Here is a 68,309-nt window from a genome sequence, read left to right as displayed (position 1 = left end):
AATTGGTCTTGAGCAAGGTCTAATGCCATGGTCTGATGCATGGCATCGTATCCTAATTGATGCTGATGTCAATCAATGGATTGTCTGGTCCAGATTTGATTATTTACAGACCACTGTCATTGTTGAATGAACGGTTTAATTGGCCGTTTTATGTTGTAGATAAATTGATTCTCTCTCTCTCTCTCTCTCTCTCTCTCTCTCTCTCTCTCTCTCTCTCTCTCTCTCTCTCTCTCTCTCTCTCTCTCTCTCTCTCTCTCTCTCTCTCTCTCTCTCTCTCTCTCTCTCTCTCTCTTCTAGAACTAGAACACACATAGAACACACATATTCACATGTACAATCCCACGAATCACCATCATCACGAACCAAGCCCAGCCAATGCACTGTCACTTACCTCCCGTGATAGCCAGCCAGAGGTACACGTAAAGATGCCCTCTTATCGCCATTACGTGCACACGATAGCTTCCTATAGACACTTGAACATTTATTCCACGTATGTCAACAGTTTAATGGCCGATATACTTCGGTATCCTTACGTGTTATTCCTAAAGTATTTAAAGTCGGTTTGCCTTTAGAATTTCTTCTTATAGCGTGTACAACATGCCTAATTTACTTCCTGGTTCTTTCACACACAATATTCTATTCAGAAACAGGGCTAAGCAGTAGAACAAGTCAGCCCACATCAAGTATAGCTTCCGTGCAGAACCGTTATTTATCTTCAGTAAACCAGAAATATGAATACGTATGATGGGTCCAGGTGTGGGTTGCAAAAACGATGTGTAAACTGTATGAATCCACGTAGCGGATTCTAGAAAGGTTTCCACATCTACCGGTGGTTGTACACAATGCGGACAATATCAAAGAAAACTGCTGAGCAATGTGTATAATTAAATTACAGGTTGACGATATGGTCTAGAAGCCAGACCCCACAAATGGTGAAAATGTGGTGCAGTTCTGGCGACCGAATGGAATGTGATTTTTCACAATCAGGAATGATTTAGCTTTGATTTAAAGCCGGTTGTCATCAGCTACCGTGCGTGACTACCGTACAGAGGCCATTTTAAGGTGCAACATGTCATGTCAGTTATGGCAAAATTTTAACCGATAACTGGATGGTTTAATTTAATAACTCTGGTTTGGTTTGACCGATTATCATAACAAAAATAGTTTTGGAATGCTCAGACCATTATTTAAAATTGTGGACAATGATCTTACATATATGCTCATCGCAAAAATATTTTGGTAAGGTCAAAGGTCAGTTTTAATAGAAAGGGCATTTGATGAGAAAATGTGAGTTGAACTTTACAAATTAAAGGTAATTTTTCCAAAATTATGTGTTTCTGATTCAGCTATATCATTTGAAGATCATATATACCTTTGGTTGGCATTGTATTCATGAAAAACCATTACAAGGAAATAAAGGTTGGTACTTTGTATTTAGATCAGCAAAACATAAGATAATTTCAGCTCCATGCTTTACAAAGTATCAACAATACTAAATATGTCGAAGATACTGTTGAACTATCATACAAATTTGCGTTTATTGACATTCTAGCAGAAACAACAATTCAGCTGATGTCAGAAGGAGATATTGCTCTGACATGCTGTGAAACCCTTAAAGCTGATGGATAATAATATGACATCCTAATGGAAGGTTTACAATTGACATTATGGTGTTCCATTTTTTCTGTTTACAATGTGAAATATTACGACTTTGGTTTTATTTATTTATTTTACACCGGCAATCATTGATACATTGTAAAAGATATGACACACTGATCAGAAAGGCGTTATGGTATCTTACCACCAAATATACACACAGTCATGTCATCATAACACAAGCAACATTACCTTCATATCAATTAGTATTTATTGTTCTTAATAGTCATAGTGTATTCCCAGTTGACATGTTAGTCAATGTCAACATTGTCAAGATCACGGGAACATGTTTCATGTCCACATCCACATGCCGAAGCACACAACAGGTTCAACCTCTTGCAGTTACACCTTCCTGTACATTGGCGTTTACATGCACAGATATGTTGAAGAAGGTCCACGGAAACGATTTAGTCTTAACTTATTTGCAACCTTATCACAGAGGAACAGAGGAATATTTGATGAAGATATATTACGAAAGAAACGTACTGCTTTAAATACAAAACATTAAGTGCCTAGTTTTGTGGACAACTCAAAAAGAAATTCCTAGAGAATATTCATATAAACATCTTGCTTCTACTGTAACGTTCATAAAAATATGCATACCTCGGTTTTAGTAATATGTAATGATATACACAAAAGAGTTACACATAGCATGGTCATGACACTATGAGCATCGATCTTCACAAGTGGGATACGATGGCATGCATCAAACAAGTAAGTGAGAACGATCACCCGATCACATTAGTTCGCTCTTACAACATGGGTTGCTGAAGATCAATTTTGACCCAATTAACATATTTGTGAAGCTGCCAGAATGGTTAATGAATAAATGCATAGTCAGTATCATGATATCTATTGTAGATCATTCCAAATGCTATTACTGACAACAGAATGTATGTCGCCAATATCTGTTCTGGTCGCTGCATAAGTCGTACCTCAGAGAGCCAATTGTCAAGCTGCATTTAATTAATATCAGCTATTCCGTACACGCACAGAAGTTGGTATATACGTTGACAGACGCTTTAGAATTATATTTTTCGCGGACAACCTTGAATCGTCCATACATATTGACAGTATTGAGTGACCTCGTCTAGATGGATACTAAAAGACGAACTGTCGTTCCATTCCCTATTTCAGTATGTCGCATGACTACGTTGTCCTTCAAGCAGAGAGTGAATGAACTGACAATAGTTATCGCATCATGGAATTGGCTCACGTGAAGCACTATCTTCATCAGCTGATGCACGTCGACAGTACAACGTCAGCTTTAACATATTGACAGACCTCACCTAGATGAACATTACCAAGTCAGCTGTAGTCAACTGCATTGTTCCAACAGATATAACGAAGCCACCAGCTGTGATCAGCAGAGTGTGTTTCAAATGAAGGACATCTCCTGCTTGCCCAGATCTATATATTTAGTTTCCGAAATACGTATGCTAATATTTCTAGGATTAAGGTTTTTAAATGTGTTTCCCTCCTTGTAAGAACCACATTCGCTCTGTATCGCTGGGACCTTACACATGCCAGTATTCTATCTCATACTTCAAACTTTCCGCCCAACCCCTCCTGTAATGCAATAGTCCAAAATGAAGCCAGTCTAGTTCTGAATCTCGAACTCACTGGGGCTAATTCAGTATATACGGAGTTATATATTGCTATAAAAAATTCTTATTTTCAGAGGCTTCCGCTTGGTATAACGTGCCAGGATCCTGTAATTATGGACCCAAACATGCTCCGGATATGCTTATTGTTTTTTCAAGACCATATCTATGTTTCTGAATTTCTCCGACATTAAACAAATGTTGTTAGATCCAACATTAAACTTGCACGCTGTGTAGCCTTTTTTATGGCATTGGGCTTTGTGCGTGCGTTTGTTTATTATTTTCTTTGTTGCATTTGTATGGGCTGGGGCTATTCAAGATGAAATCCACCTAAGCAGGATTAATTGATGATTTTCTCACTAACACAGTAAGTAGCGAATGAAGACACCTACTTTTTGTTTGTACCATAAGCTTTTTTCCTGGTTACGTGACAGAGAGAGAGAGAGAGAGAGAGAGAGAGAGTGTGTGTGTGTGTGTGTGTGTGTGTGTGTGTGTGTGTGTGTGTGTGTGTGTGTGTGTGTCTGATTGGTGAAATGCCACACAACTACATCGTAATCACTATATTTATTCATGGGTAACTTTTCATAATGTTTGCACTGTAAACTGATCAACATGTAGATGCTTGATGGGCATTTAGAAGTTGGAAGATAACATAACAACGTATGGTATGGATTTACAACTTCTTTATTATTTACAACACAACGTTTCTAGGCTGCTTCTTAGTAGCCGAGAAACGTTGTGTATTTATGATAATGAATATTTGCTTGATATTTTATGGAATATGGAAAGGTTAATCCAAGTACATTGTATGTACGATTGCTTGTGCGATCTCTTAATCAGGATGATTATTTTCTTCAATTATCCATGGGGTAGTGGAAATAGAGGAAAGATGGGAGGTATATGTTCAAGGCGTTAATGCGTTGATACATCCAGACATCCAGATAACCTGCAGCGTTGCTTGAAATACTAAATCAATACATTTGAAAACAAGCTTACCTAAAAGAACTTTGAAAAGTAAAACAACACTGTGTGAAAGTACCTGTGAGCAATGCAGTTTTAAGCAGGTTCCGATCACAAGTATTTTTACAGATGTTTTGTTTTTGATTGAATGCATGAATCATGAATCAAGAACTGCGCTGTATAATGCATGGATGCGAAACATGTTGCAAACTGTAATGTTGTTGTCAGTGAACTCCCAATAAACCAGGAGAGAGTAATAACATATTGCATAGCCTAAACAACTATCAAACCTCAATGTGAATAACACAATATGAACCCAGATTTTCTGTGACCATTTTGTTTTAGTACTGGTAACATGAGCATATAAAAAGTGTTCAAATACATACCCTTGATATCCGGAATGATGCACAAGGTTTTAAGCCATGAAAACATTTGAAAACTTGCAAATTTACAAATGTTTTCCCACCTAAGGAAATATTCATATTTCGAACCCAAGTAAACTTAGAAAAGAGTCGGAAATTACATCACCTATATTACAATCAAAAGGAATGTATTGGGAATACTGTGTATTTCAGAGGTATATGACGGGTGTGTATATTTGGTGGTAAGATACCATAACGCCTTTCTGATCAGTGTGTCATATCTTTTGCCGGTGTAAAATAAATACATAAAACCAAAGTCGTAATATTTCACATTGTAAACAGAAAAAATGGAACACCATAATGTCACTTGTAAACCTTTCATTAGGATGTCATATTATTATCCATCAGCTTTAAGGGTTTCACAGCATGTCATTGCAGCTGGAGCGTGAAGTGACACATATATAAACAATATTGACACTTATCAAAACATATCTCCTTCTGACATCAGTTGAATTGTTGTGTTTCATGCATGCAGTGCCAACCAAAGATATGTATGATCTTCAAATGATATAGCTGAATTATAAAAACATAATTTTGGTAAAATTACCTTAAATTTGTAAAATTGATAAAGTTGCAAATAAGTTAAGACTAAATGGTTTCCGTGGACCTTCTTCAACTTCATAACTGTGCATGTAAAAGTCAATGTACAGGAAGGTGTCAAAGAGGTTGAATCTGTTGTGTACTTCGGCATGTGGATGTGGACTTGAAACATGTTCCCGTGATCTTGACATTGTTGACATTGGCTAACATGTCAACTAGGAATACACTATGACTATTAGGAACAATAGACACGAATTGATATGAAGGAAATGTTGCTTGTGTTATGATGACATGGCTGACTCATCATTCTTTGATGAGCAAAAAAAGATATCTGGAATAATAGAATTTTACATTTAAGAGCTTTCTGTTATGTTGTGTGATTTTAATGATAGTCCTAATCAGGATGATAGTCCAACAGTATCATCGACATACATGGTATCGTTGACTATGTAAAGCATGGAGCTGTTACTGTTGAACAGACATTATATAATATTATGCTGATCTCAATACAAAGTACCAACTTTTGTTTCCTTGTAATGTTTTTTTCATGCATACAGTGCAAACCAAAGGTATATGTGATCTTCAAATGATATAGCTGAATTAGAAAAACATAATTTTGGAAACAATTACCTTTGATTTGTAAAGTTCAACTCATATTTTCTCATCAAATGCCCTTTCTATCAAAATTGACCTTTGACCTTACCAAAATATTTTTGCGATGAGCATATATGTAATATTATTGTCCACAATTTTAAATCATGATCTGAGCATTCAAAAACTACTATTTTGATGAAAATCGGTCACTCCAAACCAGAGTTATTAAATTAAACCACCCAGTTATCGGTTAAAATATTGCCATAACTGACATGACATGTTGCACCTTAAAAGGGCCTCTGTACGGTAGTCACGCACGGTAGCTGATGACAACCGGCTTTAAATCAAAGCTAAATCATTCCTGATTGTGAAAAATCACATCCCGTTCTGGTCGCCAGAAATGCACCACTTTCTTACTTCAACCCTGGAAGTGCAATTGGGGTTGATAAAACTGGCACAAAACGTTCTAGACCATGTACATATTTATCATTTATAATACATATTTTGAAATCTAGATATGTCAGTATGCATCCTAACAACAGGTGTTTGAATGTCATAATAACGTTTATGTCCATAAAAACTCTCTTCCTCATCCTAATAACCATGACAATCTAAACATTTCTGTTCCACCGTCCACGCAAACACAGATAACACCACATGTAGATTTACATTTCCCTATGGCAAGTATACCGTGTTATAGTGGGATTAATCACGTCCTCATAATCTATTTTCAGGCACATTAATATGAAATAACGCGACGGGTTCTATAAAAGTATAATCTTTTCAACTGATTTGCCTGAAAATATTGTTAGCCATATCTCAGCAGGATATCAATGAATGTAATATAAAGCTTTATTGGATATACTGGTTTAAATATATGAAAGCTCTCCACTTCAAGCGCCAGCTGCATCTTGATAAGGACGCAATAGGCTTTAGGATATACGTGTTCACAGTAGGCATATTGCTAATATATTGATTTCAATGATATCCAAGTATTTGTCCATAAAATCTAAAATCATTTCGACAAAAGGGATTGGTGTAGGATAGTTCATGTAGTTATTCCGGGTAATGTATATGCTTTTTGTATTTGTTAATATATCTAAATCTTCTTTGATAATATTTGTGTTTCGATATAGCTTATTTTCATATTGAGATAGGTCATGAAGTTTTTGTCGAAATTAATAGATATGCAGTCAAATTGCAGGAATACAATGTACAATTGGACGAATAGGGACAAAATAGTTCTACTGAATCTTTTTGGGAAATTCTAAAATTGTTTCCAAAGATTATGTTCTGAACATGTTAAAGCGAAAAAGGATTCCAAGTCTAAAGGGTTCGCCTATAAATGATGATTTATGGAGTCTGTTATCTTGTTTTGCCAAACTCGAATCGGTCTTTGTATCGACCAGGGGTGTACGTATAATTAGGAGCTTAACATACTGTGTTGGAAAATCAGAAGTATATAACGAAATTAGAATAGCTCTAAATTTCGCGTTCAAATTTAGGGCTATTATAATTTCGTAATATACCTCTGATTTTCCAACACAGTACGTTTATCTGCATTCTACAATAACCGCGTTATTAAGATTTTTTTTAAAATACACACAGTGTTGGATAATCAGAGGTATGGGACGTGATTATATACCTCTGAATGACTTTAATTAACTAATCACAATCAATTATTTACTGAAGTCATTATAGGATTAAAATTGCAGTTGAAATATCAGCTGGATACAAAGCGACAAAAACATTTGCATAATCACAAGAGATCTCTACGAAAAGCAGAATCATTTTCCGATTCCGATTGAAATAGTGATGACACCAGGTGTTCGCGAACCACCTCCCAGCAGGAGCCGTCCCAGCCACATTCAAAAGCAGGTCAATTGTTTTCCTCAAACATAGGAAGACCCCCCTCCATATTTCTACCACAAGTCTTTCTATAAGCTTTGCCCACATGGGTACACTGCTTGAAGCCCATTTCTTGTTCCCCTACTCTAATATTGCTAACTCACCGAAACTAATCTGACACACTATAAGCTTTGTTGAGGTCTTTACTTACACTTCAGGGTGTGGCGCGTATGAGATGAATAACGTCCGGCTGGGGACCTAACTTCATCGAGTCTGTGACAAGATATTATTTTACACACAAGAAACCGTGACAGGATAGCGATTGAGAGGCTGTCACATGTTTACAAAAAGTTCTGAGGGTCTGAGAAAATACACCCGCCGATTACCTGTTACTGTGGCGTCGATAATTACCCACGTGTATGACACGGTTCTATCCCCTTATGACTACGACCCAGTATGACTACATCCCAACTTCACTACAGTAGTAGAAATACACATCCTTTTTACGTCCTATACAGGTAGGTACCCTATGCCCGAATGGACTCGTCCAACTATTTGACTTATGTTATTAATGAGTTACACCGAGTAGCCATAATACAGGTAGCTGCAAATACATTCCTTAATATAGTGGTCTAAGTGATATTTTAGCAGTATGGAATACTATGTATAGAAGGTTAAAACACTGACGTTGAATGAGTTACTCATCAATGTAATGCGACTCATGCTATGTTTAGTGTACATGTGACAGTGCAATAATACAAATCAGTAATTATGTAATGTACAGATTATTTATATCAGATACGTTAATACACTCACACACACACACACACACACACACACACACACACACACACACACACACACACACACACACACATCGTACTAAGTGCTATGGTACTACTGCAACTATACTGTGTATGTTTTCCTACTGTTTTATTTTACATCTTGTTTTGAAAGAAGATAATAAGTAGGCAGAAGGAAATATACGTTCATTTTCCTTGTATGTTCAACACGTAATGCAAAAGTACCATAGTCATACTGACAAGATCTTCTAGCTCCTTGGACTGTTCCAAGTGTCACAGCGTCACGCCGAATACCCGGGTTCGATTCCCCACATGGGCACACTGTGTTAAGCCCATTTCTGGTGTCCCCCGCCGTGATATTGCTGGAATATTGCTAAAAGCGGCGTAAAACTAAACTCAGTCAGTCAGTCAGTCCAAGTGTCACAGGGAAGGGGTGACAGCTGGTAGTTAGAAATCACTCAACCATTCTGAACTGGCCTAACCAGAATGCTGTAAAATAGACTAACAATTGAGAACTGACACGAGAAGACCGCAGCATATACCCGCAGAGACCCGGTTGACAAAGCGAGAACATACAGCCCTTCATGATCACGGTGTACAATGGTTGTTGTTGCCAGAGGTATTTTAAACAAGCCAGAAAAGAGTTATCTGTGGGCGTTGTGCAACTATCCTTAGGGACTTTCGGGGATTGCACAGGAAAGGGTATGTTTAGTAAACCTTTATAATGACCAGTCGTTATTTTAACTGGCTGTGAAGAATTTCAGAACACAAATCGATACAATTATATTGCTGGGAGTGTCACGGTGACAGGTCACACTTGTTATAACATCTGCTCACGTGACCAGTGCGGTAGACAACGGTGTTTGCGGGTGCGCCACGTACAGCTTGGAAATAAGTGGACTAACCACACGGAACTGTGTTCACAGGTGAGAGTATTGAATATGCTTTAACAGTCCCGGTAGCATAACTTTGTACCTGTAATGCTTGGTAAATACAAAGAGAAATGTTCATTTTCATTTAGAACATATCACTTCAGGGGAACTATATCATGGTTGCAACCATTACACCATGGGCGTTAAGGAAACAGTGTACTGAAGCAAGTATATGTATCGTGTTACCGCTACAGTTACAGATATTTGAAACAGAGCAATAACCAAGTGACTATGTACACGTGTTACAAAGCAGAGTATTTATTATAAGTATTGTCAAATGTTTTCTAGCGGGTTCAGTGACCGAAAATCATTTGCATATTCAACACGGATGTCAATGCAGTTGGACTAGTATTATCTGTATTACCTGGTGTAGGTTTCAAACGAATTTAATAACCCAAAGGTAATAATGGCAGACTGAGATCTTGATAAAACATGGCTCTTGTTTAAATGGTTGTAATCAAAGGGTGGATTTGTTAGTGCAGGGACCTTGGACATCATACAATGCCGTCCGGTAATTCCGCGCACCTAAGCACATCGTTCGCAACACGGAAACTAACTATTTTTTTGTGGTTTACGTGACTAAACATGCTGGTATGCATCATATTTACCTAGAAATATAAGTTTTATTGACGACTATAAGATTCTAACGTTTCATTATGCCATGCGGTTGACTTTACCGGCGTTCTGACGACATCGCTTGCTGTCCGGTAATTCTGCGCAGCAACTGATGCGCATAACATCCAGATGGCGATCCGAAGTATGGAAGCGTTTTAGGGCCAGATTATTTTCAAAGATCGCTTCATCAATTTAAGGAAGAGTGTTTCATATTAAATCCGATTATGAATGATGAAGAAAAAGGTTTAAAAGTCCGATGAAAACGTCATTTTATTTGTCAGTAACTGTTATTTACCTATCTTTAGTGATTAAAAGCCAGTCCCTTGTAGAAATGTCCCGATTTCAAGCGTAAATGTGGTAGAAGGCGATGTTTACCTTCGATACGGAAGTACGCTATTGCAGCTGCGCAGAATTACCGGACGCGCTTGTACATGTATTGACTATTTTCGATAAATATTCTGATATGACTATGTGTATAGATTATTTAGATGAATATCTATGATCTAACTACATATATTGACTATTTCGATCAATAATAATAATTACATGTATTGGTTACTCAGAACAATATTCATTCTATAACTACATGTATTGACTATTCAGATCAATGTTCATTATAAGATTACGGGTATTGACTATTTAGAACAATATTCATGATAGGGGAAAAAATATTCCTTATCTGACTACATGTATTGACTATTTAGATAAATATTCCTTATATGGCTACATGTATTGACTATTTAGATAAATATTCCTTAAATGACTACATATATTGACTATTTAGACAAATATTCATGATATGACTACATGTATTGACTATTTAGATAAATATTCCTTATATGACTACATGTATTGACTATTTAGATAAATATTCATGATATGACTACATGTATTGACTATTTAGATCAATATTTATGATATGACTACATGTATTGACTATATAGATCAATATTCATGATATGACTACATGTATTGACTATTTAGAAAAATATTTATTATATGGCTACATGTATTGGCTGTTTAGATTAATATTCATGATATATGACTACATGTATTGACTATTTAGATCAATATTCATGATATGACAACATGTATTGACTATTTAGATCAATATTCATGACATGAAAAAATATATTGACAGTTTAGATAAATATTCCTTATATGACTACATGTGTTGACTATTTAGATCAATATTCATTATATAACTACATGTATTGACAATTTAGATAAATATTGATTATATAACTACATGCATGGACTATTTAGATAAATATTGATTATACATATGACTACGTGTATTGACTATTTAGATAAATATTCATTATGTGACAGCATGAATGGACTATTTAGAAAATAATTCATTATGTGACTGCACGTACTGACTATTTAGAAAAATAGTTATTATATGATTCCATGTATTGATTACTTAGATCAATATTCATTATATGACTACACGTACTGACTATTTAGATACATAGTCATTATATGACTGCATGTATTGGCTATTTACATAAATATTCATTATATGACTACATGTACTGACTATTTAGATAAATATGCAGTATATGACTACACGTACTGACTATTTAGATAAATATTAATTATATGACTAAGTGTATTGACCATTTAGACACATAGTCATGATGCGACTACAGCTGTTGACGATTTAGGTAAATATTCAAACATTGTGATCCAATGCCATTGAGGCAATCCCATCTATGTCGTCTTCAGTCAATCCTAACACAATGTGATGTTTAGGCAACCGCAATAATGTGGTGGTTAGCCAATCCCAACAATTTCATGTTTAGGAAACCCTACCAATGTGATGTTTAGGCACCCCCAACAATGTGATCCTTAGACAACCCCACCAATGTGATGTTTAGGCAAGCCCACCAATGTGATGTTTACGCAACCCCACCAATGTGATATTTAGGCAACCTCAACAATGTGATGTTTAGGCAACCTCAACAATGTTGTGTTTAGGCAACCTCAACAATGTGATCTTTAGGCAACCTCAACAGTGTTGTGTGTAGGCAACCTCAACAATGTTGTGTTTAGGTAACCCCAACAATGTTGTGTTTAGGCAACCCCAACAATGTGGTGTTTAGGCAACCTCAACAATGTTGTGTTGAAACAACCCCAACAATGTGATGATTAGGCAACCTCATCAATGTGACGTGGTGTTTAGACAACCCCAACAATGAGGAGTTTAGGCAACCTCAACGAGGTGATGTTTAGGCAACCCCACCAATGTTGTGTTTAGGCAACCCCACCAATGTGATGTTTAGGCAACCTCAACAATATGGTGTTTAGGCAACCTCAACAATGTGGTGTTTAGGCAACCTCAACAAGGTGATGTTTAGGCAACCCGAACAATGTTGTGTTTAGGCAACCCCACCAATGTGATGTTTAGGCAACCTCCAAACTGAGGTGTTTTGGCAACCTCAACAATGTGGTGTTTAGGCAACCTCAACAATGTGAATATTAGGCAACCTCAACAATGTGATGTTTAGGCAACCCCAACAACGTTGTGTTTAGGCAACCTCAACAATGTGAGGTTTAGGCAACCTCAACAATGTTGTGTTTTCTCAGGCCCACCAATGTGATGTTTAGACAACCTCAACAATGTGGTGTTTAGGCAACCTCAACAATATGAGGTTTGGGCAAGCTCAACAATGTTGTGTTTAAGCAACCCCAACAATGTGATGTTTAGGCAGCCTCAACGATGTGGTGTTTAGGCAACCTCAACAATGTGGTGTTTAGGCAACCTCACAAATGTGATGTTTAGACAACCTCAACAATGTGGTGTTTAGGCAACCTCAACAGTGTGGTGCTGAAGCAACCCCAACAATGTGCTGTTGAGGCAACACCAACAATGTGGTGTTTAGGCAACCTCAACAACGTGATGTTTAGGAAACCTCACCAATGTTGTGTTTAGACAACCCCACCAATGTGATGTTTAGGCACACTCAACAATGTGATCTTTAGGCAACCTCAACAATGTGGTGTTGAGGCACCCTCATCAATGTGGTGTTTAGGCAACCTCAAGAATGTTGTGTTTAGGCAACCTCAACAATGTTGTGTTTAGGCAACCTCAACTATTTGGTCCTGAAGCACCCCAAAAAATGTGGTGTTCAAGCAACCCAAAGAATGTGATGTTTAGGCAACCTCAACAATGTGGTGTTTTGGCAACCTCAACAATGTGGTGCTGAAACATCCCTAACAATGTGGTGTTTAGGCAACCTCAACAATGTTCTGTTTTGGCAACCCCACCAATGTGATGTTTAGGCAACCTCAACAATGTGATGTTTAGGCAACCTCAACAATATGAGGTTTAGGCAAGCTCAACAATGTTGTGTTTAAGCAACCCCAACAATGTTGCGTTTAAGCAACACAACCAATGTGGTGTTGAGGCAACCTTAACAATGTTGTGTTTTGGCAACCCCGCCAATGTGACGTTTACGCAACCTCAACAGTGTGATGTTTTGCAACCCCACCAATATGATGTTTAGACAACCTCAACAATGTGGTGTTGAGGCAACCCCACCAATGTGAGGTTTAGGCAACCTCAACAATGTTGGTGTTTAGGCATCCTCAAGAATGTGAATTTTAGGCAACCTCAACAATGTGATGTTTAGGCAACTTCAACAACGTTGTGTTTAGGCAACCTCAACAATGTGAGGTTTAGGCAACCTCAACAATGTTGTGTTTAAGCAACCCAATCAATGTGATGTTTAGGCAACCTCAACGATGTGGTGTTTAGGCAACCTCAACAATGAGGTGTTTAGGCAACCTCACCAATGTGATGTTTAGGCAACCTCAACAATGTGATGTTTAGGCAACCTCAACGATGTTGTGTTTAGGCAACCTCAACAATGTGATCTTTAGGCAACCTCAACAGTGTTGTGTGTAGGCAACCTCAACAATGTTTTGTTTAGGAAACCCGAAAAAGGGGTGTTTAGGCAAACTCAACAATGTTGTGTTGAAACAACCCCAACAATGTGGTGCTGAAGCAACCCCAATAATGTGATGCTAAGACAACCTCAACAATGTGACGTGGTGTTTAGACAACCCCAACAATGAGGTGTTTAGGCAGCCCCAACAATGTGATCTTTAGGCAACCCCACCAATATGATGTTTAGTCAATCTCAACAATGTGGTGTTTCGGCAACCTCAACAACGTGATGTTTAGCAAACCCCACAAATGTTGTGTTTAGGCAACCCCACCAATGTGATGTTTACGCAACGTCAACAATATGGTGTTTAGGCAACCTCAACTATGTGGTGTTTAGGCAACCTCAACAACGTGATGTTTAGGCAACCCGAACAATGTTGTGTTTAGGCAACCCCACGTATGGGATGTTTAGGCAACCTCCAAAATGAGGTGTTTTGGCAACCTCAACAATGTGGTGTTTAGGCAACCTCAACAATGTGAGGTTTAGGCAACCCCAACAATGTGGTGTTTTGGAAATCTCAACAATGTGATCTTTAGGCAACCTCAACAATGTTGTGTTTTCTCAGGCCCACCAATGTGATGTTTAGACAACCTCAACAATGTGGTGTTTAGGCAACCTCAACAATATGAGGTTTAGGCAGCCTCAACGATGTGGTGTTTAGGCAACCTCAACAATGTGGTGTTTAGGCAACCTCACAAATGTGATGTTTAGACAACCTCAACAATGTGGTGTTTAGGCAACCTCAACAGTGTGGTGCTGAAGCAACCCCAACAATGTGCTGTTGAGGCAACACCAACAATGTGGTGTTTAGGCAACCTCAACAACGTGATGTTTAGGAAACCTCACCAATGTTGTGTTTAGACAACCCCACCAATGTGATGTTTAGGCACACTCAACAATGTGATCTTTAGGCAACCTCAACAATGTGGTGTTGAGGCACCCTCATCAATGTGGTGTTTAGGCAACCTCAAGAATGTTGTGTTTAGGCAACCTCAACAATGTTGTGTTTAGGCAACCTCAACTATTTGGTTCTGAAGCACCCCAAAAAATGTGGTGTTCAAGCAACCCAAAGAATGTGATGTTTAGGCAACCTCAACAATGTGGTGTTTTGGCAACCTCAACAATGTGGTGCTGAAACATCCCTAACAATGTGGTGTTTAGGCAACCTCAACAATGTGATGTTTAGGCAACCCCAACAATGTTGCGTTTAAGCAACCCAACCAATGTGATGTTGAGGCAACCTCAACAATGTTCTGTTTTGGCAACCCCACCAATGTGATGTTTAGGCAACCTCAACAATGTGATGTTTAGGCAACCTCAACAATATGAGGTTTAGGCAAGCTCAACAATGTTGTGTTTAAGCAACCCCAACAATGTGATGTTTAGGCAACCTCAACGATGTGGTGTTTAGGCAACCTCAACAATGTGGTGTTTAGGCAACCTCACAACTGTGATGTTTAGACAACCTCAACAATGTGGTGTTTAGGCAACCTCAACAGTGTGGTGCTGAAGCAACCACAACAATGTGATGTTTAGACAACCTCAACAATGTGGTGTTTAGGCAACCTCAACAGTGTGGTGCTGAAGCAACCCCAACAATGTGCTGTTGAGGCAACACCAACAATGTGGTGTTTAGGCAACCTCAACAACGTGATGTTTAGCAAACCCCACCAATGTTGTGTTTAGACAACCCCACCAATGTGGTGTTGAGGCACCCTCATCAATGTGGTGTTTAATTAACCTCAACTATTTGGTTCTGAAGCACCCCAAAAAATGTGGTGCTGAAGCAACCCAAAGAATGTGATGTTTAGGCAACCTCAACAATGTGGTGTTTTGGCAACCTCAACAATGTGGTGCTGAAACATCCCTAACAATGTGGTGTTTAGGCATCCCCAACAATGTTGCGTTTAAGCAACACAACCAATGTGGTGTTGAGGCAACCTGAACAATGTTGTGTTTTGGCAACCCCGCCAATGTGACGTTTACGCAACCTCAACAGTGTGATGTTTTGCAACCCCACCAATATGATGTTTAGACAACCTCAACAATGTGGTGTTGAGGCAACCCCACCAATGTGAGGTTTAGGCAACCTCAACAATGTTGGTGTTTAGGCATCCTCAAGAATGTGAATTTTAGGCAACCTCAACAATGTGATGTTTAGGCAACTTCAACAACGTTGTGTTTAGGCAACCTCAACAATGTGAGGTTTAGGCAACCTCAACAATGTTGTGTTTAAGCAACCCAATCAATGTGATGTTTAGGCAACCTCAACGATGTGGTGTTTAGGCAACCTCAACAATGAGGTGTTTAGGCAACCTCACCAATGTGATGTTTAGGCAACCTCAACAATGTGATGTTTAGGCAACCTCAACGATGTTGTGTTTAGGCAACCTCAACAATGTGATCTTTAGGCAACCTCAACAGTGTTGTGTGTAGGCAACCTCAACAATGTTTTGTTTAGGCAAACCCAACAATGTGGTGTTTAGGCAACCTCAACAATGTTGTGTTGAAACAACCCCAACAATGTGGTGCTGAAGCAACCCCAATAATGTGATGCTAAGACAACCTCAACAATGTGACGTGGTGTTTAGACAACCCCAACAATGAGGTGTTTAGGCAGCCCCAACAATGTGATCTTTAGGCAACCCCACCAATATGATGTTTAGTCAATCTCAACAATGTGGTGTTTCGGCAACCTCAACAACGTGATGTTTAGCAAACCCCACAAATGTTGTGTTTAGGCAACCCCACCAATGTGATGTTTACGCAACGTCAACAATATGGTGTTTAGGCAACCTCAACTATGTGGTGTTTTGGCAACCTCAACAACGTGATGTTTAGGCAACCCGAACAATGTTGTGTTTAGGCAACCCCACGTATGGGATGTTTAGGCAACCTCCAAAATGAGGTGTTTTGGCAACCTCAACAATGTGGTGTTTAGGCAACCTCAACAATGTGAGGTTTAGGCAACCCCATCAATGTGGTGTTTTGGAAATCTCAACAATGTGATCTTTAGGCAACCTCAACAATGTTGTGTTTTGTCAGCCCCACCAATGTGATGTTTAGGCAACCCCAACAATGTGTTGTTTTGGCAACCTCAACAATGTGATGTTAAAGCAACCTCAACAATGCTGTGTTTAGTCAACCCCACCAATGTGATGTTTAGGCAACCTCAACAATGTGGTGTTTAGGCAACCTCAACAATATGAGGTTTAGGCAAGCTCCACAATGTTGTGTTTAAGCAACCCCAACAATGTGATGTTTAGGCAACCTCAACGATGTGGTGTTTAGGCAACCTCAACAATGTGGTGTTTAGGCAACCTCACAAATGTGATGTTTAGACAACCTCAACAATGTGGTGTTTTGTCAACCCCACCAATGTGATGTTTAGGCAACCTCAAGAATGTTGTGTTTAGGCAACCTCAACAATGTTGTGTTTAGTCAACCTCACAAATGTGATCTTTAGACAACCTTAACAATGTGGTGTTTAGGCAACCTCAACAGTGTGGTGCTGAAGCAACCCCAACAATGTGCTGTTGAGGCAACACCAACAATGTGGTGTTTAGGCAACCTCAACAACGTGATGTTTAGCAAACCCCACCAATGTTGTGTTTAGACAACCCCACCAATGTGATGTTTAGGCACACTCAACAATGTGATCTTTAGGCAACCTCAACAATGTGGTGTTGAGGCACCCTCATCAATGTGGTGTTTAGGCAACCTCAAGAATGTTGTGTTTAGGCAACCTCAACAATGTTGTGTTTAGTCAACCTCAACTATTTGGTTCTGAAGCACCCCAAAAATGTGGTGCTGAAGCAACCCAAAGAATGTGATGTTTAGGCAACCTCAACAATGTGGTGTTTTGGCAACCTCAACAATGCGGTGCTGAAACATCCCTAACAATGTGGTGTTTAGGCAACCTCAACAATGTGGTGTTTAGGCAACCCCAACAATGTTGTGTTTAGGCAACCCAACCAATGTGATGTTTAGGCAACCTCAAGAATGTTGTGTTTAGGCAACCCTACCAATGTGATGTTTAGGCAACCTCAACAATGTGGTGTTTAGGCAACCTCAACAATGTGGTGTTGAGGCAACCTCAACAATGTGGCCTTGATGCAACCCCACCAATGTGATGTTTAGGCAACCTCAACAAAGTAATGTTGAGGCAACCCCAACAATGTTGTGTTTAGGCAACCTCAACTATTTGGTGCTGAAGCAACCAAAACAATGTTGTGTTTTGTCAGCCCCACCAATGTGATGTTTAGGCAACCCCAACAATGTGTTGTTTTGGCAACCTCAACAATGTGATGTTTAAGCAACCTCAACAATGCTGTGTTTAGTCAACCCCACAAATGTGATGTTTAGGCAACCTCAACAATATGAGGTTTAGGCAAGCTCAACAATGTTGTGTTTAAGCAACCCCAACAATGTGATCTTTAGGCAACCTCAACGATGTGGTGTTTAGGCAACCTCAACAATGTGATGTTTAGGCAACCTCAACAGTGTCGTGCTGAAGCAACCCCAAGAATGTGCTGTTGAGGCAACACCAACAATGTGGTGTTTAGGCAACCTCAACAACGAGATGTTTAGCAAACCCCACCAATGTTGTGTTTAGACAACCCCACCAATGTAATGTTTAGGCACACTCAACAATGTGATCTTTAGGCAAAATCAACAATGTGATGTTGAGGCACCCTCATCAATGTGGTGTTTAGGCAACCTCAAGAATGTTGTGTTTAGGCAACCTCAACAATGTGGTGTTTAGGCAACCTCAACAATGTGGTGTTTAGGCAACCCCAACAATGTTGTGTTTAGGGAACCCAACCAATGTGATGTTTAGACAACCTCAACAATGTGGTGTTGCGGCAACCCCACCAATGTGATGTTTAGGCAACCTCAACAAGGTGATGTTTAGGCAACCTCAACAATGTTGTGTTTAGGCAACCTCAACAGTGTGATGTTTTGCAACCCCACCAATATGATCTTAAGGCAACCTCAACAATGTGGTGTTGAGGCAACACCACCAATATGAGGTTTAGGCAGCCTCAACAATGTGGTGTTTAGACAACCTCAACAATGTGAATTTTTGGCAACCTGAAGAATGTGATGTTTAGGCAACCTCAACAATATTGTTGTTAAGCAACCCCATCAATGTGATGTTTAGGCAACCTCAACGATGTGGTGTTTAGGCATCCTCAACAATGAGGTGTTTAGGCAACCTCACCAATGTGATGTTTAGGCAACCTCAACAATGTGATGTTTACGCAACCTCAACAATGTTGTGTTTAGGCAACCTCAACAATGTGATCTTTAGGCAACCTCAACAGTGTTGTGTGTAGGCAACCTCAACAATGTTGTGTATAGGCAACCCCAACAATGTGGTGTTTAGCCAACATCAACAATGTTGTGTTGAAACAACACCAACAATGTGGTGCTGAAACAGCCTAAACAATGTGATGCTAAGGCAACCTCAACAATTTGATGTGGTGTTAAGGCAACCCCAACAATGATCCGTTTAGGCAACCCAACCAATGTGATGTTTAGGCAACCTCAACAATGTGGTGTTTAGGCAACCTCAACAACGTGATGTTTAGCAAACCCCACCAATGTTGTGTTTAGGTAACCCCACCAATGTGATGTTTAGGAAACATCAACAATATGGTGTTTATTCAACCTCAACAATGTGGTGTTTAGGCAACCTCAACAACGTGATGTTTAGGCAACCCCACCAATGTTGTGTTTAGGCAAACCCACCAATGGGATGTTTATGCAACCTCCAAAATGAGGTGTTTTGGCAACCTCAACAATGTGGTGTTTAGGCAACCTCAACAATGTGATGTTTAGGCAACCCCACAAATATGATGTTTAGGCAACCCCAGCAATGTGGTGTTTTGGCAACCTGAACAGTGTGGTGCTGAAGCAACCCCAGCAATGTGAGGTTTAGGCAACCTCAACAATGTGGTGTTTAGGCATCCTGAACAATGTGGTGTTTGGGCACCCTCAAAATGTGGTGTTTAGGCAACCTCACCAATGTGGTATTTGACAACCTCAACAATGTGATGTTTAGGCAATCTCAACAATGTGGTCTTTAGGCAACCTCAACAATGTGGTGCTTAGGCAACCTCACCAATGTGATGTTTAGGCAACCTCAACAATGTGGTGCTGAGGCAACCCCACCAAAGTGATGTTTAGGCAACCTCAACAAGGTGATGTTTAGGCAACCTCAATGATGTGGTGTTTAGGCATCCTCAACAATGAGGTGTTTAGGCAACCTCACCAATGTGATGTTTAGGCAACCTCAACAATGTGATGTTTACGCAACCTCAACAATGTTGTGTTTAGGCAACCTCAACAATGTGATCTTTAGGCAACCTCAACAGTGTTGTGTGTAGGCAACCTCAACAATGTTGTGTATAGGCAACCCCAACAATGTGGTGTTTAGCCAACATCAACAATGTTGTGTTGAAACAACACCAACAATGTGGTGCTGAAACAACCCAAACAATGTGATGCTAAGGCAACCTCAACAATTTGATGTGGTGTTAAGGCAACCCCAACAATGATCCGTTTAGGCAACCCAACCAATGTGATGTTTAGGCAACCTCAACAATGTGGTGTTTAGGCAACCTCAACAACGTGATGTTTAGCAAACCCCACCAATGTTGTGTTTAGGTAACCCCACCAATGTGATGTTTAGGAAACATCAACAATATGGTGTTTATTCAACCTCAACAATGTGGTGTTTAGGCAACCTCAACAACGTGATGTTTAGGCAACCCCACCAATGTTGTGTTTAGGCAAACCCACCAATGGGATGTTTATGCAACCTCCAAAATGAGGTGTTTTGGCAACATCAACAATGTGATGTTTAGGCAACCCCACAAATATGATGTTTAGGCAACCCCAGCAATGTGGTGTTTTGGCAACCTGAACAGTGTGGTGCTGAAGCAACCCCAGCAATGTGAGGTTTAGGCAACCTCAACAATGTGGTGTTTAGGCATCCTGAACAATGTGGTGTTTGGGCACCCTCAAAAATGTGGTGTTTAGGCAACCTCACCAATGTGGTATTTGACAACCTCAACAATGTGATGTTTAGGCAATCTCAACAATGTGGTCTTTAGGCAACCTCAACAATGTGGTGCTTAGGCAACCTCACCAATGTGATGTTTAGGCAACCTCAACAATGTGGTGCTGAGGCAACCCCACCAAAGTGATGTTTAGGCAACCTCAACAAGGTGATGTTTAGGCAACCTCAACAATCTTGTGTTTAGGCAACCTCAACAGTGTGATGTTTTGCAACCCCACCAATATGATGTTAAGGCAACCTCTACAATGTGGTGTTTAGACAACCTCAACAATGTGAATTTTTGGCAACCTGAAGAATGTGATGTTTAGGCAACCTCAACAATATTGTTGGTAAGCAACCCCATCAATGTGATGTTTAGGCAACCTCAACGATGTGGTGTTTAGGCAACCTCAACAATGAGGTGTTTAGGCAACCTCACCAATGTGATGTTTAGGCAACCTCAACAATGTGATGTTTACGCAACCTCAACAATGTTGTGTTTAGGCAACCTCAACAATGTGATCTTTAGGCAACCTCAACAGTGTTGTGTGTAGGCAACCTCAACAATGTTGTGTATAGGCAACCCCAACAATGTGGTGTTTAGCCAACATCAACAATGTTGTGTTGAAACAACACCAACAATGTGGTGCTGAAACAACCCAAACAATGTGATGCTAAGGCAACCTCAACAATTTGATGTGGTGTTAAGGCAACCCCAACAGTGATCCGTTTAGGCAACCCAACCAATGTGATGTTTAGGCAACCTCAACAATGTGGTGTTTAGGCAACCTCAACAACGTGATGTTTAGCAAACCCCACCAATGTTGTGTTTAGGTAACCCCACCAATGTGATGTTTAGGAAACATCAACAATATGGTGTTTATTCAACCTCAACAATGTGGTGTTTAGGCAACCTCAACAACGTGATGTTTAGGCAACCCCACCGATGTTTAGTTTAGGCAAACCCACCAATGGGATGTTTATGCAACCTCCAAAATGAGGTGTTTTGGCAACCTCAACAATGTGGTGTTTAGGCAACCTCAACAATGTGATGTTGAGGCAACCCCACAAATATGATGTCTAGGCAACCCCAGCAATGTGGTGTTTTGGCAACCTGAACAGTGTGGTGCTGAAGCAACCCCAGCAATGTGAGGTTTAGGCAACCCCAACAATGTGGTGTTTAGGCATCCTGAACAATGTGGTGTTTGGGCACCCTCAAAAATGTGGTGTTTAGGCAACCTCACCAATGTGGTATTTGACAACCTCAACAATGTGATGTTTAGGCAACCTCACCAATGTGATGTTTAGGCAACCTCATCAATGTGGTGTTGAGGCAACCCCACCAAAGTGATGTTTAGGCAACCTCAACAAGGTGATGTTTAGGCAACCTCAACAATGTTGTGTTTAGGCAACCTCAACAATGTGATCTTTAGGCAACCTCAACAGTGTTGTGTGTAGGCAACCTCAACAAGGTGATGTTTAGGCAACCTCAACGATGTGGTGTTTAGGCATCCTCAACAATGAGGTGTTTAGGCAACCTCACCAATGTGATGTTTAGGCAACCTCAACAATGTGATGTTTACGCAACCTCAACAATGTTGTGTTTAGGCAACCTCAACAATGTGATCTTTAGGCAACCTCAACAGTGTTGTGTGTAGGCAACCTCAACAATGTTTTGTATAGGCAACCCCAACAATGTGGTGTTTAGCCAACATCAACAATGTTGTGTTGAAACAACACCAACAATGTGGTGCTGAAACAACCCAAACAATGTGATGCTAAGGCAACCTCAACAATTTGATGTGGTGTTAAGGCAACCCCAACAATGATCCGTTTAGGCAACCCAACCAATGTGATGTTTAGGCAACCTCAACAATGTGGTGTTTAGGCAACCTCAACAACGTGATGTTTAGCAAACCCCACCAATGTTGTGTTTAGGTAACCCCACCAATGTGATGTTTAGGAAACATCAACAATATGTCGTTTATTCAACCTCAACAATGTGGTGTTTAGGCAACCTCAACAACGTGATGTTTAGGCAACCCCACCAATGTTGTGTTTAGGCAAACCCACCAATGGGATGTTTATGCAACCTCCAAAATGAGGTGTTTTGGCAACCTCAACAATGTGGTGTTTAGGCAACCTCAACAATGTGATGTTTAGGCAACCCCACAAATATGATGTTTAGGCAACCCCAGCAATGTGGTGTTTTGGCAACCTGAACAGTGTGGTGCTGAAGCAACCCCAGCAATGTGAGGTTTAGGCAACCTCAACAATGTGGTGTTTAGGCATCCTGAACAATGTGGTGTTTGGGCACCCTCAAAAATGTGGTGTTTAGGCAACCTCACCAATGTGGTATTTGACAACCTCAACAATGTGATGTTTAGGCAATCTCAACAATGTGGTCTTTAGGCAACCTCAACAATGTGGTGCTTAGGCAACCTCACCAATGTGATGTTTAGGCAACCTCAACAATGTGGTGCTGAGGCAACCCCACCAAAGTGATGTTTAGGCAACCTCAACAAGGTGATGTTTAGGCAACCTCAACGATGTGGTGTTTAGGCATCCTCAACAATGAGGTGTTTAGGCAACCTCACCAATGTGATGTTTAGGCAACCTCAACAATGTGATGTTTACGCAACCTCAACAATGTTGTGTTTAGGCAACCTCAACAATGTGATCTTTAGGCAACCTCAACAGTGTTGTGTGTAGGCAACCTCAACAATGTTGTGTATAGGCAACCCCAACAATGTGGTGTTTAGCCAACATCAACAATGTTGTGTTGAAACAACACCAACAATGTGGTGCTGAAACAACCCAAACAATGTGATGCTAAGGCAACCTCAACAATTTGATGTGGTGTTAAGGCAACCCCAACAATGATCCGTTTAGGCAACCCAACCAATGTGATGTTTAGGCAACCTCAACAATGTGGTGTTTAGTCAACCTCAACAACGTGATGTTTAGCAAACCCCACCAATGTTGTGTTTAGGTAACCCCACCAATGTGATGTTTAGGAAACATCAACAATATGGTGTTTATTCAACCTCAACAATGTGGTGTTTAGGCAACCTCAACAACGTGATGTTTAGGCAACCCCACCAATGTTGTGTTTAGGCAAACCCACCAATGGGATGTTTATGCAACCTCCAAAATGAGGTGTTTTGGCAACCTCAACAATGTGGTGTTTAGGCAACCTCAACAATGTGATGTTTAGGCAACCCCACAAATATGATGTTTAGGCAACCCCAGCAATGTGGTGTTTTGGCAACCTGAACAGTGTGGTGCTGAAGCAACCCCAGCAATGTGAGGTTTAGGCAACCTCAACAATGTGGTGTTTAGGCATCCTGAACAATGTGGTGTTTGGGCACCCTCAAAAATGTGGTGTTTAGGCAACCTCACCAATGTGGTATTTGACAACCTCAACAATGTGATGTTTAGGCAATCTCAACAATGTGGTCTTTAGGCACCTCCTCAACAATGTGGTGCTTAGGCAACCTCACCAATGTGATGTTTAGGCAACCTCAACAATGTGGTGCTGATGCAACCCCACCAAAGTGATGTTTAGGCAACCTCAACAAGGTGATGTTTAGGCAACCTCAACAATCTTGTGTTTAGGCAACCTCAACAGTGTGATGTTTTGCAACCCCACCAATATGATGTTAAGGCAACCTCTACAATGTGGTGTTTAGACAACCTCAACAATGTGAATTTTTGGCAACCTGAAGAATGTGATGTTTAGGCAACCTCAACAATATTGTTGGTAAGCAACCCCATCAATGTGATGTTTAGGCAACCTCAACGATGTGGTGTTTAGGCAACCTCAACAATGAGGTGTTTAGGCAACCTCACCAATGTGATGTTTAGGCAACCTCAACAATGTGATGTTTACGCAACCTCAACAATGTTGTGTTTAGGCAACCTCAACAATGTGATCTTTAGGCAACCTCAACAGTGTTGTGTGTAGGCAACCTCAACAATGTTGTGTATAGGCAACCCCAACAATGTGGTGTTTAGCCAACATCAACAATGTTGTGTTGAAACAACACCAACAATGTGGTGCTGAAACAACCCAAACAATGTGATGCTAAGGCAACCTCAACAATTTGATGTGGTGTTAAGGCAACCCCAACAATGATCCGTTTAGGCAACCCAACCAATGTGATGTTTAGGCAACCTCAACAATGTGGTGTTTAGGCAACCTCAACAACGTGATGTTTAGCAAACCCCACCAATGTTGTGTTTAGGTAACCCCACCAATGTGATGTTTAGGAAACATCAACAATATGGTGTTTATTCAACCTCAACAATGTGGTGTTTAGGCAACCTCAACAACGTGATGTTTAGGCAACCCCACCAATGTTGTGTTTAGGCAAACCCACCAATGGGATGTTTATGCAACCTCCAAAATGAGGTGTTTTGGCAACCTCAACAATGTGGTGTTTAGGCAACCTCAACAATGTGATGTTTAGGCAACCCCACAAATATGATGTTTAGGCAACCCCAGCAATGTGGTGTTTTGGCAACCTGAACAGTGTGGTGCTGAAGCAACCCCAGCAATGTGAGGTTTAGGCAACCCTCAACAATGTGGCGTTTAGGCATCCTGAACAATGTGGTGTTTGGGCACCCTCAAAAATGTGGTGTTTAGGCAACCTCACCAATGTGGTATTTGACAACCTCAACAATGTGGTGTTTAGGCAACCTCACCAATGTGATGTTTAGGCAACCTCATCAATGTGGTGTTGAGGCAACCCCACCAAAGTGATGTTTAGGCAACCTCAACAAGGTGATGTTTAGGCAACCTCAACAATGTTGTGTTTAGGCAACCTCAGCAAGGTGATGTTTAGGCAACCTCAACAGTGTTGTGTGTAGGCAACCTCAACAATGTTGTGTATAGGCAACCCCAACAATGTGGTGTTTAGCCAACATCAACAATGTTGTGTTGAAACAACACCAACAATGTGGTGCTGAAACAACCCAAACAATGTGATGCTAAGGCAACCTCAACAATTTGATGTGGTGTTAAGGCAACCCCAACAGTGATCCGTTTAGGCAACCCAACCAATGTGATGTTTAGGCAACCTCAACAATGTGGTGTTTAGGCAACCTCAACAACGTGATGTTTAGCAAACCCCACCAATGTTGTGTTTAGGTAACCCCACCAATGTGATGTTTAGGAAACATCAACAATATTGTGTTTATTCAACCTCAACAATGTGGTGTTTAGGCAACCTCAACAACGTGATGTTTAGGCAACCCCACAAATGTTGTGTTTAGGCAAACCCACCAATGGGATGTTTATGCAACCTCCAAAATGAGGTGTTTTGGCAACCTCAACAATGTGGTGTTTAGGCAACCTCAACAATGTGATGTTTAGGCAACCCCACAAATATGATGTTTAGGCAACCCCAGCAATGTGGTGTTTTGGCAACCTGAACAGTGTGGTGCTGAAGCAACCCCACCAATGTGAGGTTTAGGCAACCTCAACAATGTGGTGTTTAGGTAACCCCACCAATGTGGTGTTTAGGCATCCTGAACAATGTGGTGTTTGGGCACCCTCAAAAATGTGGTGTTTAGGCAACCTCAACAATGTGATGTTTAGGCAACCCCACAAATATGATGTTTAGGCAACCCCAGCAATGTGGTGTTTTGGCAACCTGAACAGTGTGGTGCTGAAGCAACCCCAGCAATGTGAGGTTTAGGCAACCTCAACAATGTGGTGTTTAGGCATCCTGAACAATGTGGTGTTTGGGCACCCTCAAAAATGTGGTGTTTAGGCAACCTCACCAATGTGGTATTTGACAACCTCAACAATGTGATGTTTAGGCAATCTCAACAATGTGGTCTTTAGGCAACCTCAACAATGTGGTGTTTAGGCAACCTCACCAATGTGATGTTTAGGCAACCTCATCAATGTGGTGTTGAGGCAACCCCACCAAAGTGATGTTTAGGCAACCTCAACAAGGTGATGTTTAGGCAACCTCAACAATGTTGTGTTTAGGCAACCTCAACAATGTGATCTTTAGGCAACCTCAACAGTGTTGTGTGTAGGCAACCTCAACAATGTTGTGTATAGGCAACCCCAACAATGTGGTGTTTAGCCAACATCAACAATGTTGTGTTGAAACAACCCAAACAATGTGATGCTAAGGCAACCTCAACAATTTGATGTGGTGTTAAGGCAACCCCAACAATGATCCGTTTAGGCAACCCAACCAATGTGATGTTTAGGCAACCTCAACAATGTGGTGTTTAGGCAACCTCAACAACGTGATGTTTAGCAAACCCCACCAATGTTGTGTTTAGGTAACCCCACCAATGTGATGTTTAGGAAACATCAACAATATGGTGTTTATTCAACCTCAACAATGTGGTGTTTAGGCAACCCCACAAATATGATGTTTAGGCAACCCCAGCAATGTGGTGTTTTGGCAACCTGAACAGTGTGGTGCTGAAGCAACCCCACCAATGTGATGTTTAGGCAACCCCACCAATGTGATGTGTTTAGGCAACCCCACCAATGTGGTGTTTAGGCAACCCCAACAATGTGGTGTTTAGGCAACCCCAGCAATGTGGTGTTTAGGCAACCTCAACAATGTGATATTTAGGCAACCTCAACAATGTGGTGTTGAAGGAACCCAAACAATGTGATATTTAGGCAACCCCAACAATGTGGTGTTTAGGCAACCTCAACTTTTTTATGCTAAAGCAACCCGAACAATGTGGTGCTGAAGCAACCCCAACAATGTGGTGTTTAGGCAACCTCAACAATGTGGTGTTTAGGCAACCTCAACAATGTGGTGTTTAGGCAACCCCACCAATGTGATGTTTAGGCAACCTCAACAATGTGGTGTTTAGGCAACCTCAACAATGTGGTGTTTAGGCAACCTCAACAATGTGGTGTTGAGGCAACCTCAACAATGTGATGTTTAGGCAACCTCAACAATGTGATGTTGAGGCAACCCCAACAATGTGATGTTTAGGCAACCTCAACAAAGTGGTGTTTTAGGCAGCCTGAACAATGTGGTGCTTAGGCAACCTCAACAATGTGTGTTTAGGCAACCTCAACAATGTGGTGTTTAGGCAACCTCAACAATGTGGTGTTTAGGCAACCTCAACAATGTGGTGTTTAGGGCAATCCTCAACAATGTGGTGTTTAGGCAACCTCAACAATGTGGTGTTTAGGCAACCCCAACAATGTGGTGTTTTAGAGCAACCTCAACAATGTGGTGTTTAGGCAACCCCAACAATGTGGTGTTTAGGCAACCCCAACAATGTGGTGTTTAGGCAACCTCAACAATGTGGTGTTTAGGCAACCCAACCAATGTGATGTTTAAGCAACCTCAACAATGTGATGTGTTTGGCAACCTCAACAATGTGAATGTTGTTTAGGCAACCTCAACAATGTGGTGTTTAGGCAACCTCACCAATGTGATGTTTAGGCAACCCCACCAATGTGATGTTTAGGCAACCTCAACAATGTGGTGTTTAGGCAACCCCACCAATGTGGGTGTTTAGGCAACCCCAACAATGTGATGTTTAGGCAACCTCAACAATGTGGTGTTTAGGCAACCCCAACAATGTGGTCTTTAGGCAACCTCAACAATGTGGTGTTTAGGCAACCTCAACAATGTGGTGTTTAGGCAACCCCAACAATGTGATGTTTAGGCAACCTCAACAATGTGGTGTTTAGGCAAAGTCAACAATGTGGTGTTTAGGCAACCTCAACAATGTGGTGTTGAGGCAACCCCAACAATGTGGTGTTTAGGCAACCCCAACAATGTGATGTTTAGGCAACCTCAACAATGTGGTGTTTAGGCAACCCAACCAATGTGATGTTTAGGCAACCCCACCAATGTGATGTTTAGGCAACCTCAACAATGTGGCGTTAAAGCAACCCCAACAATGTGATGTTTAGGCAACCCCAACAATGTGGTGTTTAGGCAACCTCAAAAATGTGGTGTTGATGCAACCCCAACAATGTGGTTTTAGGCAACCCAACAATGTGGTAGATTTAGGCAACCCCACCAATGTGATGTTTAGGCAACCTCAACAATGTGGCCTTTAGGCAACCCCAACAATGTGATGTTTAGGCAACCTCAACAATGTGGTGCTGAGGCAACCTCAACAATGTGATGTTTAGGCAACCTCCAACAATGTGATGTTTAGGCAACCTCAACAATGTGGTGTTTTAGGCAACCTCAACAATGTGTTGTTTAATGGGCAAGCAACACCAACAATGTGGTGTTTAGGCAACCCCAACAATGTGGTGTTTAGGCAACCCCAACAATGTGATGTTTAGGCAACCTCAACAATGTTGATCTTTAGGCAACCCCAACAATGTGGTGTTTAGTGTTTAGGCAACCTCAACAATGTGGTGTTTAGGCAACCTCAACAATGTGGTGTTTAAGGCAACCCTCAACTATGTGGTGTTTAGAGGCAACCCTCAACAATGTCATGTTTAGGCAACCCAACAAATGTGATGTTTAGGCAACCTCAACAATGTGGTGTTTAGGCAACCTCCAACAATGTGGTGTTGAGGCAACCCAACAATGTTGGTGTTTAGGCAACCCAACAATGTGATGTTTAGGCAACCTCAACAATGTTGTGTTTAGCAACCCCAACAATGTGGTGTTTAGGGCAACCTCAACAATGTGATGTTTAGGCAACCTCAACAATGTGGTGTTTAGGCAACCCTCAACAATGTGGTGTTTAGGCAACCCCACCAATATGATGTTTAGGCAACCTGAACAATGTGGTGTTTAGGGCAACCTGAACAATGTTGCGTGTTTAGGCAACCCCACCAATGTGATGTTTAGGCAACCCTCAACAATGTGGTTTTTAGGCAACCTCAACAATGTGGTGTTTAAGCAACCCTCACCAATGTGGTGTTTAGGCAACCCTCAACAATGTGGTGTTTAGGCAACCCCCAACAATGTGGTGTTTAGGCAACCCCAACAATGTGGTGTTTAGGCAACCTCAACAATGTGGTGTTTAGGTAACCCCAACAATGTGATGTTTAGGCAACCCCAACAATGTGGTGTTTAGGCAACCTCAACAATGTGGTGTTTAGGCAACCTCAACAATGTGATGTTTAGGCAACCTCAACAATGTGGTGTTTAGGCAACCCCACCAATGTGATGTTTAGGCAACCTCACCAATGTGGTGTTTAGGCAACCAACCCACCTCAACAATGTGATGTTGAGGCAACCTCAACAATGTGGTCTTTAGGCAACCTCAACAATGTGGTCTTTAGGCAACCTCAACAATATGGTGTTTAGGCAACCCCACCAATGTGATGTTTAGGCAACCTCAGTAATGTGGTGTTTCTTCAAAGTGAACAATCTGGTGTTTATGCAACCTCAACAATGTGGTGTTGAGGCAACCACACCAATGTGGTGTTTAAGCAACCCCACGAATGTGATGTTTAGGCAACCTCAACAATGTGATGTTTAGGCAACCCAACCAATATGATGTTTAGGCAAACCGACCAACATGATGTTTAGGCAACCTCAACAATGTCGTGCTAAAGCAACCCCACCAATGTGATGTTTAGCCAACCCCACCAATGTGATGATAGGCAACCTAAAAAATGTGGCGTTGATGCAACCCCACCAATGTGGTTTTTAGGCAAACCCACCAATGTGGTGTTTAGCAACCCCACCAATGTGTTGTTTAGGCAACCTCAACAAAGTGGCCTTGAGGCAACCCCACCAATGTGATGCTTAGGCAACCTCAACAATGTGGTGTTGAGGCAACCTCACCAATGTGATGTTTAGGCAACCTCAACAATGTGGTGTTTAGGCAACCTCAACAATGTGGTGCTGAAGTAACCCTAACAATGTGCTGTTTAGGCAACCCCAACAATGTGGTGTTTAGGCAACCCCAACAATGTTGGGTTTAGGCAACCCCACCAATGTGATGTTTAGGCAACCTCAACAATGTTGTGTTTAAGCAACCCCAACAATGTGATGTTTAGGCAACCTCAACAATATGATGGTTAGGCAACCTCAACAATGTGGTGTTTAGGCAACCTCAACTATGTGATGTTCAGGCAACCCCACCCATATCATGTTTAGGCAACCTGAACAATGTGGTGTTTAGGCAACCTCAACAATGTGATGTTTAGGCAACCTCAACAATGTTGTGTTGAGGCAACCTTAACAGTGTTGTGTTGAGGTAACTCCACCAATGTGATGTTTAGGCAACCTCAACAATGTTGTGTTTAGTCAACCCCACCAATGTGATGTTTAGGCAACCTCAACAATATGATGGTTAGGCAACCTCAACAATGTGGTGTTTAGGCAACCTCAACTATGTGATGTTTAGGCAACCCCACCCATATCATGTTTAGGCAACCTGAACAATGTGATGTTTAGGGAACCTGAACAATGTGGTGTTTAGGCAACCCCACCAATGTGATGTTTAGGCAACCTCAACAGTGTGGTTTTGGGGCAACCTGAAAATGTGGTGTTTAGTCATCCTCACCAATGTGTTCTTTAGGCAACCTCAACATTGTGGTGTTTAGGGAACCTCAACAATGTGGTGTTTAGACAACCCCAACAATGTGGTGTTTAGGCAACCTCAACAATGTGGTGTTTAGGTAACCCCACCAATGTGATGTTTAGGCAACCTCAGCAATGTGGTGTTTAGGCAACCTCAACAATGTTGTGTTGAGGCAACCTCAACAATTTGATCTTTAGGCAACCTCAACAATGTGATGTTTAGGGAACCTCAACAATGTGGTGTTTAGACAACCCCAACAATGTGGTGTTTAGGCAACCTCAACAATGTGGTGTTTAGGTAACCCCACCAATGTGATGTTTAGGCAACCTCAGCAATGTGGTGTTTAGGCAACCTCAACAATGTTGTGTTGAGGCAACCTCAACAATTTGATCTTTAGGCAACCTCAACAATGTGATGTTGAAGCAACCTCAACAATGTGGTGTTTAGGCAACCCCACCAATGTGATGTTTAGGCAACCTCAATAATGTGGTCTTTAGGCAACCCCACCAATGTGATGTTTAGGCGACCTCAATAATGTGGTCTTTAGGCAACCTCAACAATGTGTTGTTTAGGCAACCTCAACAATGTGGTGTTTAGGCAACCTCAACAATGTGGTGTTTAGGCAACCTCAACAATGTGGTGTTTAGGCAACCTCAACAATGTGATGTTTAGGCAACCCCAACAAAATGTAATATATTACACTTTCTCAGTAAAGTACAGATTCACATAAAGTAAGCTGTCTAACCCACTCAGCCACTAGTAGACTACTCATCTAGCAGGTTCTTGAACCGTTGCCGTACTTTTGTCACTGAAAATCCCGAGAACATTAATCGCCATTTCTGCATTTTCTATTCTCTCAAGTGGACGTGTGGCTACAGGGCCGACTCGTCAATTCCACGAAGAATCATTATCCGCACAAGGCTATCATTAAGGCGTTGTTGAATACAAATGAAGTCGACGTCAAATTAAGAAAACATTTGCGGGGTACACATGTATATGCATACGAGACGCTGAGAGATTGGTATTTGTATTATCCGGGTGGTGTATTTGCCTTTTTATACTTTTGGGCGAGGTATTTGGATTGTTCTCGTTAACCAACTAAGCTTAGCAAGGCTGTGGGGTAGCCTAGTGGTTAAAGCGTCCGCTCGTCACGCTGAAGACCCGGGTTGGATATGGACAGCGTGACGGTAGCAGGTGAGGTGAGGTGAAATTGGGTTTTACGTCGTACTTGGGTTTTTCGCTCATATGACGACGTGCATACGTGTGTATGTGTATGTGCGCCTGCTTGTACTAGCCCAGACTTAAGCTGGTTTTATAGTGCTAGCCCACTGAGATACCATGCTGCAGTGAAGCATGAATACCCCCCTCAGACACATTATACTGACTCCGAGCCGACCAGTCCTTGTTGTACCCATTAATGCCGAGCGCCAGGCAGGGACCAACAAGTACCATATCTTAACGTATTTTGGTATGACGCGGTCGGGGATCGAACCGCGACCTTCCGCTCTCCGGGCGGACGCTCTAACCACTACACCACGGAGACGGTCAGGACAACAATTACATTGAAACTAACAACTAAAATGTTTTTGAAGCAATGTAATTAGTTAATGACAGTGCAGTTTTGTGCAAATTGTGTGAGCGTTTGGTATAACAGAAAGGGCAGGACATGCTTCCCCTTTGCGGGAATCCTTGGTGCCATCGTTGGTTTTCAGTGATCCATGCATGTAAATTTAATTGTCACAACCAATCTGCCTTTCACGCCCCATGGAAACTATTGGTTGGATGAGATCAACAAGATGTGTCAGTCAGTAAGATTGGCCAATCGTGACAGAATTTATAGCATCTGACTCTCATTAACAGAAAAAATGTTACAATTTGTGCCTGTATATTTATTAACTCTGGCTTATGTTTTCTTGGTTTCAGAATTGGCACCATGACTTCATACAAGAAGATATTCACACTAATGGTAGTGATGACGTCGTTTGTAGCTCTTATAACATACAAACACGGCTCTAACGTGATGACTTATGAAATGCTGAGCAATGTAACGAGACACGTTTTCCAGGGGTATCTTTCAGTAAGCAGAACGTCAGTATATTCTTTACCTAAACCCATAACACCATATGCTCAACGTTCAAGTATCCTGTCTCACTTATTGAACGGAAACTGGAAAACAAGACCTTTGACTGAAAAGGAAGATAAAGATATTTTGAATTTTCTTTCGAACGTAAATGTCCGCTACAACTTTCCTTCGAATTATCAAAGGAGTGACGGTCTCTGTGGAAACGTTACCCACACGGGATCTAAAACTGCGGAGTGGATAAGAGCCTTGTGTGATCCTAAAGGAACAACTCCTTGCTGCTTCAACAACAAGTGTGTTTTAAAGTCTGTGGAGGAATGTGTGTGTGCGGATTGTTATGACATGAGGAACCAGAAACATGCTGAATATTCCACCTGGATCCCATCAGACCCAAGCCATGGCTACAAGCAACACAGTCCCCAAGAAGCTTGCAGCATCCTCAATGGCAGCACCATTCTGTTTGTGGGGGATTCCCTTGTTCGCCATGTGTATACAGCTATGTTGCTGATTGTGACGGGGAATATGAAAGATGGAGCCATGAATGCTAACACACCAAAGAGTAAGTTCAAATGATTCACTGAGCACATAAGTACTGGCGGTTTGAATTTGAGGAACAAATGCATTTACATAGTACAGGCACTTTGGAAGGAAACATTAGACCAGATAAAAGTGTATCACTGAAACTCAGAAACTCATGAAAGGAAAAGTACTCTTTACATACTTTTATTACAACACCCATGTAATGAACACTTTCACATATTACATTTGAAAAACGATGTGTATTTGTTGAAAATTATTTCTTCTTTTTTTCAAAAAATGTATTCGAGATTCTATGCATTCTTCTTTAATAACGTGAAACAAACGTAAACCTTCTTCCCTGGGTATGCTGTGCTGACACTTCCCTGACACACTGATTGCACAAGACGGCCTCAAGTAGGCACAATACGATAACAAAGTATATGTCATATTATAGCTAAAATACATGGAATTATCATGAAACGGCCCTCCCATTATCAGAAATTTGCGGGCCGCTGCAATGATATTGGACCGCTCAACCTTAACGACGGGCCACTATCAGCTCTGTTGTCAAGTGACGTCATAGTGGGTGCGTGGACTTACGGTTCATTCGACATTGGCTTTGGACTGGCAGATATTCTGGGTCAAACAAGTCAAAGCAACCCGAATTCCCGCTTTAAATAGCGGTAATATTGGCTTTCTTGTTGGTGCTAACCTTAACAATTGCACTATTAACGTTGTTGTTTGATCAAAACCGAACACTGACATAGTTTGACATGTTGAAGGCTATGGTCTTGTCAAAGGCCAAGGTCTAAATGGTCACTTTCTGTTGTGACGTCACTTGAATTGTTCGATGACGCAATTGCATTCGGGCAGTCAACCCCGTCAGAAGTTGGTTTTGAGTAAACTTACAGTCAAATTCCTTCATTGTTTCCTTTTTCTTTTAACACAAATTCCATGTATTTTAGCATATTGACGGTGATGCTATTGGGGGGCATTATCGTTTGCAGAAGCCCTCGGTCTTTTTCAACTGCCCTCTTTCGTCGGGCAGTTAATGGAAGACCACGGGTTTCTGCAAATGATAATGCCCTCAAAAATAGCATTACCCTTATAAGAAAAACGCCCATTTGTGCCAAAGCATTCCCAGAGAACCAGGATGTAACAAACGAATGGAGGTCGGTTTCTTAATGCCATTTGCATTTAAGTGCTCATAGGCAACTGCTCAACAAATAACCTAGACATATGTCAAGTGTATTATTTGCCTTGACTCATGTTGATTTTATCTTTCAGATGTTCGAAACGAGTGTAGCGGAATGTATATGTTCACGGAAAAATTGTGTCGACTCCAACTGAAGTATAGTGTCCGTGCTTGTAATGGCACTGTTCATCTGGAACTGAAGTACTTCTTCGCTGCATCATTTGGAAGAAATCTGAAACAAATGGTTACAAATTTAAATAGCAAATCAATCATTTTTACAGGCATAGGCATACACAATCACTTTAATCATATGGAAGTTCAACAGAAGTTTCTACTACCAACACTGTCCTACATAGGCAAGAGCAAAAGACTTTGGCCACAATTTCTGTGGGCAGCGAGTCACGCTCCAAGTGCCCTGAAGTCCCCCAAAGTGTTGACGCAATCGTATGAGAGTGTAAAACGCTACAATAGCAAAATGGAAACTTTCCTTAAACCTTGGAAGGTTCCTCTTTTCAACACTTTTAACATGACTGACGGAATGATGAGTTTTGATGGTGAACATTACGGCCTTGGAATGAATGTAGTGAAAGCGAATGTAATATTGAGTTACCTAAATGAATTAAAAAAAGAAGGATTGTGGTGAAAGGGATGTCATATTGCCTTTTTATGCATCCATAGAAACGGATAAGAAGCTCCAATATAAGTTAATGTGTAGTAATGTAAAATTATACATGTTACAGGGGTATTGCCTTTTGTATGGAAAAAAGACGAGTACTTGCAGGAACTCCTGGAATTTATTCTCTGTGTTCCACGGGGAAATGGTGACGGTATAGCATAACAAGTGAATAAAACATGATGCTTCCATGGATCCATGTTCACCGGACCAGGAACACAAGGTTGGGCCGCCTCAATTTGTGTTGTCCAGCACAGCCAATGTGACGTGTCGAAAGCAGAACATAGATACGCGTTCATTACTGTGAGACACGAATGTCAAGTTTTGGTGTACACATTGAATATATCTATTTTGATTGTGGAATCAGAACATTGAATATGTAGCTTTATGGTATGCCCTCATAACCATTTGAGTGCAAATGTTACATAGGAGAACGACACTGGTCAAAACACGATTGTTTACAAACAACATCATACAGCTGTAACACTGATGAAACAAATGCCTACTCATGATACAGTCATAAGTGTACAATCGACATTGCTTATAGCAGGAATTTCTTCTGTAAAATTCTTCTGTATTCACACATTGTGTCAAATTTTGAGAAAAATCTTAATATGAATGTTCTAGCCAAATTTCCTATGTTTATCATGTGATTTAAAAATACAGATGAAACACTTTAGCAAAACGTATGATCCACAAAGAGATAAATGTAATGAATAAATATAAGCACTTTAAGTCAAGCAGAGAGATGTTGTTACTCATTTACTACAGAAACTTGTAGATCTTTTGTCACCAAGAAATTAAATAACAAAATCTTAAAAGGACAAGCTTTCTTTGAAAAAGGCATTTTATCGTAAGTGATATTCTAACCTGCTTTATTCATATGCTGCAATACACACATCATCATGCAATGTGTCTAATTGTACCCTGAGTCATGGGACCTCAAACACTGAATAAACAGTCTGTACACCCGTACGTCCGTTACACCATTTGGAATAATTTGGGCAGTTACAATTTCAAACATTATTTCAAACGTTCGAACTGACACTTTGCCATTGAATTTCCGGAGATGGAGATTTGCGCACGTTTGGTATATATGAGATACGATTCGCAACTATACACATAAGCAACTCACATGCCAAAGCATGTGTCATTGTATTTCCATTCAAGACCATACACAGACATGAATGCTTCATCAAACCGCTAGGGTCCATGCAGGTAGGAAAAGTACTGTAAGTCCCCATGGTTCCTATTATGGTGATCTACTTTCAGTTGTCATATATAGTTAACATGTTTGAGATAATGTTACTAGTCTTACATTTATATCTGCGATTTTCTAGTTGTTTTACTGTCCTTCGTTGACAGATTTTTATAATTTACCTTTAAAATTTATTAATATAAACCTTGATTTAGTCACGATATGGCTGAAATATTGCCAAAATGACTTTGAATTTTAACTCACTCACTCACTAACTTACTCAAACCGAAATGAATGTATTGGAAATACCAGTACTATAGAACTAATTCTATATTTCTAAACAAAGTCATGGCTAGTTAACTTGGACAAAGTACATTAGTGAGGAACATTTAATTTCTTGTGGCCACGGGAGGACTTAATGTAAACTTAGTTGCAACTTTATCACAGAGGAATATTTTAACCTATTTCGACAAAAACGTATTGTTTTAGATGCAAATCATTACGTGTCAACTTTTATAAACAACTCAAAGATATTCCTAGATAATGTTCATATGAACAGTTTGCTTTTACTTTAACGTTAAATATGCAGGCCTCAGATTTAATCTAATGATATACACAAAAGATTTGCAATATGAGTCATGACACCATGGGCGTTGATCTTCGCAAGTGGGATACGACGGTATGCACCAAACAGGTATGCACCAAACGATCCCCAGATCACATTAGTTCCCTCTTACGACAACATGGATTGCTGCAGAGCAATCTGACCCAGACAGTGTTATCTTTCACCATATTTGTGAACCTGCAAGAATGGTTAGTGAATATCTGCACAGTCAGTCTCATGATATGGACTGTAGATCATTCCAAATGCTATTACAGACAACACAATGCATGTCGCCAATATCAACTGGTCTCTGCATAAGTCGTACAGAAGGAATTGTCATATTACATATATTCACAATCAGCTATTCAATACACGCACAGAGGTTGGTATAGACACTGGCAAATGTGTTAGATGCATAAGAGATAGGTGTTGCGCGGAAAGCCTTGAAATCGTGCATACATATTAACAGTAGTTCGTGACCTAGAACAGGCGCTTAGGAAGCCAATATTTTCGTGTAAGCCCAATAGGTTGCAAAGCTTTATATTTAGATGGCAGTGAGGTCTTGCCCTACCTTCTTTGCAACAACCATGTGTATGCCCGAGCTTTTTTCTTATAATGATGACCCGTGAAGGTCCGGGTTAGAATGCGCCTTCAGTAACCCATGCTTGTCATAAGAGGCGACTACCGGGATCGGGTAGTCAGGCTCGCTGACTTGGTTGACACATGTCATCGGTTCCCAATTGCGCAGATCGATGCTTATGCTGTTGATCACTGGATTGTCTGGTCCAGACTCGATTATTTACAGACCGCTGCCATATAGCTGGAATATTGCTGAGTGCGGCGTAAAACTAAACTTACTCACTCACTCAGACTTATAATGATAGCTATGCCCCTGTAGATGAATACTACCAAGCCAACTGTCGTTCATTTCTCGATTTCAGAATGTCAATGACTACCTTGAATCTATCTATCTTCTATAACTATCTGCAACTAATTAAGACACTGAATCTACACGTACATGTGATGGGTTGTTATGGTCAGAAAGATATCAGTAGAACTTTAGACATGCAAGTAGTCTGTCATATAGCCTCAGAACCTCGTTAGTTTCCTTTTCGCCGAAACCCTCTCTGCAATTCAAAGGTCCAAAATGAAGGAAGTTAAAACTCACGTTGTTCAGAATCCTCCAGCTCACTGGGGCTATTTCAGTATAAATGGAGTTATCTTTTTCTATCAAAATGTCCAATTTTCAGAGACTTGCCGGCGCTTGTACTGACTGACTGACTGAGTTTGGTTTTACGCCGCTTTTAGCAATATTCCACCAACATCACGGCGGTCCGGAGCTTGTAATTATGTATCTTATCATGCCTCGGATATGTTTATTGGTTTTATGAGACCATACCTATAACGCTGAATTTTCTCATACATTTAACAACTGTTGTTAGATCCATCACTCAGCTTGCACGCTGTGTAGCCTTTTATGGTATGTAGTGTGTGTGTATGTGTGTGTTTCTTGTTGCTTTTGCATTTGTAAAATTGCAGTGTTTTCTTAAATATTCAGCATGAATCTCATTTGCCTAGTATGGGTGAGTAAGCAATATCACGGCGGATGACACCAGAAATACCCATGTGGGTAATCAAACCCGAGCTCTTTGCGTGACGAGTGAACGCTTTAACCACTGGTCTACAGCACGGCCCCCTGCCCATTATGAAAGAACATCAAGAAGGGAAAAGTGACAAGCATGCACAAGAAATATATTGATTAATGTTGTGGCAATGTAGATATGTTGCATTTCCGACATATTTTCTCCCCAAATTAATAAACATATTCCTACATATGGAAATGAATGCTTATTGGATAAGTGTAGGCTAATATAACGAGTTTCACAAACACCTGTCACTGGCACTGGCACTGCTTTGGGAATGTTTGCAGATTATTATATTCATATTTTATATTTATATGGAATGATATTATGATATGGCTGTGTTACGACGTAAATTGTAATAAAAACGCAAATTGTAATACTTGCAGCAAATTGTAATAAACTTGACGTAAATTGTAATAAAAACGTAAATTGTAATAAAAATTGACGTAAATTGTAATACGCAAATTGTAATAAAAATGGCTGTTCTACACATATCTAATTTGCGTTTGTCAGTGTTCATATCCTTACAGGGCGGCGAGGTAGCCTAGTGGTAAAAGCGTTCGCTCGTCACGCGGGTGCGATTCCCCACATGGGTACAATATGTGAAGCCCATTTCTGGTGTCCCCCGCCGTGATATTGCTGGAATAATGCTAGAAGCGGCGTTAAACCATACTCACTCACTTACTAATATCCTTACACAGTGAATATATGCTTCACTGTATATGGTATTCCCTGCACTCAGTATTCTATCTCACTATGTGTATACATAAACCCGATCAATTGTCCATTAGTAACTCACTCTCTTTACTCGTATACGAGAGTTTCATACTCAGTCAATTGCCCCACCTATCTCACGCATCTCATTTATAAAACAATTGCTTTACCTGCAGTTAGCCACAAAATATCACTGTTCTCCACACTGCAGGAAAATCACCAAGGCAGTAAACCTATTGTCGCTCTTAGTACTTGCAAATTGTCTTTGATGTTGCTAAGTAAAATCGGGAATAGTATGATGTTATAAGTTTGTTTCATAGTATATGCAGTCCTACTCACCGCAAAAAGCGAAAACTGTATGCATGTCTTCTCTGATTTTCTTACAAATATTATGAAAAATCTCCATGAACAGATGCTCGTATCCATCGATTGTTCAGTATAGTACCTGAATTTATGTGTACTTCAAGCGTATTAAAAGCAGCTAACGTGGTTGTAATTTTACTATTGTTAATATGATATATTGTAAGGTCATTCTTACCTGTATTAGAACAGGCGCGTAGCAAACACACGACCACTCGATATTGTAACTGGCTTTTTACTACTACGACATCACAAATAGGTCAATATGTATTGCTGGGCGTGTCAAGGTATGCGTGAGTGACAGGTCGTACGTCTCCGCTTTACGTGGCCTGCATTGTTTGTAGGTGTGCATACATACCGATTGGAAACAGAAGGACACACCACATGGAACTGTTCTTTGAGAGGCATTAGAGGTTGTAAAGATGAAGGAAAACCAACTTCTAAGGATAGTCAACGTCTTTATTGCAATGAGTGCGACGCTTCGCTGTAGAAACTGTGTTCACAGGTGAGAGTACTGAATATGTTTTAACAGTCCAGCTGCATTATTTTGTACCGTAATTTGAATGCTTGGTAAATACAAAGAGAGATATTTTCATAGTAAAAAGGTATATTTTGAACATATTACTTAAGGGGAACTATATTATGGATTAACTACTCCATCATGGACGTTAAGCAAGGAGTGTAATGAAGCAAATATACGCATCATGTTGCCGCCACAGTTACAGATATTTGCAACAAAACAATAACCAAGTGACTATGCACACGTTTTACAAAGGTGAGTATTATATTTTGTTAACACCGCTCCCATACAATACAACATATATTACAAAGTGCAACGTCAGCACATATATTCAGAGCACGTTGAACCGAAATACTGACGTATGGCGACATCTGATACGTGCGATGTGTACATGTTGATGTATTTTCCTTATCTAAATCTCCTGAATCTGTCTGCTATTGAAACCAAACAACGGGCGGAATGTCGAATGTTTAAATTTGGTTCCTTGAGACATATTTGTTGTCAAATGGAACAGAACGAAATGTATAAAAATGTATAAAGTATAAATTATTCCGGATTTCAGTAAAATTTGAACAAATGAAAAATGAAAGCTAGATTTGGGATTGTTCTTTTGTGGTAAATGTCCCAGATATAGCTGCAATACAGAAAGAATATGTTGTCTGTGCATTGTTTCTGCCGTTTGGCGATATTTAAAACTACGAAACACGGTAGTTTGTTGGGCTGACCTTAGAATCAACATGTCAGATTGTGGTTTGTGAGCAGGCTTATAGTGCTGAGAATTGGTCTTCAACAACCCATACTTATCGTAAGAGGCGACTACCGGGATCGGGTGACACATGTCATCATATCCCAACGGCGTAGATTGATGCTCATGCTCTTAATCACTAGACTGTCTGGTCCTGACTCGGTTATTTACAGACCGCCGCCATACAGCTGGAATATTGCTGAAGTGCGGTGTTAAACAACAAGCAAACAGCAAAGTTTGATGTTTAGACATTAACAGTTGCAACACAACGTGTTCAGCAAACAGTTTGATGTTGTGGTGTTTAGACAACCCCAACAGTGTGGTGTTTAGACAATCCCAACAGGGAGGTGTTTAGACAATCCCAACAGTGTGGTGTTTTGGACAATGTTGTGGTGTTTAGACAACCCCAACAGTGTGGTGTTTAGACAACCCCAGCCCCAACAGTGTGGTCCCAACAGTGTGGTGTTTAGACAATCCCAACAATTTAGACAACCCAACAGTGGTGTTTAGACAATCCCAACAGTGTGGTGTTTGGACAATCCCAACAGTGTGGTGTTTGGACAATCCCAACAGTGTGGTGTTTAGACAATCCCAACAGTGTGGTGTTTAGACAACCCCAACAGTGTGGTGTTTAGACAACCCAACAGTGTGGTGTTTGTACAATCCCAACAGTGTGGTGTTTAGACAACCCCAACAGTGTGGTGTTTAGACAATCCCAACAGTGTGGTGTTTAGACAATCCCAACAGTGTGGTGTTTAGACAACCCCAACAGTGTGGTGTTTAGACAACCCCAACAGTGTGGTGTTTAGACAATCCCAACAGTGTGGTGTTTGGACAATCCCAACAGTGTGGTGTTTAGACAACCCCAACAGTGTGGTGTTTAGACAACCCCAACAGTGTGGTGTTTAGACAACCCCAAAAGTGTGTCGTTTAGACAATCCCAACAGTGTGGTGTTTAGACAATTCCAACAGTGTCGTGTTTAGCCTTCCCCAACAGTGTGGTGTTTAGACAATCCCAACATTGTGGTATTTGGACAATCCCAACAGTGTGGTGTGTGGTGTTTAGCCAACCCCAACAGTGTGGTGTTTAAGCAACCCCAACAGTGTGGTGTTTAGCCAATCCCAACAGTGTGGTGTTTAGACAATCCCAACAGTGTGGTGTTTAGACAACCCCAACATTGTGGTGTTTGGACAATCCCAACAGTGTGGTGTTTAGACCAACAGTGTGGTGTTTAGACAACCCAACAGTGTGGTGTTTAGACAATCCCAACAGTGTGGTGTTTAGACAATCCCAACAGTGTGGTGTTTAGAGCCAAACAGTCCCAACAACAGTGTGGTTTTAGACAATCCCAACAGTGTGGTGTTTAGCCAATCCTCAACAGTGTGGTGTTTAGCCAATCCCAACAGTGTGGTGTTTAGACAACCCCAACAGTGTGGTGTTTAGACAACCCAAACAGGGTGGTGTTTAGACAACCCAAATAGGGTGGTGTTTAGACAACCCCAACAGTTTGATGTCTAGCCAACCCCAACAGTGTCGCGTTTAGCCAACCCCAACAGTGTGGTGTTTAGACAATCCCAACAGTGTGGTGTTTAGCCAACCCCAACAACACATGCATATGTTATATGTATGTGAGAGTACACTTTCTCACTTAAGTACAGATTTTAGTCCCATTCGGTATTCGAACCCATTCTCTCAGAGTCAGGCATCTAATCGCCAGCGCACTAAGTCAGCCGTCTAACCCACTCACCCACCCAGGCGTCACTAGTGGACTATTCATCCAGCAGGTTCCTGAACCGATGTCGTACGCTTGTCATCAAAACTATCAGTCGAAACCCGAGAGCATGTCAACAGGAACAATTACGTTGAAACTAACGACCAAACCTTTTAAAGCAATGTCATCCACAAAGAAAATAGAGCAGAGAAAATGTACGTAGAATACTCTTGCTATATGAAAGTGAAGTTTATAGTTAAACAGTGTTGTCGTTGCAACAAGCAATCTTTTGCGCAAATTGTGATCGATGGATATAACAGGAAGGGCAGGCTATCTTTCCCCTTTGCGAGAATCCTTAGTGCCATCGCTGGTTTTCAGTGCTTGATGCAAATAAATGTAATTGTCACCACCAATCTGCCTTTCATACCCTATGAAAACTATTGTTTGGATGAAATCAACAAGATGTGTCAGTAAGATTGGACAATCTTGACAACATCTATTACTATTGCACAATGTTATAATTAGAGTCGGTGTATTTACAAATTCCATTAAGTCCGGCTTGGTTTTTCTTGGTTTCAGAATTGGCACCATGACTTCATACAAGAAGATATTCGTGCTAATGGTAATAATGGTACTGGTTGCGTCAATTGTAGCTCTTGTTACAAACAAACACGGCACTCAAGTGATGACTTCGAGCAATATCTCGAGACACGTTTTCCAAAAGTATCTTCCAGTAAGCAGTAAATATTTACCAAAACCGATATCACCATATGATCAACATTCAAGTATCCTGTCTCATTTATTGAACGGACACTGGAAAACAAGACCTTTGACTGAAAAGGAAGATGAAGATATATTGAATTTCCTTTCGAACGTAAGTATCCGCTTCAAATTCCCTTCAAATTATCAAAGGAGTGACGGTCTCTGTGGAAACGTTACCCACACGGGATCTAAAACTGCGGAGTGGATAAGAGCCTTGTGTGATCCTAAAGGAACAACTCCTTGCTGCTTCAACAGCAAGTGTGTTTTAAAGTCTGTGGAGGAATGTGTGTGTGCGGATTGTTATGACATGAGGAACCAGAAACATGCTGAATATTCCACCTGGATCCCATCAGACCCAAGCCATGGCTACAAGCAACACAGTCCCCAAGAAGCTTGCAGCATCCTCAATGGCAGCACCATTCTGTTTGTGGGGGATTCCCTTGTTCGCCATGTGTATACAGCTATGTTGCTGATTGTGACAGGGAATATGAAAGATGGAGCCATGAATGATAACGTACCAAAGAGTAAGTACAAATGATTCACTGAGTTAGTACTTTAGGTTTGAATTTGAGGAACAAATGCTTCAGTCTACATAGTTCAGGCACGTTGGAATCACTGAAACACATTGAAGGAAAACATTTTTTACTTACTTTTTTTACAACATCCATGTAATGAACATTTTCACATATTACATTTTACCATCGATGTGTATTGGTTGAAAATGATTTGATACTTTTTGGAAAAAGGGTATTTGAGATTACATGCATTCTTCTTTGATTATGTGTCGCAAACGTCAAGCTTGTTCCATGAGTATGCTGTGCTGGCACTTTGCTCACTTACAATGACTGCACAAGACGGTCGCGAGTAGGCAACACGCCATATATTTACCATAGAAACGTCCAAGAGCGGGTGGTACAATTTGTATCGATACAATAACAAAGTATATGTCTCCACAATAACGCCCATTTCTGCCAAAAGTCAGTGAAGTCCGAAGGCAGCATACTCGGAGAACCAGGATGTAACAAACGAATGGAGATCGATTTCTTAAAGCCATTTGCTCATAGACAGCTGCTCAATAGATAACCTAAACATATGTCAAGTGTATTATTTGCCTTGAGTCATGTTGATTTTATCTTTCAGGTGTTCGAAACGAGTGTAGCGGAATGTATATGTTCACGGAAACATCGTGTCGACTCCAACTGAAGTATAGCGTCCGTGCTTGCAATGGCACTGTTCATCTGGAACTGAAGTACTTCTTCGCTGCATCATTTGGAAGAAATCTGAAAAAATGGTTACAAATTTAAATAGCAAATCAATTATTTTTTCAGGCATAGGCATACACGATAACTTTAATCATATCGGAAGTTCAAAAGAAGTTTCTACTACCAACACTGTCCTACATAGGCAAGAGCAAAAGACTTTGGCCACAATTTCTGTGGGCAGCGAGTCACGCTCCAAGTGCCCTGAAGTCCCCCAAAGTGTTGACGCAATCGTATGAGAGTGTAAAACGCTACAATAGCAAAATGGAAACTTTCCTTAAACCTTGGAAGGTTCCTATTTTCAACACTTTTAACATGACTGACGGAATGATGAGTTTTGATGGTCAGCATTATGGCCTTGGAATGAATGTAGTGAAAGCGAATGTAATATTGAGTTATCTAAATGAATTAAAAAATAAAGGATTGTGGTGAAAGTCTTGCTCGAGTGTCATATTCACTTTTTGTGTAGCCTTACAAATTGACAAGTAGCTCCTATATACATTTAATACGTAGTAGTGTGAAATAATAAATGCTACAACGGTATTACGATTTGTATGGAAAAAAGACGAGTACATACAGGAACTCATGGAATATATGCTCTGTGTTCCACAGGGAAATGATGACAGTATACCCTAAAACATAAAATATGACTAAAATGTCGGGAAACCACTAGGACAGCCATCTATATACTACAAGATAGAAAGTCCATTCACACACGCATATAAATATATACAAACATAAATACATGTACACACACACACATACACACACACACATACACACACACACATACACACACACCTCCCGAACTGAAACATTAAGTTAACTGGAAATCAATCTGTAAAATAACAAACAAGGAAGTAATGTGTTATAATTAACAACTGTATTCTGAGTTTATATACCAATAATTAATAGAAATCACAACAACAATGACATTCATCGCCAACATCGCACATGTCGAAGATGTTGCATATTCTTTCCTGTTGACGAATTTTGTTCCACCTGTCTAATTCTCTAAGTAAACGATGACGTTCTTAACAAGAGGAATTTAAGAGCCAAGGAGAAAGGGATATATGTCAAATAGTTTTCAAAGACAAGTTCTGCATGCCATGTAACCTTAATGAGATAATACAATAAATTACATTGGCAAAGACAGCTTGTTAATGTAGCCGGTAAAAGCTAAAGCCAGTTTAATATAAAACGGCTTCCACAGATTTTATCCATTTATGATTGCTTTTGTTTGAAAACAGTCTTCATCATATAACATTTGATATATAGTTCTTGACAGCTTTAATTCTTTACCGGAGCCGAAAAAACATACCATACGACATTTGATAGACTTAATTAGGGTGTCTTTTCAAACTTTCCGTATAATGGTGCGCTTTTCTAAACGGGAAGTAATTTGCGTACAATCTTCACATGAACATACGAGTACTTTATAGTTAAACTTTTCAAAACCCCATACTTTGCAAAATTGGCTTAACCATGGCATCACAGAGGTTCAACTGGCATTTTCTCGATAAGTTTATAACAGGTTAATTTGTCAGTTGAGACATATCAAATTTTATTGTTATCAGATGATGATGTTTTATGTATTTATAAAATTATGCAAATAAAAAGTATAAACTGCTGAACTACAAAATATGTTTAAAGAATTTATCGGTTAAGGGTTACTCAATAAACACTGTGTTGTCTGCAATCAGATTTCAAAGCTCATAAAAGGTTTTGTTGAGGGTTTGTTGGTATAATTCTATGTTGTTTAGGTGTATCTAAATTATGAATATTGAGGATGTGTGGTGGTTTAGTCTGGCCTCTGTTTCACATTTGTGTAATGTGATCAGAGATCTAGTCTCTGATAGGACACAAGAATTTTATGCACATTTAATAATCTCAGTGTCCAAGCACATGGCACTGTAGCATCCAGCCTTTGACTAGACAGCAGCACAGCACAGCAGCACTGTTAACTGCCACAAACAAGGTTAGTTTCACATGGTAGTCTTTTTGTTTAAATACACCAGAGCTAGAAGTGATTAAGATGAATATATACATATATACTTCTCTTCAAAAGTTTAGACTCACTAGTGTAATTATAGCCACTTACTTCAGGCAACTGTTCTCAACTAAATTTTGCAAAATATTCCATACTGTTTAAGAGTACTGTTTACACATGAACTGATGTATTGTAAAAGAAATTCGTAACGTTGAAAGGAATATTATTGTCGTGAGTTCAGTAAATGATGAAAATATGTGAAAATTGGCGAATTCTTAACAACACTTTACACCACAACGCAACTGTTCACATGCACGATATTTGCACATGCGTTTCAGCAATTTGATGCATGATCCTCATGCAGTTCATCTGCATAAAGTTTGCAGTTGGTTCCCCCCAAGTTAGTGGAGAAATCAATCTTCGATGTAACATATAACATTCAACGCTTTCCAAAATGAATGACTTTGAAATTCGCTCAGGAATGTGTTCTTCACAACGGTTTAACCAATAATCCAACGCTTTAATTCCTAGGCTGTGCGGGATATTTGAATACAAATTTTTTACATCAAAAGTTACAAGTTTGCTTGTTTCATTAACGTTTTGTGGTAAAACCAATATCATCAAATGTTAAAAGTTTTACTCGTGACACCATGCATTTCCTTTCCTCTTTACCAGCGTTTTAAAGCGTTGGATTATTGGTTAAACCGTTGTGAAGAACACATTCCTGAGCGAATTTCAAAGTCATTCATTTTGGAAAGCGTTGAATTCATCTTAAAAAACAATATTTTCTTTTTTTGACGATAAGTACTATAAACAGATTAAAGGAACAGCCATGGGAACCAAAATGGCGCCGACTTATGCGACGCTTGTCTTAGGATATCTGGAGGAAAAGTTCAAGCATAAAATCAGTCAAATTCTTGGAGAGGATGTTGCCCATTATTTCATGGAAAATTGGAAAAGATTTCTAGACGACTGCTTCATAATTTGGCCATTTTCTGAGGAGAAACTAAATACATTTTACGAACTATTAAATAGCATGGACGAAAATCTTGTTTTCACTATGGAGGCAGATCAAACTAAAACAGCTTTCTTAGACACAATGGTCATCAAATCGGGGCGGAAATTGGACACAGATATCTTCTACAAACCTACAGATACGAAACAATATTTAAACTTCAAATCTTGCCATCCGAGCCACACCAAAAGAAGTCTTCCATATAACCTGGCACGAAGAATATGTACAATAGTTTCAAACCAAGACACCCGCAATCAAAGACTGAATGAACTTAGGACGTTTTTACTATTACGGGAATATCCAAAATCTCTTGTTGAAGACGGAATATATAAAGCTTTACAGCTTAATAGAGACGATCTTTTGACAGGAACGATGAAACAAACCAATGAGGAAAAAGTAATTGCTTTTGTATCTACTTATAATCCATTGAACCCAAATGTGTTCCAGAACATAAAAACAAACATCAAAAAACATGTGCATCTTAGAACAAGATGAAAAACTGAAATCTATGCTGAAATCTAGAAAAATAATAAATAGCAAAAGACAAAATCAGAATCTTAAAAAGATACTAACAAAAGCCAAATTTATTTCAAAGAAACAGAATTTATCAAATCCTACTGTGTCTAGATGCAACAGAGGTAACTGTGGAACGTGTCGACATATTGTTGAAGAACACTCTGTAACTTTCACGAGACACGGAGAATTCTATGTAAAACAGAATTTTGACTGCTCTTGCAAAAACATAATATATGTCATAACATGCACAGGCTGTAATGAACAGTATATTGGTCAATCAGAAAATTTAAGAGCCCGGGTTCGTGTCCACAAACAACAAATAAAGTGTCCTGAAACCCGATGTATCCCACTGAGTGAACATCTAGATGTCTGTGCGAAAGGAAACGATGTTAAATTTACAATATTTCCTTTTTATCAAGTTCAAAATTCGGACAAAGTAAAACGAATTTTAAAAGAACACTACTTCATAGACAAGTACAAACCAATGTTAAACCATTGCAAGCTGTGACCTTGTCGCTCTAGAATGTTGTCCCTATTATGACGTCACAATATATATGTAATGACGTCATACTGTAACCGCTACAATCTCCCTGAAGAGTAAAGAACGAAACATGTTGGAGAAAAAGGCATTCTGTTTTTATTTATCTTACAATATTTATGACTGAACACCTGTACTACTTTGGACATTTTGTGCGTATATATATATATATATACACATACATTACATACATACACATACCATTTAGTGGGTGTTTTAAGTGAGTAAATCTAAGTATATATTATATAATTATATTTTGAATAGTGTTGAGTGCAGCGTTGAAAAACAAATAAGGCAAAACTTCGTCTGCAGACACCGTTCCATATATCAATATTCTCTTCTATCCGTCACAAACTCATACAACGGCATGTTCACCTTTAACAATCACTGGGGCAGGTTTGCGGTAGAGAGGTTTGTGTGGCTTTCGTTCAGAAGGTCGGTGTGACTTTATGCCTGGGTAATAATCACGGTCGGCTAAGGTGGGTAAGGTGTGGTAGATAGTAGTCAAGCAACGGTGATATGTAGTGATAAATGTGACATTGCTGACAGCACTGTTGGGTGAAAGAAGTATAAATCGTGAAGTACTGACAAAGTCTCCTTCAAATTGCCTCCTAGTCTGTCTCACAGTCCCGGAACTGCATTATTTCCCCCTTTGTCTAGCTCTTTCTGCAAAGCTAAAGCCCCCAATGAAGCAAGTCTAGATTTCCTCAGGTTCAGGGTCTGCCATCATCTACATGGAAACTAATTCACTTCAGGGGTTGTGTTATAGAGTAAACATATTAAACTGCGATGGCGGACTGGATCTACATCTTGACCAGAGGCCAGGATTCTCTGCCAACATTTTCATCTTTCAAACTTAATTTGCAAGCAGTGTGAGGCAAGAAGCTTAGTGAAATTAAACATACACTTACTAGGCAAAGTCATGTTAGCTTCTTTGAAACCTGACCATTCCAAGATATGACCATTCCAAGACATGAACTGACAGCAGCTACAACTTCAGTTAAACTTGATCACGTTTTGTTGCAAGAATTGGCATCGATAGCCTCACTTATTACACTGACTCCACAACCGTTCTTCACTATATTAGCAATGAATGCTACAGATTTGCATTAATTGTAACAAACCGTGTGAAGATGATCAGAGATTACAGAAAATCCCAGCGATGGAAGTACATTGACTCAAAAAGTAACCCTGCAGATACAGCTTCCAGAGACTCATGTTGTAAGCAATTTCTCAAGTCAACACTCTCTGGTTTAATGGACCACAGTTTTGGGAACTCCTGGAGATGAATGACCAGTCTATGATTGTCGTGAATATGCTGGAATGGTGAAGTCAGATGAAGTTGGCAAGGGTGATACCTAAGTTGTAGATACTTTGATCAAGCTTTATTCATCCTGGCATCGCCTAAAGAGAGCTGTTGCAATTTGTGTGCTTATCTTCAGGGCAAGAAATCACAGCCTCCCAATTCTCTGAAGATGCAATTCACTCCAACGAAGGGGCCATTCACAGTGTAAGAGCTAGCTTCAGCTGACAGAAACATACTTAGATTTGCCCAAAGGAATACTTACAAGTCTGAAATAGAATTTCTGGAGTTCACAACAAAGGAACGAAGACAAACAAATGTCAAATTACCAAAGACCAGTTCCATTCAAAAGCTGCATATTTTAGTCAGTAATGGTTTACTGCAAGTTGGTGGTCGTTTAAGCAAAGCAAATGTGCCTGATTTGGCCATATATCCAATTATCTTGTCTTGTAAAAGTCATGTGGCTACGTTGATCACTCAACAGATCCATGATACACTTGACATGCAAGTCGTAATCATGTATTGTCTGCCTTGAGAGAAACATACTGGATTACAAATGGAAAATCTGCTGTTAGGTCACTTTTCTACTAATGTGTTGTGTGCAGAAGATGCATAATGCCAAGAAGTGTACAACTGATGACGTAACGTCCAGCCAACCGCATCAACCAAGCGCCACCTTTGATATATATACAGGTATTGACGTTCTTTTGGGCCACACATTGTGAAAGAAGGGTGCAAGTATGTCAAACGTTATGGTACACTTTTTTACATGCGTTTGTCAGTTGAGCTGTTCATATTGAAACTGCCAATTCTTTAAACACAGATTCTTTCATAAATGCTCTTCGGCGCTTCATTGCACGTCGGGTCCAGTTATAGAAATCTGCTGTGACAATGTGACAAACTTCAAAAGTGGCGCCAGGAAACTTCGTCAAGCTGTAGATGATTTGGATCAGTCAAGGTTATATCATTATCTGCTTCAGCAGGACATCAGATGCAATTTCAATCCACCCACGGCAAGCCATATGAGCGGAGTGTGTGACCCTATGTGAGGTAGAGGCATTTTTAATTAAAAAATAATGTTGGTGTACTTTTGTATTTTGGTTATGTTGGAAAAAAGTCTCGTGTTGCTACAAGAGCGTCAATAATGGGACACTCCAATGAGCAATTTCCAATTATGCTGATGAAAGGTGACACACTCAAAGTCACTTTGAAAACAACCGACTCTGACCTACGAAGACCAGTTCACAAACTACCTTTACTCCTTCCTTCAAACAAGTGATTGAAATGGTTGTTTTGTCAATCTAATTTTCATCTTGCAATATTGTAGGTTTGGTTGTTTCTGTTAAACACACTGTGAGTATGTACACATTTCAATGTATAAACTGTTTGCAATGAAATTGTTAGCTAAGTTATTACAGTTGGTTTTAATCATTTTTATCCATAGTGGTCCAATTATTAAAATACTTCGTTATTAATCTAAAGTTCTTGAATTCAATTAGATATAAATACTTATAGTTAAACTGGAAACAATGTTTACGTGTGGTCAGTACATTTCCACAACCCTGTGGCCTTAACCCTCATGTGTAATGTCAAAGCTCACAGGTCACGTCATGACCTATTCAAAGGTCATGCATTTTGAAGCACGCGCTTGCCAGTGTGTATTGGTCCCCTAGCTGACTGTAATAGTGCAGGGGCTTGTGTAATTCCATGGGAATTACATGTTAACTTTTTTAACCAATACTAATTGTAATCACTATTGAGTATGGATTCGGGAAAAACATAATTCCTTTTTTTCTGTTTGCAATAAGTGTCATTGTGGGGGTGATTGTATATGAGTTCCCAAAATTGCTTGCGACACCATTTCAAGAAAAACATGTCTTCATAAACCTATCACAACATAGTCATGTAGCATATAAATAGACAGCTTATGATGCATGATATAGAGATAACCACATAATATGCTTCTAATTTCAATATGGTGACATAAAATATGACATAATCATATAAATTATTGTCTTAATAATATTGTCTTTCCTTCATCGGACACCAACATAGCAAGTATTGGCCTATATTAATGGAAACCATTTATTCAAATAATGTATTCTCCCATTTCATAATATATACTACCATGACACACTTATGTAGCAATAATAGTATCCAGATAAGGTTAATGTAACTAGCATATAGACATGCACAAGTGTCAAATCAGGTCTACCAGTACAGTCAGAACTGAGACACTGTCACTCGTGTCTGGGTAAATAAATGACAAATATCAAAAGCCAAATATGCAGTCAATATAAACTGAATGTATTCATACAGGAGTGACAAATTATATCATAGTTAACAGATAACTACATATTACAAGTGGGGTATGCAAGTGCAATATATAATGTGCAATAGTATATTTATTTTAACTTCCATAGTCAATCAATCCGTCATTAACCTGCAAGAACAAAATATGCTGTTGAAATACAAGTTTCGACATTATTTGTCATACAAACACAAGCATGAATTCTACGCATATATATTCTTAATTTGGAAACGAGAAGGGCCCTCGTTAGAGAACATGCCTCCTCTTTGCACAGCAATCTCCTTTCACTATTACATTTTTAAAGTACTACTGTGTACTTGCACTTTAATATACTTTCACCAATCCGTACGCAGATAGCCCATGTGTCATACCTAACATAACCACCAAGATTCATTCAAATCAATCCATTACCTTTTGAGATATAAGAACCTCTGTGTACATGTGTTTTAACATACACTCTTAAAAAAAAAAAACGCAAAATAAAATTTTGAAAATAATGATCCAAAGTTTGTACGCATATGTCAAATTAAGCATGTTTTGAGGTTGAATATTGTAGTTGGTGTGCTTTAGGAGAACAACCATATACGATTTTGAATGGTTTTATCGATCATGATTGTCATGTTGAGCTTGACTGTTATGGAACACAACCAAAAGCATTCAAAGCATGAGTACAACCTATGACTATAAAAGATCCAAATGCATCTCGCAAATTCATCCAAGACCCTTGCAAATACTGCATGAGAAAATGGGACGTCTCAACGGTGCCCACCGAAATATTGCCATTGGACGATTACAAGCTGGCGAATCCAAGAGCGTCGTGGCGAGGACCTTCAGCATTCATCCCAGCATAATAACATCTTTAGTGGGATCGTTTTGTGCATTCCATTTCGACAAATGACCCTCCAAGACAGGGAAGACCGTGAGTCTTCACACCAGCCCAAGATCGCTGCATCCGGGTAAGCCACCTACGTGACTGCCATCGTTCCGCCCGGGACACAGCACAAGAACGGTTTTGAGCCCGGAGAATGTCCGACCGGACAATCAGGAACCGTCTCCGAGAGGTTGGTATGCGTGCCAGACGTCCAAAATGTCCCCTCTCCGACACGATTACGTCACGATGTGGCTGAAATATTGCCGATGTGACTTTAAATTTTAACTCACTCACTGACACGATTACATCAACGTCCGGGAGTCAGATGGTTTATTTACAACTTGTTTACAACTCTTTTGCCATTTTATTCTATATTAAAAAGTGGCTGTATCACTGTCCCGGTTTCCCAACCATGTGCTCAGTTAGAGTATCACGGTATCATCTGGAACCAATTAGTGGCTATCATGCTCACTGACCAGTGCTGACCTCTCCACTGAGCAGCACACAGCCTTGGCTGTCTTCGGCTCTCCTCGGCATTCTTCGGCTCCCGTCCGGCTTCATTACAAAATGGCTGCACCGGATGTAAACAAAACTAGGGTCCGTCGTCTGCTTCATGTTTATCTTAACACAGCAAAAGACTACGATGATCTCATGTCACTTTATCCAGTATATCTGTAAAGTGCTACTGATGGGTAATAGCATGTTCAGCATTTGAATATTGTTTATTTTCTGAACAAGATTATTTTCTCGTTCTCTTCGCGTCTGGCGTTACGCAATCAAACGTAATATTTCTACATGTTGTTACATCAATCATGTTTTAGTATGTTTCCCCACTTGATGTGAAAGTGAAGTCACAGTTTATTCAATAATAATATAATGTATTATATTATATGGCCAATAATATACCTACAAATTGTAGTAATATAAATCATGTAACATCCGTTTATTACATAATATCAATTTACTTACTATAATTAGGTGTTCATTCTGGGTAGCCCCAAGTGGTGTACCTACTGGGTGTATCGACATTCTGTTGGAGCTAGCCTCAGATTGACTGGTATGATCATCCAACAGGCAGTCATACCCCATTTCCTTTAGCCACATGTGTCGTACAGGCCAAATGTCCTGTCGTTGCTATTGTTTATATCAATCAAACCGGTTTTCATATACCGGTATTCCAAATGTGTTGGGTATAAATTTTGCCCCACTTTGTGTATATATATGTATTTTTATATTTCCCATTGGCCCTTAAAGTTAATGTGACTTTCACCTCACCTCAGGTGGGGCCCTATGTAAATCCTCTGATAGGAGGGGTGTGACGATTCTTTCGGGTTATATAATTAAAGTTATTTATGTAAATACTCTTTGGGATTGTGTGCTCATATATGCACATATGCTTTTGTACCAATATTGTATTTATTTGTCTTTTAATAATATTGTTTCCCCTAATAAGTATTGTCCTCACATCCTATATATCAGTCGGATTATTGTTAATTTTCATTATTGTATCTGTACAATGGCTCTTTCTGCCTGCACTGTCGAGGTGACAACAAGCCAACTTGTTTTTTAGGTTTCACCTGGACTGTGCAGTCGGAACTTGCAACTCTGTTACCAAGACCTTTTATTTTAATACATATTATTACTGTCTTTCTGTGTTGTGTCATCTTTGACTGAAGCACTTCGCGCAATAGACACACTTGCCCATCCCTTTTCCCGTGAACGGTAATTGTTACGCAACCACAGCAATTACCCAAGTCTTACATAAGCAAACAGTCCTACCCCAGCCTGGGCTTTATTGAAACACATTCGCTGCAGTGAATTCGCTGGGACACAATTTTGAAGGTCAGTACATACAATTTCATGCACAAATCCTGTTTTTCCAAGGCATAAATCCAAATAGATTGTACCAGTGTCAGCAATTACACCCGAGTCCACGTTCTGAGTTCTCGAAAAGTATGACAAATTAAAGTTATGATTATGACGCATATTGACAGGGATGTCTCAGGTATCGTTGAATTCTGAAGTGAGTGAGTTTAGTTTTTCGCCGCTTTTAGCAATATTCCAGCAATATCACGTCGTTGACACCAGAAATGGACTTCACACATTGTACCCATGTGGGAAATCTAACCCGGGTCTTCGGCGTGACGAGCGAACGCTTTAACCACTAGGCTGGCCCACCAACAATTATTCATTCCAGGCAATTCCAAAACATGTCATTCCTTCCGTCGTAATATTGTATTGTTTATGATCATATTTGTTTTTAAAATAGGCACACATGTTTTGTTGTTGCTCCCTTCGGTGCTTTTGTCCTCCGACAAAGTGTCTTTGTAATGCTTGGAAGTCGCATTAATGGTAGTTTTTACTTTACGGTCAAGATGATCGGAAGCGTTTGACCAATCTACTGTTTGCTTATGAGATGCACACTTATATACATACAAACACATGCATGCATGCATGCATGCACACACACACACACACACACACACACACACACACACACACACACACACACACACACACACACACACACACACACACAAACACACAAAAACACACACACAAAAACACACACACACACAAAACACACACACACACACATTCATACATACATATGTTACAGTCAGTGTCTATGGCAAGTAGTAATGTGGGCACGTTTTTTTATATTGGATTATTCTAAACTATAAACATTACTTTCTTAAAAGAAGCCTCAGTGATCACAGAACGAAACCCATGCTACTCTTGTCTTCTCAATAATCCCTGTTCAACAATCAGTCAATCTGTACAATAATTGGGTTAATTAATCAGGCAATGTACACAATGCCTGGAAATTTTAGACAATGTACACAATGACTGAGTGAATCAGGCAATGTACACATTGACTGATTGTAGACAATGACTGTAACATATACATACATGCCTCCGTTTGCCTCTACCTGTCCCCAAGGAAATCGCACGATGCCCGTAGACATTGTGAACACAGACGTCGTAGCCCACGGTTACCCACGATCCCTAAAATATCGTACTGAAAGTTGTAGACTATTTTATCGTACGGCGCCCGTGACAAATTAGTCTGTCGTACAGACACTGAAGCAAATATATCCAAGAAAGCCCACACAAGTCTAGAAAATGTGGCAAGTCTGAAAATGAAGAAAGTCTCAGGGCTCCTTTTCATTATATTTTATATTTTTTTACTATGAATTTTTTTCAGTAAAATATGTTCATTGCAGAGACTCGTTGTTAGTCTAGTGACAAATGTGATCCAGGTCTTAGTCTTTCCACCTGTCTCATTGGTACACTTTGCCTCAACCGTTGACACAAGGCTCAGCTGGCTGCTTTCTCTATTGCTGTAGTGGTGACGCATAAATCAAAGTACATGTATTCTTTCATGATAAATACAGCGAGCGCATGGTTATCGGTGAACTCAACTCAACTTTATAATCGTCAGTGAGGTTTTTGTTTCTTCCGCCTTTGGAATCTACACGTGCGATACCATTCATGAACTGAATCCTAATTTGTAATTGTTCACACAAAGCTGAAATTATAATAAAAATCTGTGAACAAGAGACGTGAAAGTGACACATTATTCCATATATAGTGGTATCCCTGTTGAGTGCATTTACGTCACCTGCTAGATCATTGATGTATATGGAGAATAAGGTTGGCAAGATAAGGCAGCCCTATCTCCGACACGATTACGTCACAATGTGGCTGAAATATTGCCGATGTGACTTTAAATTTTAACTCACTCACATACTCACTGACACGATTACATCAATGTCCGGGAGTCAGATGGTGTAACGCGGAGTAGCCATGGAACCTTGAAAATGGAGGCACATATGGTTCAGTGATTCGCGGTATCCCTCAAGCGACGTGACGTAAGACAACGTGTCTACAGACCACGCACTGAACGTTTTGCATCCAACTGCATCAGGCAAGTGTACAGATTTGGTAGAGATGGTATGATGATGTGGGGAGCCATCTCACACACCTGCAGGTCGGAATTGGTGATCGTCCAAGGCAATCTTACGGCCGCTCGATATATCGACCAGATGCTCTGCCCTCGCGTGCATCGCCTTGTCGACCGCCAAAGGGAGCTGTACCAACAGGACAACGCCAGACCTCACACAGCATGTGCTACAGTGGTCTACCTGGACAATGACACCATCAATGACCTCCACTGCCCCCCCCCCCTCCCCCCCCCCTCCCCGATCCCCGGATCTGACAGACAGACAGACAGACAGATTATTTATTAAAGTCTCACCCCTGTTATACATATATACAAACTAATTAAACATATATTTACATAGGGCCATTCCATACGGAATTATGAGAGACTAAAATTCTTTAAAAATTGCATGTACATGTATTATGAATAACAATAATTAAAAGTTATATAATACGGATTTTCTCCTTTTTAAAACAACATGGCAGGTTTTGGCAGCTATAAAACAGATATTGCTATTGGACAGGATAAAAGCAGTTTTTTGTATATCAGTAAGATTACTAAAATTCTGACATAGGCTATCACAAGTATTTAAAAGACTAAAACGTTCATCCCTATAAACCGGACAATTAATTACAACATGAACTTCGTCTTCAACACAGTGTTTACAATAAAAACATTTTGATTACCTGTGGGATCAGATAGAAAAACGTTTACGTCAACGTCGTAATCAGCCATTGAGGTTTTAACAGTAACAGTAATGGAGGAGGATTCCATAACGAAACATCCAACAATCAATCTGTGTCAAGTAGGTGTCGTGCAGTTCTAGCAGCAAGAAGTTGTCATACAAGGTAGCAACGTCAACGTCGCCTCGAGGACAGCAGTAATCGTTTTCACAACATCAAACATCACAGTTTTACCTCGACCCCAAGGTCAAAAGGAATGAATGAATTGTTTATTAACGTGTCACGCATAAAATTACAAGGTATACACACAATAAATATACAAAGATAAAATAGATTATGCAGGGCCTCAATAGGCCGAAGAGACACGGTATAAAACTGTAAAATATAACTTATTTCAATAAGATAAAATAACCGTACAGTACAATGTATATATAAGGTACATAAAATTGTAAAAATATTTAATAAAATAATGACTAGATAGAATTAGTTGAAATATTCTTAAAACATTTACGACGATAAAACAGTTCTTTTTGTGGGTTGAGTCCCGTCCGGGATTCGAACCCACACCCTCAGAGTTAGGCACCTAATCGCCAGCACTAGAATCTGTACTTTACTAAGAAAGTGTAATCCCAAATATAACATATGTTAAATTTGACCACTTTCTAAATGGCATTGTGTATTTCATAGCTTTCGGCCGTGGGAGCCGTGCCAATTAACACTTATCAGAGGGGTACACAAAGTCCGCAGTCTAGACTACCAGTTGTCCGACTTCCATTTTTAGTGGAAGCCGCGGTGGCTGAGCGGTCTAGGCGTCTGACGTTGTGTGCTGGCGATTAGGTGCCTAACTCTGAGGGTGTGGGTTCGAATCCCGGACGGGACTCAACCCACAAAAAGTACTAGAATCTGTACTTTACTAAGAAAGTGTAATCCCAAATATAACATATGTTACGTTTTTCAAGGTAAGTCTGGTGACGCCGTGACCACAAGTCTGAATAAATTGGTGAGCACATTTCAGAACAAATTGGTGAACACTAACACATGTCTCAGTCATGTATATAAATGGTAAAAGGAAGCCCCACTTCATCATTCATCATCATTGCTAATGCTCAAGTTGACATTCAGTACAATGATCATGCACAGGGTGAACAATAGAGTCTACTGGAGATGATGTGTCAAAGACTGCCGAGTGACACCGAATATGAAGGAAGAAGTATAGAGATGTAAACACTAGATTTCTCACCCTGAAAGATGATCTCCAGCATGGAAGAAAATCTGTTCTGCAATACCTTGATTGTGTCTTTCATTTAACTGCTTTGTGAATTGACAGTTAATGGTCGTGTCAGAAAATGAACTTGCAAAAAGCAAAAAAATACAAAAAACTGGTGATTCCAGATATGTTGATGACATGTTATGCATGTTACTCATGCTGGTGATTCTTAAGATGCATATCACTTGTATGTTAATAAATTATTATTTCAAACTCATCACACTTGCTCATGTCTTGCTGAGTTAATGTCAATTACATCCTAGTTCATGAATTAAGTATGCAATTTATGACTTAAGAGTTAAGTAGACTATACTATATATATACAACTGCCCTCTATCCTGATACAGACTATACCCTAATCCCTCTGTTGTTTCAACAGTGCCCATTTCAAAAAGTGGGCACAGTGGGGGTAAACCGGTCGAACTTACGGGACTACCCCAGATAGCGTGGGTCTGGGCCGAAGCCGTGGGGATTTTTAAGAATTCTCATTCCACCGTGGACAGGCTATCTCATCGTCACTAAACCACATTATCTTCCCTTCAGCCCAGACCTTAATCTTTCTTAATTGCAGAAACCCTAAGCGAAACAAGTATCTAAATACCCCCCCTACATATTCCCCAGGTTCCAAATAGCCTTTGATTTGTGACCTGTGACCAACGGCAAGCTGTTAATTCCCGCCTTCCACGCAACAAGCTGGAGATATAGGATATAAATAGGGTTAGGTCCGACCTCTGGTTGGGTGTAAAAACAAACTGGTCGGTTTGCAGGGGTATGTCGTTCAGGTCGACTAGTTCCAGACAACGGGCAGTCAATGTTTTACAACGGTACGGTTAATAACGGAACAAGGATCACGCTGTAAAATGTAATTTATATTTGTGCGTTCATTGGGACAGTAATTTCAATTATCTACATGATAAGTCATACATATACATTAAACATAATACATACATAAAAAAATGATAGCACTAAAATAAGCAACTTTTTATTTGACTCCTGACTGACTGAGTTTGGTTTTACGCCGCTTTTAGCAATATTCCAGCAACATCACGGCGGGGACACCAGAAATGGGCTTCACAAATTGTACCCATGTGGGGATTCGAACCCGGGTCTTCGGCGTGACGAGCCAACGCTTTAACCACTGGGCTACCCCACCGCCCCCTTTTTATTTGAACATTCATGATAAATCATATTGTTAACGTCAAGTTGATAGCTGTCTAACATAACATGCAATACATAATCTGACATTATTTACAAACGTTTATAGCACTACAAATAATCAGTTCTTTTGAACATCATTGAGCATTTCACCTAAATTGAATACAATTCATATATGTTATAAATTTAATAATACTGCTTCACTCTGGTGATAAAAATACAAGCAACACAGATATACCAGAACCAAGAATCATGAGCTCAACTTCACAGAAAAGGACGCATTGTCGGGTTCGCCATCAATGTCAGGCCGTTATTTGCAAGCTTGAAGGTGTCTAGTCGTCTCTCCAAATCTCAGTACTTCTTTTTGAGAGATTGACTTGTGCTGATACACATGTCTCATTTCGTTTCCTGAGTGAACACATTCTACATTTTGTAGAAAACCAGTGTCTTAATCCCTTAAAACAACATCGTTGTCACAACATCCAACATCAAAGGACTTTTACCTCGACCCAAAGCGCTGCATCCCATTCTGCCTACAGTCCCAATTTGCCTACATCCCAGTCTGCCTACAAAAATCACTGTAGTCAGAATGGGGAAATAATGTTTGACCTATAGCAACTGGTAGTCACTGAAGGGTATGTCGTTGGGTTTGGAGAAAGGGTAATTAATGCAATATAACTTAAATTGAAGTGAGGTCCTGATAATTTAGAATGGGAACCAACAGCACCCATCACACAATGGCAACTGTGCATCGTGTTGAATTCACCATTTCGAAAGCAGGAGGTCAATATCCCTGAAATCAAAATCATAACACCAATCCTGTTGGTTATTCTATGTATCAGATTAATTAAACCATAGTCACTCAAGCATAGTGGGCTAGTTCATTACTGTTGATGGGTGAACCAGGCTAAACTTCAAAACCACTGAACCATAAAGTTGTTTTGATAAGACTGAAGGCAGCATGAACTTATGCACATAGCCACCAAATTCTGAACATGGGTCGGTCAAGGGGGGAATGAAAAACAAACAACTTCATAAAGCCAAAATTATCTGAATAATGTTCTTGATTCTCAATTACTGTAATTCTTATTACAATTTCTCGCGTTCCGTGGACTTGTGGCAGCGACTGATTAAAACGTTTTAGATAGATAAACATTTTAGGTTCGAGTCGGCGTTGTTGGAATGAAAATAAAAAAAAGGGAGGATGGGTCGGCAATAAAATTAGAAGGGTTGATCTGGCGATGAGGAACACAAAAAATGGTGTCCTCCCATTTGTGAGAACTCCCAGTTGTGAGACACATTAATTAATGGTTCAGTGCACACAGGTGGTGCTTCCCCATCCCTACGATGAAAGTGGGAACAGCCCTGTTGCTGAAGAGTACCCGCAGGAGGCATAGTTCATTAATAAGTTAATTAACACAGAAGACAATGTTCGTTGAAGAGCATTTATTGTTTTCAATCGATACTGAAACACTGAAAAAGATTATCGTGAACTGGCGATATATTCTACTTGTTGAAGGCCTGCCATAATGGTGATCGGAAAGAGCAGTCAAAGGTTAATAAATACATTTGGATTAATTATAGTTACAACAGTTATTGCTAGACTTTTCAAACACGTAAATCTGAGTAGGTAAATTAATTTCTCTTTCAAATGATCACGAAGTTACCTACACAAAGTGTTTATTTTTTAAAGCCATTCATCTGAGTAGGTTAACTACTTTATCTTTTAGAGTTTCAGTAAGTTACCTCCACAAGATTCAGTTAAATAGCTAATCCATAATTAGCTGGGGTTAATCCATTCTATCAGATAGGGGAGTAAGGTGTGTTTTCTTTGCTAATTACCTACTCCACTGTCTCACAACTGGGAGTCTCACAACTGGGAGTTCTCACAAATGGGAGTAGACCCAAAAAATAAAACTGCTGCCCTAAATAGAGTACATTTGAAGGATTCTAGTTACATATAGTCATATTGTCTTTGTCGTCAACTAAGGTGTACACAACAATCAACTTGTTTGTCTGCGAGGTTGTTTAACCCCATACGCAGCAATATTACGGTGGTCTGCAAATGGTTGAGTCTGAACCAGACAATCCAGTGCTTGACATTATGGGCATCGATCTAAATAGTTGGGATATGATGACCAAGTCAGCGAACCTGACCTTCTGATTCGGTCAGTCGTCTCTTTCGACAATAATGGGCTGCTGAAGATCGATTCTAACCGAATCACGGGTCTACAGTCAACTGCCATGAACTTGTAATTACTATATAAGTATAACAGTACTAAATGATTAGCATTAACATGCTTATTAACATGGTTACGTATTTTGTTGCATCTTTTCATCATCATCATCATCATCATCATCATCATCAGTATTCCGGGGCGGTGGGATAGCCCAGTAGTTAAATCGTTCTCTCGTCAACCGAAGGCCTGGGTACGATTACCCACGAGGGTACGATGTGTGAAGCCCATTTCTGGTGTCCAACGCCATAATATTGCTGGAATATTGCTAAAAGCAGCGCAAAACCAAACTCACTCACTCACTCGAATTTAACGGTGACGATGCGCTGAGACTGGTGCATTAACCCGCAAGATACAAACACCGTTGTCCCGAAGCAAAACCCATTGAATGCCACTCAAACAAATATGATTTTATCTCAAGCACAGTATGTCATGGAAGATTAACAAGAGGGTTATGCACGAGATTGACAAAGAATGGGGAATAATAAGCAATGTCTCGAATAACCAGCGATACAGGTTCAGCTCAACCCATATCACCTGACAGGGTCTAATTAGACGAATATGTTTCGTGCAAGAAGTCTAAATGACCCGCGAATCAGATCAGCACGAACACCACAAATGATCCATACACGTTACAGGTATCGAACGGCGACAGTTTGTAGGTAGTAAGTGTAAAGGCTGGATATTTTGTCCTAGTCTCTTGCACAAGTAACCCAATATCCTGCCCTTTACCAGTTATCTGATAGGGTTCTGGGGCTCAAGGCACTGGTGCCATGGGTTCCATAGCAACAGTTTTTTAGCCAATCCCCAGGGGCTATGTTGTCACATGACAGGGGCAAGAGGGACCGTTGGACCCCCAAGCCTGAAATCTTCCTCTTTCTGCCTGCACTGTCGAGGTGACAACAAGCCAACTTGTTTTTAGGTAAGAACCTCAGTTTGCTTCCATATTGCAACTAGGTCTTCTGTATTAAATTCCAATGCATAGTTATGTTGTTAGCAGGATAAGTAATTATCTGCGGCTTTTAAATTAATGCATTATTTAATTTGATAAATCACAATTAAAACAAGTGTTGGGTCACTGTCATCAATTATTCTTGCTGTGCCAAACTGGCGAAAGGTCACTCATCTGTGACTGTCCAAACGTGCACTCGATGGCAAGAATAAATGACATGTACTCATTGTAATATATTTTCATCTAGAAATTCATTTTAGCAAAGTACTTTGTGTGTTTAGCATTAATTTGCTTATTTGACCTGCCAGTCAAAATTGTCTCTAGCTCATTGCTAAATTCAAAATTCCATTTATTTACAACTTGTTGCTGTTAACAACAGAACTCTTTTGCCATTTTATTCTAAATTAAAAAGTGGCTGTATCACTGTCCCGGTTTCCAAACCATGTGCTCAGTTAGAGTATCACGGTATCATCTGGAACCAATTAGTGGCGATCATGCTCACTGACCAGTGCTGACCTCTCCACCTGAGGAAATCTAGACTTGCTTTATCTAGGGCTTTAGCACTGCAGAGAGGGCTAGGCAGTAGGGAAATTAATGTGGTTCAGGGACTGTGAGACAGACTAACCTCTCCACTGAGCAGCACACAACCTTGGCTGTCTTCGGCTCTCCTCGGCATTCTTCGGCTCCCGTCCGGCTTCATTACAAAATGGCTGCACCGTATGTAAACAAAACTAGGGTCCGTCGTCTGCTTCATGTTTATCTTAACACAGCAAAAGCCTACTATGATCTCATGTCACTTTATCCAGTATATCTGTAAAGTGCTACTGATGGGTAATAGCATGTTCAGCATTTGAATATTGTTTATTTTCTGAACAAGATTATTTTCTCGTTCTCTTCGCGTCTGGCGTTACGCAATCAAACGTAATATTTCTACATGTTGTTACATCAATCATGTTTTAGTATGTTTCCCCACTTGATGTGAAAGTGAAGTCACAGTTTATTCAATAATAATATAATGTATTATATTATATGGCCAATAATATACCTACAAATTGTAGTAATATAAATCATGTAATATCCGTTTATTACATAATATCAATTTACTTACTATAATTAGGTGTTCATTCTGGGTAGCCCCAAGTGGTTTACCTACTGGGTGTATTGACATTCTGTTGGAGCTAGCCTCATATTGACTAGTATGATCATCCAACAGGCAGTCATACCCCATTTCCTTTAGCCACATCCGCGTACAGGCTAGGTGTCCTGTCGTGGCTATTATTATATCAATCAAACCGGTTTTCATATATTCCAAATGTGTTGGGTATAAATTTTGCCCCACTTTGTGTATATATATGTATTTTTATATTTCCCATTGGCCCTTAAAGTTAATGTGACTTTCACCTCACCTCAGGTGGGGCCCTATGTAAATCCTCTGATAGGAGGGGTGTGACGATTCTTTCGGGTTATATAATTAAAGTTATTTATGTAAATACTCTTTGGGATTGTGTGCTCATATATGCACATATGCTTTTGTACCAATATTGTATTTATTTGTCCTTCAATAATATTGTTTCCCCTAATAAGTATTGTCCTCACATCCTATATATCAGTCGGATTATTGTTAATTTTCATTATTGTATCTGTACAATGGCTCTTTCTGCCTGCACTGTCGAGGTGACAACAAGCCAACTTGTTTTTAAGGTTTCACCTGGACTGTGCAGTCGGAACTTGCAACTCTGTTACCAAGACCTTTTATTTTAATACATATTATTACTGTCTTTCTGTGTTGTGTCATCTTTGACTGGAGCACTTCGCGCAATAGACACACTTGCCCATCCCTTTTCCCGTGAGACGTAATTGTTACGCAACCACAGCAGTTACCCAAGTTTTACATAAGCAAACAGTCATACCCCAGCCTGGACTTTATTGAAAGACATTCGCTGCAGTGAATTCGCTGGGACACAATTTTGAAGGTCAGTACATACAATTTCATGCACAAATCCTGTTTTTCCAAGGCATAAATCCAAATAGATTGTACCAGTGTCAGCAATTACACCCGAGTCCACGTTCTGAGTTCTCGAAAAGTATGACAAATTAAAGTTATGATTATGACGCATATTGACAGGGATGTCTCAGGTATCGTTGAATTCTGAAGTGAGTGAGTTTAGTTTTTCGCCGCTTTTAGCAATATACCAGCAATATCACGTCGTTGACATCAGAAATGGACTTTACACATTGTACCCATGTGGGAAATCTAACCCGGGTCTTCGGCGTGACGAGCGAACGCTTTAACCACTAGGCTGGCCCACCAACAATTATTTATTCCAGGCAATTCCAAAACATGTCATTCCTTCCGTCGTAATATTGTATTGTTTATGATCATATTTGTTTTTAAAATAGGCAAACATGTTTTGTTGTCTTCTCTGCTAATCTTGTCTTCTCAATAATCCCTGTTCAACAATCAGTCAATCTGTACAATAATTGGGTTAATTAATCAGGCAATGTACACAATGCCTGGACATTTTAGACAATGTACACAATGACTGAGTGAATCAGGCAATGTACACATTGCCTGATTGTAGACATTGACTGTAACAAATACATACATGCCTCCGTTTGCCTCTACCTGCCCCCAAGGAAATCGCACGATGCCCGTAGACATTGTGAACACAAACTTCGTAGCCCACGGTTACCCACGATCCCTAAAATATCGTACTGAAAGTCGTAGACTACTTTATCGTACGGCGCCCGTGACAAATTAGTCTGTCGTACAGACACTGAAGCAAATATATCCAAGAAAGCCCACACAAGTCTAGAAAATGTGGCAAGTCTGAAAATGAAGAAAGTCTCAGGGCTCCTTTTCATTATATTTTATATTTTTTTACTATGAAACTTTTTCAGTAAAATATGTTCATTTCAGAGACTCGTTGTTAGTCTAGTGACAAATGTGATCCAGGTCTTAGTCTTTCCACCTGTCTCATTGATACACTTTGCCTCAACTGTTGACACAAGGCTCAGCTGGCTGCTTTCTTTATTTCTGTAGTGGTGACGCATAAATCAAAGTATTCTTTCATGATAAATACAGCGAGCGCATGGTTATCGGTGAACTCAACTCAACTTTGGGACCGCCTCCGTGGTGTAGTGGTTAGAGCGTCCGCCCGGAGAGCGGAAGGTCGCGGGTTCGATCCCCGACCGCGTCATACCATGTCTGAGTGGGGTATTCATGCTTCACTGCGGCATGTCTGAGTGGGGTATTCATGCTTCACTGCGGCATGGTATCTCAGTGAGCTAGCACTATAAAACCAGCTTCAGTCTGGGCTAGTACAAGCAGCCGCACATACACATACACACGCATGCACGTCGTCATATGAGCGAAATATTCTCAAGCACGACGTAAAACCCAATTTCACCTCAACTCAACTTTGTAATCGTTAGTTATGTTTTTGTTTCTTCCGCCTTTGGAATCTACACGTGCGATACCATTCATGAACTGAATCCTATTTTATAATTGTTCACACAAAGCTGAAATTATAATAAAAATCTGTGAACAAGAGACGTGAAAGTGAAACATTATTCCATAGTGATATCCCTGTTGAGAGCATTTACGTCACCTGCTAGATCATTGATGTATATAGAGAATAAGGTTGGCAAGATAAGGCAGCCCTATCGCGCACCACTGTTTAGGTGAGAATTGTTCTTTACCTGAATGAAACTGGAGTAACCATTACATACAGCTTGTTCAACTTGACCTGAGCTACTCTACTTATGCATGACCCGGAGGTCAAATGGCACAAACGGCAGGTCGAATTCGTACGAAACATGCACACATATGGATTCGTTGCAGAACTTATCCTGGAAAACAACACTTCTGAAAAAACCCCGTCATTTCATGTTCTAATTGAATTGTTTATACAGTCATATGGTACAGTGGAATCTTTCAAATCCGGACTCTGTGTAATCCGGTTTTCTCCATAATCCGGACTACTCTATGAGTCCCGGCAAAATTGTTCTTAATTTATCATTAACATAACAGTCCCAA

General features: G+C 40.0%; 2 protein-coding genes across 2 annotated transcripts; both read left to right on the top strand.

Moving 5' to 3' along the window:
* The first annotated feature begins 9,290 nt into the window (after positions 1-9,290).
* Positions 9,291-35,943, top strand: LOC124273741. The gene is made up of 3 exons (XM_046709045.1): positions 9,291-9,353; positions 33,426-34,141; positions 35,389-35,943. Exons 2-3 carry the CDS (start codon positions 33,436-33,438, stop codon positions 35,937-35,939), a joined length of 1,257 nt encoding a protein of 418 aa, XP_046565001.1. The 5' UTR covers positions 9,291-9,353; positions 33,426-33,435; the 3' UTR covers positions 35,940-35,943.
* Positions 35,944-44,054: 8,111 nt separating this feature from the next.
* On the top strand, positions 44,055-45,531 carry LOC124273742. Its single transcript, XM_046709046.1, has 2 exons — positions 44,055-44,751; positions 45,368-45,531. The coding sequence occupies exons 1-2, from the start codon at positions 44,055-44,057 to the stop codon at positions 45,529-45,531; spliced, it is 861 nt and encodes a 286-aa protein (XP_046565002.1).
* The last annotated feature ends 22,778 nt before the right edge of the window (positions 45,532-68,309 follow it).

The sequence above is a fragment of the Haliotis rubra genome, unplaced genomic scaffold (genome assembly GCF_003918875.1).
Source record: "Haliotis rubra isolate DU_JTF1 unplaced genomic scaffold, ASM391887v1 Scf1835, whole genome shotgun sequence".
NCBI lineage: Eukaryota > Metazoa > Mollusca > Gastropoda > Lepetellida > Haliotidae > Haliotis > Haliotis rubra.
This window is presented reverse-complemented; position numbering and strand designations above follow the sequence as displayed.

What these genes read in the sequence shown, in the direction of transcription:
- LOC124273741 (XM_046709045.1), top strand. Translation starts at nt 33,436, where the DNA reads ATGACTTCATACAAGAAGATATTCACACTAATGGTAGTGATGACGTCG. An exon ending in GAATGCTAACACACCAAAGA is followed by an intron (nt 34,142 to 35,388) that starts GTAAGTTCAAAT and finishes TTTATCTTTCAG; the next exon opens with ATGTTCGAAACGAGTGTAGC.
- LOC124273742 (XM_046709046.1), top strand. Translation starts at nt 44,055, where the DNA reads ATGACTTCATACAAGAAGATATTCGTGCTAATGGTAATAATGGTACTG. An exon ending in GAATGATAACGTACCAAAGA is followed by an intron (nt 44,752 to 45,367) that starts GTAAGTACAAAT and finishes TTTATCTTTCAG; the next exon opens with GTGTTCGAAACGAGTGTAGC.